General features: G+C 55.8%; 6 protein-coding genes across 6 annotated transcripts in view; 4 read left to right on the plus strand and 2 right to left on the minus strand.

The window, feature by feature from the left end:
- The window catches only part of VOLCADRAFT_93906 (uncharacterized protein), a gene marked incomplete at both ends in the record, with an annotated part of 1711 nt that extends 375 nt beyond the window's left edge, over positions 1–1336 (plus strand). The window contains 2 exons of the mRNA XM_002953089.1: positions 422–592; positions 1046–1336. Of these exons, the coding sequence (XP_002953135.1) occupies positions 422–592; positions 1046–1336 (462 nt within the window). The remainder of the gene's footprint in view (positions 1–421; positions 593–1045) is intronic.
- A 4727-nt stretch (positions 1337–6063) lies between these two features.
- VOLCADRAFT_105823 (uncharacterized protein) lies at positions 6064–34509 on the plus strand (the record flags this gene model as incomplete). The annotated part of the gene is made up of 47 exons (XM_002953090.1): positions 6064–6107; positions 6204–6273; positions 6616–6737; positions 7140–7313; positions 7720–7733; positions 8160–8420; positions 8606–9111; positions 12494–12643; positions 13471–13557; positions 14131–14511; positions 15077–15221; positions 15487–15680; positions 16103–16228; positions 16659–16776; positions 17192–17378; positions 17933–17986; positions 18364–18417; positions 18814–18942; positions 19725–19817; positions 20068–20236; positions 20722–20930; positions 21720–21879; positions 22118–22285; positions 22758–22916; positions 23097–23174; positions 23391–23520; positions 23917–24086; positions 24578–24736; positions 25274–25483; positions 25788–26026; positions 26211–26397; positions 26749–26826; positions 27096–27194; positions 27453–27493; positions 27945–28117; positions 28755–28864; positions 29184–29275; positions 29557–29730; positions 30045–30093; positions 30544–30723; positions 31267–31311; positions 31729–31824; positions 32357–32423; positions 32928–33121; positions 33462–33509; positions 33982–34110; positions 34330–34509. The coding sequence occupies 47 exons, from the start codon at positions 6064–6066 to the stop codon at positions 34507–34509; spliced, it is 6702 nt and encodes a 2233-aa protein (XP_002953136.1).
- Positions 34510–35801: 1292 nt separating this feature from the next.
- Positions 35802–42941, minus strand: VOLCADRAFT_109194 (uncharacterized protein; the record flags this gene model as incomplete). The annotated part of the gene is made up of 11 exons (XM_002953165.1): positions 35802–36650; positions 37064–37111; positions 37754–37843; positions 38201–38278; positions 39151–39187; positions 39771–39844; positions 40507–40633; positions 41211–41281; positions 42042–42095; positions 42618–42699; positions 42886–42941. The coding sequence occupies 11 exons, from the start codon at positions 42939–42941 to the stop codon at positions 36507–36509; spliced, it is 861 nt and encodes a 286-aa protein (XP_002953211.1). The 3' UTR covers positions 35802–36506.
- Positions 42942–49325: 6384 nt separating this feature from the next.
- VOLCADRAFT_93909 (uncharacterized protein) lies at positions 49326–54667 on the plus strand (the record flags this gene model as incomplete). The annotated part of the gene is made up of 9 exons (XM_002953091.1): positions 49326–49641; positions 50026–50171; positions 50545–50878; positions 51119–51234; positions 52139–52257; positions 52701–52787; positions 53135–53340; positions 53486–53871; positions 54374–54667. 9 exons carry the CDS (start codon positions 49326–49328, stop codon positions 54665–54667), a joined length of 2004 nt encoding a protein of 667 aa, XP_002953137.1.
- A 3194-nt stretch (positions 54668–57861) lies between these two features.
- VOLCADRAFT_93910 (cytochrome P450) lies at positions 57862–67708 on the minus strand (the record flags this gene model as incomplete). The annotated part of the gene is made up of 14 exons (XM_002953166.1): positions 57862–57988; positions 59244–59296; positions 60128–60170; positions 60255–60299; positions 61975–62168; positions 62465–62584; positions 63037–63108; positions 63817–63879; positions 64482–64580; positions 64854–65045; positions 65369–65447; positions 66206–66351; positions 66812–66859; positions 67067–67708. 14 exons carry the CDS (start codon positions 67706–67708, stop codon positions 57862–57864), a joined length of 1923 nt encoding a protein of 640 aa, XP_002953212.1.
- A 620-nt stretch (positions 67709–68328) lies between these two features.
- VOLCADRAFT_105825 (uncharacterized protein) overlaps positions 68329–69012 on the plus strand; it is a 3290-nt gene continuing 2606 nt past the window's right edge. Inside the window, exons 1-2 of the mRNA XM_002953092.1 lie at positions 68329–68469; positions 68581–68629. Coding sequence (XP_002953138.1) covers positions 68428–68469; positions 68581–68629 — 91 coding nt within the window. The 5' untranslated portion in view covers positions 68329–68427. The remainder of the gene's footprint in view (positions 68470–68580; positions 68630–69012) is intronic.

Genomic DNA, 69012 nt, shown 5'->3' on the forward strand with positions numbered 1-69012 from the left:
ATGTGGGGCGAAGAGAGGCGTAGGCGGATGAATGAGTGTTCTCGGAAAAGGAGGTGGAGGTTGAGCGGGGGAGGCGCCAGCACGGCGGATGTGGGACGCGGAGCCCCCGAGGGAGCCCGTGCGTGGTTGTGGTGGTTGTGGTGGTTGTGGTAAGGACGGCTGAGAAGGGCCCCTGGGCCCCAAGAGGTCATGTCGATGGGTTGTCAGCGTCGTGCTCTTTATAAGTACCCCCCTGGCGCCCTCCCTCCCTTTCTTTGCAGCCGAACAGCAACAGGCCTTGGCGCAGCTGCGGGCGGAGCTGGCTGATTTGCACGACTCCCAGTCGTTGTACCGCCGCCAGCTGTCCGCATCACTGCTACTGCCGCTGGAGGACGATAGCTACAACCACCCTAACCACCTTAACCACCCTAACCAGGTGCAGCTGCAGCAGTCGACGGTTGCCGACTCGGGGCTCTGCAGAGGCAGCCGCCAGGGCAATGCGGGTGCTGCGGATGAGGATGCCGTTGACCTCATGGGATTGCGGGTCTCGGCGCCGCCTACGACAGCGGCCCTTCCCACTCCCGCTCAGGCCACCATCCGTGTGGTGTCGGTTGTCAGCCCTACCCTGTCCCTGTCCGACAGCTGTGGCACGACGTCATCATTTCACATTTCACGGAGCTCCTCCCGTGCTGACGGTTTCGGATCTGAGGCTAGATCTCGATCTGGATCTGGATCTGGATTGGGATATGAAATCGGGATGGAACGGGGAATGAGCCTTTTTGCCTCTTCACCCCTGGCGCCTTCTCCGCCAGCTTCATTTGGTTGCGGCAGTAGCAGCCCGCCATCGCCGCACTCTAAGCAGCATAAGCAGCAGCTGCAGCCGCAGCAACAGGAACAGCAACAGGAGGGACACTCTGCAAATGCACCACATCAAAGCAACGCCATTATCAGCGGCAACACCAGCAGCAGTCGCAGCAGCTGCAGCTACAGCTGGCGCCTGCGGCGAAGGCGGCATCAGCCACAGGACACAGCTGTGGCCGGTCTGGCGGCGGCCCCGTCAACACAGACCGCGTTTCTTTCCGACAGCGATTCTGCTGGGTGCTTCCTGCTGCCGTACAGCATGCTGTTGTATTCTGGTCCAAGACCTTTGAACCACCGAAAGGAGGAGGAGGAGGGCACGGCGTTGATGACAGCGGCGCCGACGGCGCCGGCGGCGGACAGGGGTTTGCACCATGGCGACCTACGGCGGGGCGGCGGCGGCGGCGGCGGCGGTGGCGGTGGCGGTGGCGGAGGACTTCTATCCCTCGGCGGCCGCGAGCCGGACTTTGTACAGTATCTAGGGCACTTGACAGAGTGAAGACTCCTGCAGAGCTGTAACCTGTGAAGTATTAGATCGTAGAGCCAAAGCTGCTGTACAGCTCTAGCTGCCCTTTACAGCTCCCCTGCACAGCGTGGGCTCTCCTGATAAGCGTGCGCGCTGGGTGGTTTGCTGGTAAGGGGGTAACTAAGTGTACGACACCGTCCATGTAAAACACATGCAGTAGCTGCTGCTGCTGCCGCCGCTGCGCAGGTTGCAGCCGTTCAGGCATATGATGGTTTTCTTTTATTTCGCTGGCCGCTAGAAGCAAAAAATAGCACTTATGGGGAGATCGCGCAAGGGCAGAAGATCTGCAAGTTTTGTGCGAGCTCCAAGCCGTGAAAGACGAAAAGCTACTGTACTTTTGGACTGCTCAGCATATAGCACCTGTAGGATTTCTGTCGGATTTGAGGTGGATCAGAGTGGTAGAGGACGACCAGCTGAAGTCGGCGAGGTCGGCGAACCACAGTATCCGGCTAAGGAGGGTCTCAAACAGTAGGCGCACTGCTACGGCATAACAGTCTGGATAGTTCGTTTCATCTGACACATGGTTTTCCTTCTTGATGGATAGGATGACAGGTTTTCTTATACGTTTTTACATTACCTATCTTTTCTCAGACATACAGTCTTTGGCCCCATCATCAGGGTTCCAGGTGTGTATGGTTCCCCGCGTTAATACACCTCTGGCGGGTGGTAACGCCCGGGTGGTCGCCAAGGTGTATAACACAGACAGAAACACACGCGAGCGCACACACACGCACACGTACACACACGCATATTTGATCGTGAGGGTCACGTGGCCGCCTTGAACGAAGAACAACGCTAAACCCGAAGAGGGGGGCCAGCCACCTACATGCGCGCGTGTGTGTGTGTGTGTGAGTGCGTGTGTGTATGTGTGTGTGTTGAAAAAATGAGGGAGATGCTGATGGTGGTGCTCGAATGCGCATGTGGGTGTGTGCATGTGTGAGAGAGAGTAAGGGGGGCCTAGGGAAGTTTACGTTGCGGAGTCGCAGTCGAATGTATTGAAGCTCAGTAGTTCCTTTACATTTCGTAGGATGGCATGCTAACTATCGTATTAGTTTCTCGGAGAAGGAATAAGAAGGTTGTTGTACATATCTTGGTTTGCATGTGATTCCGTAGCGCAAAGGCCTGGAGGCCGGCTAGCTGCTGGGTCGCCGTCTTGTTGTAGTCTTACCTTGCGTTGTGCAGCCAGATAGTCAAAGTAGCTCAACTTACGTTCACAGGTTTGCATAGGTATCTGTCGGCTCATGATACGGTGGGGCGGACGGGGGAGGCACATGTAGGATGTGGGGGCCTCAGGGTCTGGATCCAAAAATTATTTTGCAGGTCTTTATCTGGCGAGACGCAGCAGCAGCAGTAGCAGCGTCCCCGTTTCTGATGTACACGAAAGCAGCAGATGTGTTCTGGAACCTAGTTCAGGAGCTCAAAATAGCTCACGCACCAATGATTGGTCAAAACTCTGTTCAAAAAAGAGAAACTATTTGCTACCATCGGGCTGCGGCTGGTATTTCGTGTGTTGCGCGTTTAAAACCCCCACCGTCTCACAGTTCCCCCGTTTTGTCTTGTTCTTCATTCCCCCATTTGTGATCTGGAGTTCATTTATTATAGGTGAAGGTGTTTTTAAGGTGACAGTCTATTTGACGCGTTAGCCTCCTTTCGATTCCGTTGGTGTTTGCCTTAGTTCTGTGGGGACGCAGGAGATAGGGATTCCAGGTAGGATCCACCGGGCCTTTCCTCATTAACACAGGGGGGGGGTATTAATATCACTAATGTTAACACTTACCCTAGGTTTGTTATCTTGTGCGGGCCGCTAGCTGGCCGGACGCTGGCTGTTGCATTTGGAGGCGAAGTGCTCGTATCCTAGACCGAAGAGTCTGGGACAAGGAAGTCTCTCTTCTCTGGTCTTAGGAGACTCCTCGGTGTTCCCCCTATATGAAATAAAGGGAGCAGATCTCGCTCGCCATGTTATTTCTTTACTTCATGTCACTACATCGCTCATTTTCGCTAAACCGCTGGCCGAAGACCAGGTTTACCGACGGACGGACAGACAGACAGACAGGCAGACAGACAGACTGGCAGTTACTTTCGTCCTGATAGACTTTTTTATTTTTTGCCCGACCGCGCCAATGTTGACTTGCGTGTATTGTTGGGAGGTGGGAAGGTTTCCTCTGTGGTTACGATGTGCCATGTGTGCGGTCGGAAACAGCGCCACTCACAACCCACAACCCACAAAAGTAAGCCGCCACTGCTCCCCCAAGCTGTCCCTCGACACGCCGCCTCCCACGCCAGCATGGAATCTGCCGTTCGTGTATTTGTTTTGGAAGGGAGCCGGCATCGACCGGCCAGGCTGGTGGGCTGCTGCGGGCGGTTGGAAAGCGGTTGTTTTGGCAGTTGCTGGTGTGATTATTAGTTGACGCACTGATGGGCAAGCGGCTCCTTTCTAATGAGATATACCTATGATCTCTCCCAACGCCCAAAAAAGCCGCAACTCACCCCCAACCGCAGCCCCAACTCCTTGCTCGGTGTGGATGCGGTGCGGATCGTTCACTGACCCGATGTACCGGCCTGAGGGGAGCAGTGTCAGAGCCCCCGTCAGTGGTGTGTGTGGTTGTTACAGTGGGCCCCAGCCAGTAGTGTGTGTGGTTGTTACAGTGGGCCCCAGCCAGTAGTGTGTGTGGTTGTTACAGTGGGCCCCAGCCAGTAGTGTGTGTGGTTGTTACAGTGGGCCCCAGCCAGTAGTGTGTGTGGTTGTTACAGTGGGCCCCAGCCAGTAGTGTGTGTGGTTGTTACAGTGGGCCCCAGCCAGTAGTGTGTGTGGTTGTTACAGTGGGCCCCAGCCAGTAGTGTGTGTGGTTGTTACAGTGGGCCCCAGCCAGTAGTGCTTTCCTATAACAGAACAGCGTTCGCGGTGTTGCTTTGACGGCCATTACCGGATCGTGCGCATGTCGGAAGTCCGACTTATGGATTGCTGGCTCGCATTTCCCTGTGTATGGAAGTCTGTTTAATGACACGTGTGGATCGCCCTATGGTGTGTGTGTGTGTGTGTGTGTGTGTGTGTGCATGTGCGTGTGTGTGCATACGCCTCTATGCTGTTCGAGGAGAGCTTTGTAGATGTTTATGGGTATATTACACCCATGCTGTATGCCTTTGCAGCCGTTGCTGCTCGCCCAGTTGGGCCAGCAGCTCGCTTTTGAGGCCGTCGGGCATGTACATGTGCATTTTTCTGTGCAGGGAAGTGTGTGCTGTGCTGGTTGAGGTAGTTGGTCCAAGGCTTTGGCCCTGATCGAGTTCCTAGCTCCTTTTTCTTTGGGCAGTTCATCATCTGCACGAGTCGACTTGTGTATGCGTTCGATGATAGCCGATCGGTGCTGAATTTGAAAAGTGCCTGCATGTTCTCTTACCTGTCCGTGTGTATGTCTTCTTGTTCCATCCCTTCGTACGTATAAATTGTACATGCTTTGTATACGCTTTGGATTCAGCGGTTAGGCTTCCATGGGAGCCGTGCCCTATTAAGAGCGGCCCGCTATACTATTCACTGAATTGGCAATCGTTCGGCGGAGGTCATCGAGGCAACCAAGCAAAGGCTAAACCGTGGTCGGAAGAAGAGATGCGTCTTGGCGGGGTGGGTTGTAGTGCCTTATAGCTGCTGAGGGTATGGCTGTAGGATTGATTATCCGTGATGTGGCCGTTCACCTGCAACTTAATGAATGTCGGTTAGTATAAGGGCCGCAGCGAGAGGTCTGCAAACTCTGCGCGTCTTGCGAGTCGTACCGCAAGACATGCAACCCGAGTTAAGTCCTTCGTTAGGTATGGATTTCCTGCCAGTATTTTATTCTGGGCAGGATTAAAAAGCTGGATTAGCAGCCGAAATAGGCTGCTTGGCTGGAACAGTATTTGGATCGTGTGCGAGGAATACATATGCAGTCGTACAGGGTCGTACATACAGGGTCGTAGCACAGAAATTCTTGTGAGTTCCGTGCATGCACATGTAACAGCGATCTCGTGCGCTTAACGATGACTACCATGTTAAAATTCAATTTACTACGCTACGCTCAATGAAGCGAAGGAAGCTGCACGCGGCACATATTACTAGGTGCAGCAATATTTCCTGTAAAAGGACCGGACCCCCGCTTCAATCATAAAATTAGCAGCATCACAGGATTAAGCGGATTTATTATGCTAAGATGGCTAACATCAGCCCTGCTGCAGGGCTGAGCTGAGTAACGCAGGCTGACAAATGTACGTCGCATCGCAACTGTTACGTTGGCAAAAGTGACGAAATGCGATTATGCGCACGTGGAGAATACTTATTATGCTTCAGTTTTAAAGCTGTGGCAGGGCGCTGACCCACGCGGCCCCGCTCGTTGGCATGGCTTGCATCGTTACATGACTACCGCAGCAGATGCAACATGTGCACTCGTTTGCTTGCGTCAACTTCGTGCACTGTAATCACTCTAATATTACTTTGTCTCAAAGCGGCTAGCCCAATCCCTATAACCAGGGCTGAGTTACCAATCGGACAGCATTGCTGCCCAGTTAACGAAAGCTTGCTTTGGCGTAAGACAATTCATGGTCTGAGCGCCAATGCCACCAAGCAGCTCGAACCTTTTCTCAACTACCAGTTCCTCCTGCCAGAGCTGGAGGTCATGGCAGGACTTAAGTACCCCAGCTCAGGGAAAAGGCTCCGCAAATTCGTCTCAGAGTTAATGAACGCGACGCGACCGTTAAAAGTGGGAGTTGTTGGGGGAAGGTGAGAAAAGTCGCCCGCACCACGGCTCCGGAACCCTTACACGAGACGCCTTACACGTATACATCACGCACATCCGGTTGTGCGACACGTCCACAGCATCAGCTGGGGCACGGGAGCCACGATGCGTGGAGAGCGCGACTGGTTCAGCCTCTTCATGAGCTGGCTGGTGAGAGATTTGATCCCGCTGCATCCCACGAAGCACGTAGTCGCAGTTTGACCAACCGGCGAACCGCCATACCTTACTTTCCTCGCTCGTTAACCATCTACAGTTGCTGTTCGTTGCATATCTGCAAGGATGGTGAATCGGTGCCTTCTCCTAGGAAGGAAAAATCCTTAGGACTTTACCCTCCTTTCCTTAGAGTTGCGTGCATGCCTCGGCTAGAAACATCCGTTACGCCGCCCTTACGCTGGCCCCACTCCGTAACGACTCACGCAATCGTCAGATGGCCACGCTGCCCCGTTTGAAGTAATGTGCGCTTCATCTCCCCCTCTTCCCCCCTTCCACTAGGCCTCCGTGTCCTCGTACCCCGTGACGGGTCGTAACGGCTGCATACCCGGCACCCCCTCCCACTACATGGTTCTGTGCCTGGAGCACTCTGTGGACGTGGACCTGGACCTGGTGCTAGTGGAGTGAGCGCGTAGCGGTTTCCATAAGGAGCTAGATAGAGGTTTTAGTAGGGCGAGTTCTAGTGGTGTTTTATTTTGGGTTTTAACCCGGAATCCGTTGAAATCGGTTTTAGGGTTTTAGGGCCCGTGGCATCCGTCCACAGCTCGCCGGGTCCTTCCACTGCTCCAATTATCTTTAGTTGAAAAGATCTAAAATTTTGCGTTTGATAAGTTCCACACGCATTCGTTTGCCTTTGTGTGCAAAAGGTTTGCGTTTACACTTGCTTTTCGACCCCCACTCGCTGTGCGATGCTGCTGCCGCTACAGCTGCTCAACATTCTACTGATAGTACTATTGATTTGCTCGCTGCTGGGCTGTCATTGCTACTAATGCAACGATTATGTTATCACCACTGCCCACTGCCAGATACGTGTTCAATGATGGTCTGGATGACTGTGACTGCATTCGCAACAACGGAGTGGTCAAGTCTGTTGAGCAGCTGCTGAGGAAGTTAATGGACCTGCCCAGTCGGCCAGCTGTGGTGATGGTGCAAGTGCCTCACGTAAGATCCAAGGACTTCGACCCCTTCTTCCGTACCAGGTTAGTTGGTTAGTTGGTCAGTCGGTTGTGGGTGGTTAGGAGCCGTTGGTTGGTTGTTGGAGCCCATAGGATTGTTACAGGTCATGCAACTCGAACAACTCATTTTTAGTCTCCATTCGTTTATAATTTTCCTGTTGCCACCGACGTGCGATCCCCATGTGTGTTTGGGATCTCCCCTGCCTTGCCCCCCCGCGCCTTTCCAGGGGGGTCTACACTCATTCAACAGTTCAACAGTCCCCCTTAACTTCTGTCCCGTACTTTCCACTTCCCCTCGCTTCTCCTGGATGTTCGCCCGCTCCTCCCCTTTACCTCCCTCTCCCGGCTCCCTCCGTCCCGCCCCCCACTCTTCCACCCCGCTACTTTTGCCTTGACCTCCTCCGCCTGATGCGCACTTCGCCGCGTCCAGCGAAGATCTGGAAGGTGTGGAACAGGGGGGGAGGGGTGTTGGGCATGGGCGGGAGGTGAGGCGCGCGCTTTGTGTGGCTGGGCCCTATAATGCGGTGGGGGGGAAGGGGAAGCGGTCGTCCGAGTGGTGTCCAGGGTGAGATGTGGGGACGTGAGGGCAGCGAAGGGGTAGGGTAGGTGGGAGTACGCGGTGAGATCTCACGGCCGCCACATACACGACTGACACACCGTTAGTGCACCAAGGCGTAGTAGCAGCGGAGCAGCGTGCTGTTAGTTATACAAGACACCCCCACTTATCAACATCCATACACACACACATATACCCGCGGGGTAGGAATGGATCACGCTTGCCCACGGTTCCCTGTTTGACCCCCCGTCACCCCACTCCACGGCACATACGCGCACATACACGCCCGCACACGCACATACACGCACACGCAGGTGCCCTGGCGGCTTATTATGACATACCCACTGTGTCATTGCGAGACGCGCTCTACCCCCTCAACGTGCACCGCCCCACGGAGGGCTTCCTGTGGAACCAAACCTACAACGAACACCACCCAGGGGATGCGGGCCATAAAGCCCTGGCAGATATTGTCGTACACCTGATTCAGGAGACGGCGCTGGGGCTGCTGTCGTACCCGCCGTCTCGGGAGGAAGCGGCCAAGTTGGAGCGGCCGCTGCTGCCGCCCATGTACACAGGTGGGCAGGTGTATGGGAGTTTAGGGTTATGGGGGTTTCCTGTTTAGGCAAGTTGCTGCGCCAGCGTTCACTAACCGACAACCTAATTCCTATCCAATTTAGGCAATCTGGCCCCTCCACTCTCAAGCATCTCTCAATCGCATTTACCCTCAATCGCCCTCATTCTGCTACGATATCCTGTTCAGGCAACCTGCCGCCTTCCACAAGCGTCTGCCTGGTGGGGCATACCTTCACTTCCCTCGTTACATACGCCCAGGGCTGGTCCTGGGTTAATGAGGGTACGGAAGAAAAACCCAAATGGGGCTACGTGGCGACGGAACCGGGCAGCCGTCTTGTCGTACGACTGCCGGACACTCTTCCCCCCGGCGGTCGCCACGCCGCCGCCGCTGCCGTTCCGGTCCTCTTGCATTACCTTCAGTCGTATGCGGGTATGGGTAAGGCCCGAGTCGAGTGCGGCGGCGGCGGTTGCAATTGCAGTACAGTGGTGGTTGACGCGTTGCATCTGGGCCGTTCGTCTCAAACCTACATGGCACTGGTCATGGTGGAGGGTCTGGGCCTGATGGCCGGGGAGGGTGAGGCGGGGACGAAGAGGGAGGGAGATGACGGTGCTGCTGCCCCCGCCGGCTGTGAACTGTCCGTGACGGTGCTGGAGGAGACCTCCAGCATCCTTGATGGCGGACATAAGTTCAAGGTGTGTATTTGTGTGTGTATGTGTGTGTATGTGTGTGTATGTGTGTGTGTGTGTGTGTGTGGCTGTGTGTGTGTGTGGCTGTGGCTGTGGCCGTTGATGCTTCTATCAATACGCATCATCACCATTTAATTTCACACGTCAGACATAGCCATGACTGAGCCAGCGTATTCCCTTTCCCCTTATCCCCCAGCCGCTAATTCCCGACCTCCCTTATTGCGGGCCCTACGACACAGGCGGTCACATCCTCCCCATCCTCCCTAAGCGATACAAGCAATATTAGGAGAGACTGGCTCATGCTCACCCGCATTAGCACCAGCAAACCGGCAATAGCCCCGACGCACCTGGGCTCTTTTCCCCCCACCTGGCACGGCGCATTCAAATGCACTGGCGGCGAGTTCATCATTTCACCCCGCGAGCTAAATGACTCCACTTCTCCACCCTTCCTCCCCCTCCCCCCCCTCTCCACCACCACCTCGGGGCCACATCACATCCCCCTACTTCTCTCTCCCTCGCCCCCTTTCCCGGCCCCCTCTGGTACCCGCGGGTGCTCCAGATATCAGGCGTGGTGGTGGCTCACGGCTACAAGTCTTCCGCTTTGGAGTCAGTGCATAGGTGGCATATCCCCGGAGACGATTAAGATCCTGGATCCTGGTTTTTGGATCTGGATGCGGCGACTTGCGGATCCCGCACCTCGGCTCATTCATTCTTCCAGCCCTTCGCATTCCAAATTGATGTTGCGATTTTGTTGTTGTCGTTGTTGTTGTTATCGTCGTCGTCACTGTTGGTAATGTTGTTAAACCTTGCGGTTGCTGCTGTTGCTATATTGATTTTGTTGAGTGTCGGTCCTAAGGTATTTAAGAGGTTTCCTTACCGTACCTGGCAGTGCTTGCAGTACCTGGCGGTACTGCAGGACTGGTTCTGGAGCGGGTTAGGGTTGGGTAAACCTGATGGACCCAGTGATTGAGTTAAAAACACATCTCTCGGCTAGGGCAAGGGCTAGGGCCAAGGCCACGGGCCGTGGAGGTATGAGGCCCTCAGTCCAGCCACCCGGAGCAGCTGGGTCGGGGGGGTTTCTAGGAAAGAGGGCGGGCGGGTCTCTGGGAAGGGGTTTCTGAGAGTGAGCTGCAGAAGGGTGATTAGTCCACGTTTGGCGAGGGGAAGCTGTGTCCGGGGGGGAGGGGGAAAAACTCGGAGGGGTCTTGGTCTGGAAGGGGACTGCGGCGCTACCGCCGGTGGTGGTTTCGGGAGACTTAATGAGCGCTTGCTGGGGGGGGACGGAAACATGCGGAAACATGCTTTCCTTGTACGGTGCACGAGGTCCCTGGCTGTGTAATAAGAAGGCATCTTGGTAGTTGCGATGGGCACTTATTGTGTTTGTTGTTAGTTGTCAGTTAATAGTTGCTAGTCGTTTGCAGGTCGTGGTCCTTATCCCTAGGCCCTCAGGAAGTCTACTTTTTCGGTCGGATGGGAAGCGGGTTAGCTTTGAGAGATGAAAGAGCTCCACCATGGGTGGCGAGGGGAGCGATGGAGGGCCGACTCCGATAGAGGAAGGAGGATCCCGCGTACACGCTGGTGGAGGGTGGAGGTGGCAGGGTGGCGAGATGGCTGGCTGGCTGGCTGGCTGGCTGGCCGGCGACGCTTTCATGGGGTGTTCGTTTCCCCGGGTAAAGGGTGGAAGGGGTTTCAGGAGCCCTCTCCAAGTCGCAGCCAAGTCTTGGTGTTAAATTGGCATAGCGGCTAGGCCGCGGGTGGTGGTGGCGGCGGGGGTGGTGGCGGGGTTCGGCTGGTAAGGCAGTGATGGTCGGTTCAGCAGCGATGGTCACGTGATAGCGGTGGTGACGTGGTAGCTGGCGCTTAGTCACTTGTACTGGCGGTGGTCAGCTGGTAGAGGTGCCTGTGTTTGGCTTTAACCCCCGGAGTAGCCCCTGACCTGACCACATCCACCATACCTTCACTCTTTCCCGAGTACCATCTGTCAGACGAAGTGGAGCTGGGGCGCCCGGAAAGCAGGCTGTACCTTTGGCTGTAAGAGAGCCTGCAGGGATAATGGGATTTGGGAATTCCTAGACCTGGCATCTGTTAGTTTGGAGTGTTGAACAACCCCCAACCTTGGTGTTGCGATTGGGAGTTGCTTGGAGTTACTTTGCATCGTGGAAGGGAAGAGACTCATCTATGCCGCCCCGCCGTCCGTTGCGCCATCCGGAATGCCAAAACAGGGCCGAGTGTTCAGAGGGTAAACGAGAAAAATGAATGGAAGGATGTAATTTCTCACTTCTGCAGTCCCGCAGCTCCGTGCAAAATAGACCGGGCCGCTTTAACTTGATGCGCTTGCGCAAGTGTATTAAAATCAGAATCATGGAAGGACGGTGCCGAACCAACCACGTGGCTGTGCTGTACGGCTATCCTTAGCGCGTCTGGCCGTGCGCGCGATTGCCATCAGCCAGAGGTCAAAGAAGTTAATCGGAGTAATCTGCACTTTCACATGATGGCGTGCACGTGGCTGAAAGGTGATGGAAAGGGCAGGCAGGGTGCGCAGTGTGCGAGCGGTTCAACTCTTTATCATATTCTGTGGCAAAGTGCCGCCACTGATAAGGCACGACAGCGATATGGAGGCTTTGATCCTGATTATATCCTTTTCAACCGCCCTTGTTATTCCACTCGGTCTACTTTCGGCCTAACCGTTTTCCTTTGCCAACGGAGACTGTACGGCATCCTCGCTGCTATGGCACCCAATCCTTCAGGGCACGCAATAATTAGAATTTCTTCGGTACGTTTCGATAGTTGGCCGGTTGCGGTGAATTACTTCGCTCAGTATAGTTGACGTTTTGGGAAATGTGGAGACGTTGATACCTAATGAGCACGCTACGCAGGACTGCCATTTTGGCAGTTCTTCTCTTTGTCGCGCCAAGTTGGTACGTGGGAGCGGCGAAGCCTAAGGGGGCAAGCTTAACCCTTAAAGCGCGCTTTAACGCGACATCCTATCTGCTGGAGGCTGCGGAGTTTCTTGTAAGTTGTGTTTCTTTTTAAGGTTCAGATCACTGCATATTAACTGTTTTAATGCTGACGCCAGTCTTTTCGCGGTGCGTCGTGATCTGCCTTTAGGCAGCGACTCGAAGCATTTCCCATCGCATACTTTAACCTAATTATTTTGGACAGGTGTCTAATCTTTACTTGCTGAGCCCTCGTGCTGGAAAGGCCTCTTCAAACTTCACCCTTGACCCCTTGCCCCTCTCCCCCTCCTCCCCCATATTGCAAACATTGTAGTACCGTGTCCCATTGTAGTATCCGTGTTCATGACTTACTACTAGGGATGGGTGCCCACCAGGAGCTTCCAAACCCCTCATCGCCGCTTAATCGCTCTCCCCAAAAAATTTCCCCGCAGGCGGAGGAGGATGCAGCACTCATCTGGCCTTTCCTGGACCGCATGTCATCGCTGTCGCCAGATGCAACGGGCACTGACCTCGACGATGCAGCCTGCTGGCGGAGCATCACGGAGACTGCTGCGGAACTGGTTTCTCCAAGCGTGGGGAAGGTATGAGAGCTGCGGCAGCAGCGGCCAATCGTACATCCGTAGATCCGCAGCCGGGCCCTAAATGACGTTTGGACGGATTGAGACCTATCGGGCGAGGCGCTGAGGCGGAAAGATCTTGAACGGACGGACCGCGTGTTTGGGACCAGAGCTGGCACCTGGGTTGGTGCCACAATCTGTGAGCCCTTCTCCCCTTACACCGTCCTCCAGTCCCTCTCTCTCCCTCTCTTCCTGGGGAGCTATGCAGCCACGGACCGCAGCCAAAGGGACTGCTAACTGCTGTCACGGATCGGACTCTTTTCTGTTTGGGCACAGGTAGGTATGCAGCCCATACCGTACAGGAGGCGCCGCCTGTCTCGGAACTGCTACCGCAGCCTCAGCTACTCTTACCTCTTTACAGCCCACCTTCTCCCCGGTCATCTTCGGAGTCATCAGCAGCTGCTATGTGGGGCTTACTCCTGCAACTGCCCTTCCTTCCCTTCTCCCATCCCACCCTACCCCATACATGCCTCACGGCCTCAACGCCCTGACCCATCTCTTCTGGGTTTGTTTATCGGGCTCTTGAATCCCTCCCCTCTGGTACACGAATCGCGGCTATGTGACCATCTGGGTTGCATAGCCATCGAGGTCGCACATCAGCTGATCCCTGTGCCGCCTTTCCACATCCCATCTCGTTTACCTTGCGCTGAGCACTACCCTCAGTACCCCACCACCGTCAGTTCGGCTTTTATGATCGTGTTGATTAACGTTCGGGTTCACTTCTGTCTACAAGGTAACCATCACCACCACCACCGGTACTGTTATTGCAACTGCTGCTCCTACTGCCGCAGCTCATTCCGCTGACGTTGGGTTCCCGGCAATACGGCGCCAAGCTGCAGATGGTACGGCAGCTGGCGGAGCAGTTTCATCCCCATGAGGTGCGTGCTGTGATGTGATGTGGGGGAGGTGCTCGGGGGGTGGGGTGGGAGGTGGTGTGGAAAGAGGAAATGGGTTGCGGCCAGGGAGAAAAAGGAGGATTGTGCACGCACCTACAAATGCTTGGCTTGGGGATTGGGGTGGGGATGGGGATGGGCGGGGCATATGTCGGCATGGAGGCGTATCCACCTCTCGGCTCAACTGTGCCTCCGCTCACTTCCGGCTGCACTCCGCGCCCGGATCCCCTCCTGGAGAGGACTCCGTAGTAGTGGCCTCGGAGCGTACCTCCCACTTCGTTATGGGCTGCGCCCCAATGATGCCTTCCCTCCGTCTGCTCGGTTGATCATATGTATATGTTGATTGTTTGTTCTTGCGAAGGAATGGATTTCCTTCAGGGTTACCCACTAGCACACCACGCGCACACACATACACTTCAAGCACCATCCTCGTCAGTTCTTGCCCGCAGTTCGCCCGCCATCGTTAAAGACACACACACACACACACTGCCCCTCCTCCTGGTATTTTCTTTCGTCGATCGTCAGTGCTTCGTCGCACCCTCCTCCTTCCGCCACCAGGTGTCAACCGCAACCGCCTCTTGCTGCTTCGTAGCTCTGGAGGGGCAGGTAGCCACCACACCACAGCAGCTTGCGGACCTCCTCACATCATCATCATCATCACCATCATCATCGTTGTCAACGTCATCGTCATCGACAAACCCGGATTCGGAGCAGCTGTTCTCATTCGAGCACATCTACCGTGGGAAGGCCACCGGCAGCCTTGGCGGCGCGGAGACGTCCCGTGTGGCTATCCTGTACGGCTCTCCTGGACTGCCGTGCTTTGGGCCGCTGTACGAGCAGCTCAAGACGGCGGTGGACGAGCAATCTGTAGGAGATGGCAGCGGTGGCGGCAATGGTCTTATGTTCGCATTCCGGCCGCTGCTGACCACCACCTGCGAGGTGAGGGTGTGTTACGTGTGTTGCTCTTATTGTTGGTGGTGGTGGTGGTGCTAGTGGTGGTGGTGGTGGTGGTGGTGATGGAGGAGGCCGCATGACTGCTGAAAGGTGGCTCCATGGCGGACTGACCCACGGTTCATCGCAGAAGCAGTGGGAGGGGTAAAAACTAGGTAGGGAAAATGCAAAGTCAGGGTGATGGATGTATTGAGTTGGCCAGAGAAGCAAAGGCCAAGCGAGCCAAGAGAGCAATGCAGGTATGCAGGACCTGTGTGGGGGTGGAGAGAGGCTTACACAGCTCCCATCTCGCGGCACTCGCTCCTCCTTGGCCCGCTGATCTTAATCGCGCTTACGGGAACTACACAGACACGCATACATATGCACATGCACATACACACATAGCTTTTTCCCGAGCCAAGCCAACGTATAGCGCTTCTCAGGCTTGCCACCGACCCCTGCGGTTGCTGTCCTGAACAAACTTACGTGTAGTTTACCCAACTGCGGCTCTCTTTCTTGCACTAACCTGACCCCGTCCTGCACACACCCGCCCGGGCTTAACCCTCCCTCGCAGCCGCTCTCTGGATGTGCTCGCGCCGGCACGGGTGGCCAGTTGCTGCTGCCGGGGTGGGGTGTGGAGGCGGCGCTGAAGAACACGGAGTACAGCGCCATGGACGACAAGGAGGTAGCCCGGCAGCGGCAGCAGCAGCAGCAGCAGGGTAAGAGGGTTTCATATGCGACGAGACACAAAGGGCAAGAAAAGAGAGTAATAAGGGAGGCGATGTCCAGGACAGGGAGCAACGCAATGGCTGGCGGTTTCTTTTGCTCCTCCAGCACTTTCCTGGGGGTATTTTTTTCTGTTTCCTCTGTGAACGAATCGACGTCATGGAATGTTAGGAATTTGAATTTTTATGTATTTGAACGAAATTGAAAGTCAGCAGCAAAGTATGGGAAACTGGTGCGGGGTGGGGTGGTGCGGTGCAGGTGGCACCGAAGGCAGTGGCGACGACGAGGAGGGCGCCGCGGAGGAGGCGGACTTTGGCAGTGGCGATGACGCTGTGGTGAAGGGCTTCCGACTGGACGTGTTGGCGGCTAGGCGACCGGATCTGCGCTCTGAGCTGCTCACCTTCCGGGACCAGCTGCTGGCGGCAGATGACGAGGAGTCAGCGGAACTTAAGGTGCGGTTGCCGGTGCGGGTGTGTGCATGTTTCTTGTGCCAGTCGGGGGAGGGGGGAAATAGTTCTGGGGACTTCGTGCCAATGATTTCCCGCCCATCAACCCGCACACCCACCTACACGCCGCCGGGGGTCTTGCATATAGTTCCCCCCTACTTCATGTACACTCTTTCCGTGGCAGCAGCTTCACGCGTTCGTAGTTCGTCTTTCCCCCCTAACCCGTTGGGCAGTTACATAGCTGCATTTCATTCCGGAAACAGTTAGCGGACAAGGGGGGGGATAGGGGCGGGGGGTAAAATGGGTGGGCGGGCAGTTCATTTTCCTGCTTTCTGTTCCCAACCCCACCCACCTACCTTTGGTGGTAATGCTGTCCTGTGGTGACCCACACGGACACTCCCGTTCCCTTCCGGCCCGCCTGCGTTCAGGTGTGGGACCTACGCGATGTGGGTCTGCAGGCCACTCAGCGCATCCTGGGCTCCTCCGACCCGCTAGCGCTGCTGGCGGAGATATCGCAGAACTTCCCAGGCATTGTGTCCAGCTTGTCACGACAGGTGCGGAAAGGGAGGGGAGGGAAAGCGAGGGGAGGGGACGGGAGGGGTGAGGAAAAGGGGAGTGGAGGGCAGCGGTGGGGAAGAGAGGGGAGGAGATGCCGTTTTGCCTGCGTGAGTCTGTGATTCTGCACTTGTTTTAAGACCTGGTATCATTTTTTGGGGTGGTTTGGGAAGCTTGGTATGTCTTGCGTTTTCATTTACCCGCCCCCTCTGCCTCTGCATCTCAAAGCGCTGCCTGCCTTTATTATCCACACCTGGCCACCCGCACCCCGCTTCTCCCTCTCCGCACTCACCGCGCCGCCACTGCCGCGTACGGTTCCCTAAAAATAACCTTCTCCGGGGGAGCTCCTTCCCTGCCCCAAAACCTTTGCATATATTCCCCCCACCTCTAAACCCCGTCCTCCTCGTTTTTCCACCGCCGAGCCGCCAGGTGGTGAGCTCCTCCCTTAAGAACGCTGTGACCCACAACCAGCAAATGGTGTCGGCGGGGGCCAATTTCCTGCTGTTGAACGGCCTGGCGGTGGATGTGAACAACTTGGATTTCTTCGGTGAGTGCTTGAATGAGTTGGCTGAGGGGGCGTGTGGTGGGTGGGTGCGTGCGGGTGGGTGGGTGGGTGTATTTTTTTCTTTTTGTCCATCTTAAGTGCCAAAATCCCGCACGCACGCGCTCGCGCACGGCAGTCGTTCGTCTTTCCTATCTAAAATGTCGTACGCTTGTCGCCATTCCCAACCCCCGTACTGTTTCTGGTCATAACCTTTTCCAAGGAGACACACACGCTTAAAGTATTTCTACATCCGCCCTCTGCACGAAACTCCCCTACTCCCTTTCATCGCGCAGTTTCCGAGTCGACCTTGTCCCGAGTCTTTCCGTGGGAAAGGGTGTGTTCTCTTCTTCCCCGTAACCCTCACCCTCCACGCAAAACACACGCACGCCTTCGCCCACGGCCACCCCTACGCCCACAGGTTTTCTGTCCCGTCTTCGTTCGGAGATGCGGCTCCGTGACTCCCTGGTGGGGGCTCCCCTGGAGCTGTCTCCCAACCTGGCCAAGCAGGTCCTTGCGGCACGAGCGGAGGACGGCGCAGCAGCAGGAGCGGGAGGGGGAGGAGCAGGGGGAGAGGGGGAGCCGCGGCTCAGTCTGGGATCAACAAGGTATGTATGTAGGTAGGTTACATGTGGGCTGGGTTTTAAAGCGGCGATGAGGTGGGTTTCAAGGTGTGTATGTGCCTGTGGAGTGCTAGGAGAGGCTGGTGCCGCGTGCTAGGGGCTGGTGGTGGCTTTGCGTAGTGATTGGAGTGCGTGCGGGGCTGGGGTGTGGTTTATTGGGTGATTTAAATCCCGTCCAAAATCTTTTGGGTTTTTAGGGGTTTAGGGTTTTAGGGTCCTCCACTGGCCCTCGGCTGTCCAAGGGAAGTCCAGATGGGCTGCTTTTTCCCCGGGTTCCAGCCCCTCCTCCGGAGCATTTCCTCAACTGATTCCGTCTGCCTCCTCTCTGCCCTCGCTCCCCCCCCTCCTCTGTGCAATCAATAGATGCCTTTGCCCCCTCCTCCTCCCGACCCAAACTCCGCTGTTGCCTTTCTGAGAACCCTACAGTCGCTCTTGGGGGCTTATGTGCTTGTTTCCGTTCATCCGGTCCCCCCGCCTTAATCCTCTTCCCCTATGTCCTCCCCGTGTATCTTCCCCCCACCCCCTACCACCCGACCCAGCAGTGCCATGTCCAAGCACGTCGCCTTTCTGAATGACTTGGAGCGCGATCCCAGGTGCCGTACATGTCGTACGCGACGAGGGAGAGGCTTTATTGTTATTGGGGGTTGTGCTCGGGATGCCTAATGGTGTAGTGGTATCTGTGTGGCTGGCGGAGGTGTCACGGTTCGTTGTTGGGGTGGGTAGGGGGAAGGGCTCAAGTCTGGGTTTCTTTCGCCTGCCCCCCTTGGCGTGGCATAGCTTACCCTGCTCTGTACCATGGAGACGTCTTTTCTTGGCGCCCGGTTTGTGAATACACAGCTTCCACCCCGCGCCCCCGCCTCGTCTTCCTCCCATCGACGTTTCCCCTCACCGCTCCACCCTTCCCCCTCCTGCATTCCCTTTGGTCCACACATGATTCTTCCCCCTCCTCTCTCTCTCATTTTCCCCTCAGGTTTCAGCGGTTTGGTCGCAACTTGGCTGAGCTGCTCAACACCTTCCCGGGCAGGTGCGGCGCCGTGCGTATGTTGGGGGAAGGAGGGAGACGTGCCGGCTCAAGAGGACAGAGCCGTGACGTGCCTGTTTAAGAAACGTTCATCCAATGGGAAATGAGACCTTCTCAGGGGCTTTTAAGATCTCCCCAGGCGCCCCGGAACCCTTCACACGATCATATCCCCGCATAAGGTCCCTGTAATTTGTTGGTGCGTATTGGTGCGTTGGGATGAGTTCACACAGCCTGTACACGTCTGCTACTCGGGCAAAGCCCGATGGGATACCGAATCCGGCTCGAATCTGGGAGGGATGTACGCCTGTCTTTCGCCTACCTGCCCGTAGCCTACCCGACCGTGTGCTTCCCCATTGCCTTCAGTGACATGTTGCCACATTGTTATGCCTAACTGCTTAGGCTTCGTCCGCTAGCTCGCAACGTGTTCACTTCGGTGGTGGTTGTGGAGCCCCTATGTTCGGAGTCCCTGGAGCTGGTGGCCAACATCGACCGAATGTGGCAGGGGGGTTACCCCATTAGGTTTGGTGGGTAGGGCCGGATGGGGGCTGCTGAGAGGAGGGTATGGTGCCCGGGTGGCGGTGGGTGGGGGTGAGGGTGGGTGGGGGTGAGGGTGGGGTTGCTGGAGGAGACCCGGATGGCTCCGTTGGGAGCCTAGGCAGAGGGCCAGGGAAGGCTATTCCGAGGAGTAACCCCATATGTACGTGTCGTTGTGATTGTTGTTGTTGTTGTTGTTGTTGTTGCTGCTGCTGTTATGATTATTGATATTGCTACTGCGACTGCCGCTACGTCTACTTTTGGCTTGTTCCGGTGCTTCTGGTGCTGCTGCTCCTGCCGTTCCTGCGCTCTCTCGACTGACTTGCTCGACCCTTGCTGCTGCCCCTGCTACTGCTACAGGTGTTGTGTTTTACTTGCCCTCAGTGGTGATGCGGGTGGTGCAGCAGCGCAAGTACCCGCACCTCCAGTCCGGGGCACCCTCCTGGGGGGAGATGGACGCTAGGTGGGGCCTGTTTCGACGTGGGATTGGGCGGCCGGTGCGCTGGGTCTGCATACATGTGTGTGTTGATTTAATGTGTGCTCTGCAATGGAGCAGGCGTGCTGTTTCTTTTACCCGATCCGCCATCAGGCATCGTCTCGTACTTTTTTCATTTAGTTGCCTTTCGGGGCGTCCTCCCTGGGGCATGCTCCGGCTCCTTCACCACGAATCTTGGCCGCCTGGTGCGCTTAATGTTCCGCCGCCTCATCCTTACTCGTACCCACACGCACCTCCTAAACCCCTTACCTCCCTATCACCCCCCTGGACCAACCCCCAGTGAGCGCTTCGGTCGGGGCTTCGCCACGCTGAAAGAGGCGTTCGGTCCAGCTGCCGCCTGGCGTATGTGGATCGATGCAGCGGAGGCCGTAACGTGAGTAGACCTCCCACATAGCCTTAACGGCACACCGTCCCGCATGATCGAGAATGCATGATCGGTTGTGTGTTGCCCCAGAACGCGCGTTTTTCTATGTTTAAGGTCACCCAGACCCAGAGCATGATGCATCAAAGTTGCCATGTCTTCGTTGGGTTTAATACTCTTTTTTCTGGAATATCTGGAAAATATTTTGTCGTAAATCCATATATTCATTTCTTGTCGGCCCCTGTGGTTCCTTCCTCCGCAGCTCCGGCTATTACTCGGACCCTCAGGAGGTGGTGGAGGCGGCATTCACATCCGCATGGGGGGCAGCAGCTCGCAGTCCGCCACCGGGAACCCGGGCCAAGACGGCGGCGCGCAAGAGCACCTCGGACGCGCTCAAGATGCTCAAGGAGGGCTCTGGATACGCTGCCGAGGTGAGGGGGGCCGCGGCGCGCTCCAGCGGAGCGTGAGACGCAGCTGAAGCCATGGACGTTTCCGCGGCAAGAACGGAAAAAATGAAACACAACAGGACTTCCTTGGAGTACGGGAGAATCAGAGCCCCTTGCCAAAAGCGGGGTGTGTCTGTGGCTGGTGGGATACGTAAAGCCAACATCAATGTGTAGGGAAAAATACGGGGATACTGTACATGTGTGTATCTATGCGTGCGTGTGCTTGTGTGCATGGCATGCAACACCGTATCAGGCGGTGACTTCACCACATCCTGAACCACTTAACATCCGCTATTGTGTATCCATCTCGCCCCAGCACATACCTTGCTTTTACTACCCAATCCTTTCAGACACACATCGCTGGACTACGGAGCTCGCTTCAGTAAAGTTATTCGTGACCCCGGCTTTTCCCTTATCGCGGCTCAGATCATTAAAAACATACACATACGCGTACACACAAACACCTGCAGGTGGGTATGCAGCTCATGGAGACGGCCTCCTGGCTGATGATTAAGGGCCTGGTGGCGCCGCCGCCAGCCGCGGCAGTGGCGGCCGCCGCCACACCCGCAGCTGACCGCGATGAGGACGCGGAGCGCTGTACCGCACCTCCGGTGGTGTGGATGAACGGCCTGACAGCCAAGGCGGGAGGCTCCTCCCCGGCAGAGGATATCATGTACAAGTAAGGACGCGAGGGCCGGGAGGGGTTGCTGCGTTGAGGATGCTGCGTTTGTGCGCGTGTCAGGAGGGCGTATCAGGAGGGCGTATCAGGAGGGCGTATCAGGAGGGCGTATCAGGAGGGCGTATCAGGAGGGCGTATCAGGAGGGCGTATCAGGAGGGCGTGTCAGGAGGGCGTATCAGGAGGGCGTATCAGGAGGGCGTATCAGGAGGGCGTATCAGGAGGGCGTATCAGGAGGGCGTATCAGGAGGGCGTATCAGGAGGGCGTATCAGGAGGGCGTATCAGGAGGGCGTATCAGGAGGGCGTATCAGGAGGGCGTATCAGGAGGGCGTGTCAGGAGGGCGTATCAGGAGGGCGTATCAGGAGGGCGTATCAGGAGGGCGTGTCAGGAGGGCGTATCAGGAGGGCGTATCAGGAGGGCGTATCAGGAGGGCGTATCAGGAGGGCGTATCAGGAGGGCGTATCAGGAGGGCGTGTCAGGAGGGCGTATCAGGAGGGCGTATCAGGAGGGCGTATCAGGAGGGCGTATCAGGAGGGCGTATCAGGAGGGCGTGTCAGGAGGGCGTATCAGGAGGGCGTGTCAGGAGGGCGTGTGTGTGTGTGATTGGGGCGGGGATGTGTACCCAAGCAGGCGCTATGCGTAGAAGCGTGGTTGTAGGTGGGGATCTGAAGCCGCTTCGGGGCCGGCCAGGCACCGACAGGCGTGCCAAGCGTTTCCCCTCCTAATCTTTCACCTCACCTCCCTCCGCCACACCCTTGCACACCGCACTCTTGCGCTCTGCTCATCCAGGGTGATGGGTGAGATGCAGCGGCTGCAGGAGGCCATCTACTTTGGTCGGATGGACGACAACAGCGGTGGGGGCGATGCGTTGGCCGCGGTGCTGGAGATGTTTGGGGCGGTGGAGCGGCTGAATCAGAGGATTGTGGGACCCAAGGCCCGGAACGCGCAGGTGTGGTAGGGGTGAGGAAGGTGTAGGGATGCGTGGAGAGGGGGGTGTTATGCGTTTGCGTGTGGGTATATGTGGGTTTGTGTACTCGCTGCCTGCGCGTGTGCTTCGTTGTTCACTAACAACAGGTACATAATCGTTTCCTGCTCCTGGTTCTTGATAATGTTGCTAAAAAGTACCATGAAACAAGCTGAACAGACCCATAAAATCTTTTAAAATTTACGTAAAATCCATTGCACAGGTGCTCAACTTGGTTCCGTTGCTCCGCCACCCAGCGCATGAAACGCTGCGGATGCTGTATCGCGAATCTGGATCTGAAGATGGAGATGGTACGCCGTACGTGGCGCCTGTGACCCACTACGTGGCGGCTGACCTGGCCAATGAGGAGGGCCGACAACTGGTGGCAGAGGTGGGGGCAGGGAAGGGAGGGTGGAGGGGAGGGGAAGGGCGGAGGGACTGAATGGGGTGGGGTGGGGTGGGAAGTGGGTTTGTGGTTGAGTTAGGGGGGTATCAGGGTGAAGGCTGGGCTTACGGTGGGTTCTGGATGCGGCAGCTGCCTCAAGATTGCCGTTCTGGCAGGGAAAGATGGGAAAGAAAGTGGGCGAGGTCTCCGGTGCACTTGCTACATATCTTGTCCTCCCCTCACATATTTTTCGTCCGTCTCCAGCTGATACTCCTCACACCTTTTAACAGGGTATTAACTTACGGCATCCTTGTTCCCCCCTGTTCCCCTGTTCGTCTTTCCCCCCATCCGCCTGCATTCAGTTCTTTCCCCTCCCTGAACTCCCATTCTTCTCACTCTTATCCCATGTCTTTTTTCCCTTCCTCTGCCTGTATCCTTTCCCCGTCCTGTGCCCTCCCGCCACTCCACCGAAACACAGTCCCTCCGCCTTCTGTCCGAGGTGCTCCCCTCATCCTCCTCCCGAGATTGTCGGCTGGTGCTGGTGGCCAACCCCTCACAGCCTGCAGCAGCCCCCAGCCTGCTGGAGGCGCTGGTGGAGGGGGGGATGAGGCAGCTGGAGAGCGGAGGGAGGGACAAGGTATGCCTGTGCGCGCCTGTGTATTTATGTATGTATTCGTGGCATCAGGGGTGGCCGTGGCGATGGCGGTAGAACTCGGTGTGGAGGAGAAGCCGACTTAAGATATTTCCCGTAACTGCAACAGCAGCGCGTTTGCGCATGTCTCTACTCCCTCCACCTCCACCTCCACCCCAACCCCAGCCCCTTGCGCCGCTACATTCCACCCACCCGGGCTCTCATTTTCCTATCAGCACTTCCTCCAACATGCATGGCTTGGACGTCAGCAGTTGATCCTTTTAATCCTTTCTTCATGCATATCATTCCCCTCCCCCACAACACATACACGCATACACACCTTATTTTCCCTCCCCGCGGAGTGGATTCCCGCCACCCGTTGCACAATGTTTTACTCATAGATCTTTACCCCCATAGTCGTTGCTGTCGTGTCCCGCCTCCTCCCGGCCCCGTTACCCCCCCTTGTAAACCAACCCTCAGGTGGTGTCGTACCTGAGCCGGCTGATGTCGGACTCCGCACTGGCGGCCGGATCAGGTGGGGAGGCGGCTGGTGGCGGCGGGGAGGTGGAGGAGCAGACGCAAGAGGCAATCAAGTACGCCGAGGAAGCGGGTAAGGGAGGGGGGCTTTGCGAGGACCGCTGGGTATGAGCTTGTAGGGACGAGGGTGAGGGTGGGAATGGGAAATACATGGAGATATTGGGAAACAGGGATAGGGAAATAGGGGTTGGCGAACATTGCGGGCCTGGGGAGGGAAATGAGCGTGTGATTTAGTCTGGCAGGGCCAAGAGCTTCTTGAATGCCTAGGCGTTAAGGCTTATTGCTAATCGGACCTTTTTTCCCGGGCAACGAAAGGGGGGAGGGGAGGGGACTGGAGTGCGGTCACCAGTCACATATGCTGGCATCATATGCCCAGCCGGGAAGGATGGGAAGCCGGTGCGTGGAGATGGGATATTCCCGCCTATTACCGGTGCAAGTAATGTCATCGACATCGCTGCCATGAAAACAGGTCTGGACGGCGAGGCCATCAAGTCGTTCCTGGCCAAGGCGGTGGACGAGAGCCTGACGTACCGGGCCGTACAGGCAGATCTTTGCCGTACAGTATTCAAGTTAGAACCTGGTGCGGCGGCAGTCATCAGCAACGGCCGGGTGACTCCCGTGTATAAACCCAGTGAGGAGGTGTGTTTCGTGTGCGTGCGTGTGTGAGGGGGGATTAATGCGTAGCCTGCAGACTGTGGTGGGGTAGAGCATGTTTGAGCGGCTTTGAGCACCCATGTACTTCCCGTAAATGGCCATCTTCTCGTGCACAGCGCTGCTTCATGTCTGCGTGTCCGTCTGCCTGTCTGTTACGTTTGCCCTTCTTTTGTTGCCACCTCCGCTGACCCTAGCATCGTGAACCGTATAGCCATTACCAACAGATCCACCAAAAGAATTAATGATCATAAATACTTTTTTAGATTCTTCTTCTTGGATAACACGTTCGGTCTGTCTACGATATAAAGAACCACCCGAGTCATCACGTAAATTGCCTTCAGCATTGACTTTCAGTAGTAGAGCTGGACCCATATTTGGCTTTCAACTGGGGGGCCCCGTCCTCTACCGCCCCCCTTCTTTTACCCCCTGGCTTTCATCATGGTCACATCTCTTTCTCCCCTTACCCGCATCCTCAGCACTCCCTCCCCAACATATTTGTACCCACGAAACCCTCCTTCCAGATTCATTTGGAATTGCTCGCTGAGGACCTGTCTCTACTTCAGAGGGTGACGTCGGGCGGTATGGCGGGGTCGGTGGCCAAGGCGGTGGAGAGGGCGTACTCGGAGGGGCTGCAGGTGCGTGTGTGTATGTGTGCATGTGTGTATGTGTCTGTCTAGGGGGCAATGGGGAGGGAGGGAGGTTAAAGAAGGGTGGGATGGGGGGTACAGTGGCGATTGGTTCAGTGCAGTTAAGCAACAATGCAACCCATATAAGGGGCAGAGGACGGGGAGGAGGGAATCTGGGTTAAGGAAGCGGGGGAGGTCAAGGAAGGGGGAGGTGGGAGTGGGGGTGGCCGGGCTGGGGGCCGCGGAGGTAACGCCGCAGTTTCGGATAGACAACAGTTCCAAGGATCCAGCAATCGGTCCTCCCTTTTTTAACTCTCCGCCATGCTCCCACCTGGGGTCAACCTATGCTTCCCCGCAAGGACCGTATGACTTAACCATAATCATCCCCCCTTGCGTTTTCTTTTCCTCGTTTTTTTTGCTTTTCCTCGCCCGCCCCCTTTCCCTGTACCTCTCGCCGCGCATCCCCATTTTCAGCACCTTCATTTCTTCCCCTCCCATCCCTTGTCCGCTTCCATTTACCACCCTTCCTTTTTCCGCATCTCGCAGCGCCTACCCGCCGATCTGCCCTCGGGGGTGTCGGCATCCGATGCCCTGTCGGAGATTTCCAGTACGGTGGTTTCGGCGCTGTCGGCCGCCAGCCGCGCCGCCGCCTCTGCCGGATCACAGGAGGGCAGTGGTGGGGCCTCCCGCCTGGGTCCGGGGGCCTCCCTGCAACTGCAGCAGATGATGGCCATGCTGAAGCGCAAAGCGGTCGAGGTGGGTGTGGCGGGCAGTGGAGGTGGGTGTGATTTAAGGGGGTTTGAGCCACAGATACGACCAGTGATGGTACACAAGTAACGTCTACCGAAGCAAATAGACCAGCAAAGTGGTAGAACTTCCTGGACGTTTTGGGGCTAGATGACGATAAGTAGAAAGTCGCCAGGGCTGGATGTCTCTGCGTTGTGTGTTTTGGGGGTGGCGGAAGGTGGCTTGTTTTCCCGCATCTCCCTTTTCCCCCAAATCCCTTTTCTCTCCCTTCCCCTAAGTCGTCTACCTCTTCCCTCTCCCGATTCTCTGGCAGGTTTCCGGCGGGCCTGACCCTCCCTTCCATTTGGAGGCGGTTCTCAACCCGCTGTCCCGCTCCGCCCAGCGGCTGACCTCCCTGCTGCTGGTGCTGAGGGAGGCGCTGGGCCCCTCCATGAGCCTCACACTCAACCCGCAAAAGGACATCACGGAAATGCCGCTCAAGAGCTACTACAGGCGAGTGCAGGAGGCGGGGTTGGGTGGACAGGGAGGGAAGTTAAGGGGGGCCGCGAGAGTGTGAGGGCGACGTTGCAGGGTTGAGGAGGAGGGGGTAGAAGATGTGGAGGCAGGAAGGCCAGGGTTTGGGGGCTGGGTTTGGAGAGAGGTGGGCACGTTGGGGCCTTTTGTTTCGGCGGTTTATCTTATCGTAGCCCCTTCCATCCTTGTTCCCTCCAAGAATGACCCCAACCGGCCTATGCAGGTATGCTCTCCCGTCGGGTCTAGCCCCCGGCAGCGGGCCCCCAGGGCCGCCCACCGCCTACTTCTCCCGCCTACCGGCACGAAGGGTGCTCACACTCAACTTGGATGCCCCGGAGGCGTGGCTGGTGGAGCCAGCAGCGGCACTGTACGACCTAGATAACCTACGGCTGGAAGACGTGGCAGGGGAGGTACGGCAAAGGGACGTCGTACGGCGGGAGCTTGGAATTGGCTACGTGGCCGCGAGCCCGGCATTAGGATTGGCATGCCGATCGGCTTTTTATCACGTCTCGCTGTGTCTATCCACCTCTAGAAAGTTCTGCGAGCGGCGGGGCGAGGGATGCAATCTCTTCTTACCGGCTGCTGCTCCCTCTTCCCCCTTAGCATCAGCTTCACTCGTTCGCGGTTCGCCTTCCCCTTTTGCAGTCCTAACTGCGTTGCATTACTTCATGCCGGCTCACCGCCAACCTTTATTCCCGCACTTCCTTCATTCTCCCCCCTGTTTTCCCTTTTTTCCCTACCCTCCTGCCCCTCCCTGTCAGGTGGCCTTTGCGGAGTTCGAGTTGGACGCGCTGATGCTGACTGGCTCGTGTGTGGATGTGACGGCATCGGGGCGCATGGTGGGATGGGGTGGGGTGATCTGCCAACGGGGTATGGGCGTAGAAGTTGAGGGTGCGGGAAGTCGTCCTTTTTCCTCAACACTAACCCCACCCACTACGTTTCCGCTGGTCCTCTCCGTAACGTCTCTTAATCCATTCCCACAGAACATTCACTTCAGCTGCCTTACATTGCCAAGCTCTCCACAACACCATCACCGCAAGCAGCAACCTCCCCACACACATTCGCAATAAGCCCCACATCCCCCACATCCCCTACCACCCGACCTCAGACTCCACCGCGCGGTCTCCAGCTGCACCTGGGCACCCCCACACAACCCCACACAGTGGACACACTCGTCATGGCCAACCTGGCATACTTCCAACTTAAGGTACGACACGGACAGCTGTTGGTTGTACGGAAGCGGGGATGATATGTATGTATGCATGTGTGTTTATCTTTATCTTTATGTATGCGTCTACTGTTGTCGTTCCATTGTTCCACCGGAATTCGTGTATCCTTAGGAAAGGGGAAGAGGTTGGGAGGGGTAGGGCTTCAATGCTCCGGAGGGCACGTACGGGCACATGACCTTATGTGAGATGTCGCGTATCAGTAGCTGATCCTTCCATTTCCCTGCTGCCCCCTGCAGGCCGCTCCGGGCCGCTGGCTGTTGTCTCTGGCGCCCGGGAGGTGCGAGGGCGAGACAGAGAGACTCGCGGAAGGCTGTTGGTTTCATTGTTGTTAGTGGGTCGTTGTCAGTTGCACGAAAGTCGTTGTCTGGTCATAGAGAGGAGGGAGGCCCTAAGATCCGTGGAAAAAAGCTATGCATGCACCGATTTCCCTTTACTTCCCCTTTTTTCGGCCAGTTGCCTGGTTTTGGGCGTATGACCTTGAGTTTTTGCATTTTGTATAAAATGACTCAATACACCCATACACCCGCACACCCCTACACGCACCACGGAAATATCTCCTCTATTTCCTGCTCTCTGAGCCCTTCCAACTTTCCTTCCAACTTGAGCTGCAAGCCCTTGCAAAGGCATTGAACTGTGTATCGTCACCACCACCATCATCATCACCATTATCATCACCTCCACCACCTCCACCTCCACCTCCACCTCCGGCCATGTGCTCGTGTCCGCAGGTCTCGTGACCTGTACCTGCTGCAGTCCAGCACCGGCACCAGCCGGGACGTGTTTGCGGAGGAAGAGGAGGGGTCCGGAGAGGCAGAGAGGGTGGCAGGGGCCTTGGTGCGCACCGGTGGTGGTGGTGGTGGTGATGACGTCAGCACGCAAGTCCTGATTTCCAGCTTCATGGGTGAGACGACGGGACGAGGGACTGGGTGGGTATTACGGAGCAACTAGACTCCAGGGAAGGAACGAGCAGGGAGACGGTATCAATAATAAGTGTTCAGGTGGAAAGCACGCAATCGTGAAGAGGCACTCGGGGGCCGAGCCTAAAGGGGACTGACACCCTTTAGATGTCCCCTTTTTTGGGGGTTGCCCAAAGGGGATGACCTGTCACAAGTGACTTGAGAGCTTGGGTGGGGTTGGAGTTTGGGGAAAAGAGAGCGTTATGCCCGTATGATGGCATTCTCTTTTAGGGTTTTAGGTTTTTGCCGCTTTTGCGTTCGGGACCGTACACTAGACCGGACCCTAACCCTCTTTGGAAACGTCCGCATTCCCCTTCTTTTCCGATGGCTTAGTGGCTTTTGGTCCTTGAGCAGTTTCATGCGCGGTGCTTCTGTACCTCTCCCTCGCCTCGCTACTCCCTCAACCTTCCATGTGAATGCACACAGCCCCGCCTCCTTCCCCGCTTTCCCTTCCCTCCCCTTCACAAAGGGTATTCCGTTGCAGCGTCCTCCACGTCTGCCCCTCAACGAACGCAGATACCCGCCACAACACCCATTTCTTGACTACATTTTTGTTTTCCCTTCTACATATACCATTTACAGGGAAGCACATGATTCTGCGGGTTCGCAAGCGGCCCGGCATGGAGGCAGAGGATGTGTTGCAGGCGGACGGCACGGCGGATGACGCGTACGACACGTGGGACCCGGACCTGGTAAGTTCTGCACTCGTACATACGGACATTCACTCACGCGTCGGCTCAATTAGTGAAAACACATGCGCGACACGCGGCCATGGTGGCATGGCCAACATGGACGTACATACGCACACACATAAACATGTGCGCTCTAGCGATTCGTGCTATTGCCGAGAGCAACCCACCCAACGCACGCACACACACGCACAACCTGATCCTCCTGGGCCCTCAGGATCCCTATTGCTTTCCCAGGGTGGGGTTGAGGCTGGGGTTTTGACTGCCGTTACATGTTGGGTTGATTTTTGAGCTTTTGTACGGCGTTGCCTGTCGTACGCAGGAGGATGACGAGTACGCAGACGACGACGACGACAAGGCTCCCCCGGCCCCTAGCAGTGGTGGCCTCTTAGGCAAGGTCTCATCGTTGCTGTCGTAAGTGGTCAATGCTTGGGGAAATGTGTGTCTGGGGGTGACGGGTTGTGTGTGGGGGGGATGGAGTGAGGTTGGGTGGAGCAGTAGGGTTTGGGGCAAAAATCTTCCCTTCCAGGCTTCGCAACTCTTGGTGATGACGGAAAAGGAAACATCCGTGAGGGGCTCCTGCTGAGGGAACGGAACAGGAGGATCGGAAGGTTCACACCTCTCCCATTGCTGCTCCTTCCTCGCCCTCCAATCAACACCCACCCCCACCCTAACCCCACGGGGGTGGTCTGCAGGGGCAGTGCCAAGGGCGGCAGTGGTGGGGCGGGTGGCGAGTTGGCGGCCTCTAAGAAACAACGTCAGCTCCGAGGTGGTGACACCATCAACGTCTTCACCGTGGCTTCGGGGCACATGTACGAACGGCTACAGAAGATCATGATTCTGTCCGTTCTTCGACACACCAAGTCGAGGTGGGTGGGTTGGGCTTGGCTGTGGGGGGTTGTCTTCGGCTGTGGCTGGTTGGGAACCGGTTGTTTTGAAGCTTTGCTTTCGGGAATGTAGGTGCCCGGGCGCATCGGCAGCCGGCGTCAAGGCCGTTCCCCATCGGTTCCGTTTCACGGCTGCCTGCACTGCCTCCATCGCCCGCCGTTGCTCTCTCACCGCATCTGCTGCTGCTACTGCTGTCCATTTTGCCGCTGGCTTCATCTGGTGTTACAACTATTGCTGTTGTTGCTGCTCCTGCTGCTCTGATCATCTGGTGTCGGCCCTTCTACGCTCCGCGAAGGGTCAAGTTCTGGATTATCAAGAACTACATGAGCCCGCAGCACAAGCAGGTGACTGGGTGGCGGGGCGGGAAGGAGAGGGAGGGACAGTCCTTGCCCAAGTGCCCGAAGTAGCACAGCTCCTGGGGGGTGGGAGGCATCTGTATTCGCGTTGAAGTGACTTTTGGGTTGGGCTGGTCCTTTGAAGCATAATCTGGTTGTAGTTTGGCGGGTATACTGGGGGGATGGGGTCCGGTCCTGTGGAGCTGAGCGAGGGCGTTGCGGCGTACTACTCTGTATGCGCCCACCCTCACAACGAGTAATGGCGGTGCTGCATTGGTTCTTATGTCACTTTTGCTGCTTCCCTCCTACTGCCGCTGCTTCTGTTACTGCTATTGCGGCCGCTGAGCCGGCTGCTGTTGTTGTTTGCTGCTGTTGTTGCCCTTCAGGAGCCCTTCTTGCCATCCGCTTCCACGCGGCCGTACAATTGTTGCCTCTCCCTAACCCGCCTCGCAACCCCAGGTCATTCCCGCCATGGCTGAGCAGTTTGGATTCGACTACGAGTTTGTGACGTACAAATGGCCACACTGGTTGCACAAACAGACAGACAAACAGCGGCTGATCTGGGCGTACAAGATTCTCTTTTTGGACGTGTTGTTCCCGCTGGGAGTCGATCGCATCATCTTCGTTGACTCGGACCAGGTGGGGGACAGGGCATGGGACGGGGGAAGGGGCCGGAGCCGTTTGGGTGGCCGGGGTTCCATCTGAAAAGAAAAACTGGGGCCGTGGGGACGAACCACCACGGCGCAAGGGGGCGCGGGGGGGTGGGGGGCGGGCAGGAAATGCCCTTGTGATACTTCTGCTGTTGATGGTTGTTGATTGGGTTCCAATTGTCCAATGGGTCGCATGTTCCGTTGCACATCTGGCAGTTCCTTTTGGGGCATGTAAGGGGGCTCTGTACTGCCTTAGTTATGAGCAGTATGAGCGCCAATGTGTCCTAACATGTAAGGATGCAAGTACGCGATGTGATGATGTCAAGCAAGGAAGGCCGTACCTCACAAAGCCGGCGGTTGAGAGTGTGGTGGAAGACAGGAGGGGATCCGAGGGTGGGCAGGAGCGGGCGCCGTTTAGGGTGAGCTGGTGAGCTGGTGAGCTGTGCAGATGAGCGAAGCCCCGTGCTGACTCACTGACTGATTGACTGATTGACTATACATTTGTACGGCGGACTGGCTGCGGGCCGTGCAGGTTGTACACGCAGATCTGGCGGAGCTGTACCACAAGGATATCAAGGTACGTGGCGGTCTACGGCAACGTACGGGTATACGTTTACCGCATATGTCGTAGAGCGATTGATCTTCCGGTTGGATGCCGCTCCAAACGTACATAAATGCGTTCACACGTCACATGCACATGGGGTATTCATCCACCGCCCGCTCAGTCCTCCCTCCTTGCGCAATAGTTGAAGGTGTCTGTCTGTGTACAGGGAGCCCGGGCCCGCCCACCTCCCCCCGCCCTTGTGCTCCTGTCACCTGTATTGACCATTTTTGAGGACAGCACGTACATGCACGTGCATGTAATGGAAGATGCTTCTTATCAGGGCACGCACCAACACGGACACACGCTCTTGGCATGTACACGTTTCTCACGCACACGCATACGGCCCAGTGTATCACAAAACACACATCGTACACGTACACGCGCGTGCAGGGCGCCCCTTACGCCTACACGCCCTTCTGTGACAACAACAAGGAGATGGACGAATACCGCTTCTGGAAGGGCGGATTCTGGCGGGACCACCTGCAGGTGTGGGGGCACGTGGGTTGGATTGAGGAAGGGGGGGAGCCTATGACGGGGAAGGGGGAGGTGGCAGCGGGGTGAGGACGGGGGAGGGTTTCGTTAGGGTGCAACATAATGGGGAAGCCCGAGTGATGGGGAAGCAATGCAGGATGTGGAACTGGAGGCAAAGGCCGTGACCGAACAATGGCCAACCACGCGTGTGTTTGCGTCTTTGTGTTTTGCCGAGGCTTCAGGACGAGTTCTGAGGCTGCATCGGCGAGCCCCGCGTCGAACATACCCACTGCCATCACCACCACCACCACCACCACCACTGTCACATCCGGCGTTATCTGCTCATCTGTTCCATTCCCGGGCCATTCATAGGACCATTCCCCCGGCCCTTCCTTCAACGAGAAATTTCTGGACTTCTGCATCTGGATGTCTGTAGTCCGAGCTAAGTAGATCCCCCAAGATCATATCCCCCGCCGTCTTTCCCCCCCTCCTGTCCCTTCTCTTCCCCCCTCCCCAATGTGCCGCTGGTTCCCATATGTTCCCCCAGGGCAAGCCCTACCACATCTCCGCTCTGTACCTGGTGGACCTCAAGAGGTTCCGACAAATAGCCGCAGGTGGGGCGGCAGCTGTGGGTGGGTGCGGAGGGTTGTGTGACGTGTGTATGGTACGTGTGTGCATGTGCATGCATTGGGGGTGGAGTAAAGGCACCTTGGCACGAACCCCGGGGCCAAGGAAAGGGGGTATTGTCGTCCCCGGCTGGCTAAGCGAGATCAGAAGGGAAGCCGCCCTTGGTGCGTATTTGGGCGTGCTGGGTGTCAATGGGTAGCTTTGATACGCCTTTTTTGATAGGCTTACTAAACCAACCTTCCCATCTGCGGCTTTCCGTCCATTTAAGTCTTCACCGTGCTCCGTCCTTGCGCTCTCAGCACCTCCTTCCTCCGGGCAGCCGAGCGCCTCACGCACATGCACGCGCATACATAGCCCACCTACACCTCTGGACCTCGCCCTGAAACCTGAAACCGTTGACATCACTAAACAGGAGTTGCATTACCCTCACATCTGGCCTCGCCAACAACCCTCTTTCTGCCTCTCTCACTCCCCCCCGCTCCCCCCTCCAGGTGATCAGCTCCGGGTGCTGTACGACCAGCTCAGCAAGGACCCCAACAGCCTGGCAAATTTGGATCAAGACCTGCCGAACTACGCGCAACACAGCATCCGGATCTTCTCATTGCCGCAGGTGTGGTGTGGTGTGGTGTGGGTGGGGGACTTTGGCGCGGGTTTCCGAAACCGAGATGTGATGGGGATGTGTGAGGTGGGTTTTGGATGCGGTAAGGCGTCACACTGGTGGCGAATGTGGTGGTGTTTCCATCGCTCTCGTGCGATCTCCTGTTGTTCCCTTCATCCATGTATCTTCTTCTCCTGGACTATCCGCCTCTCTTTCGTATGTGCTTCATTCGCCAGTGGTTCGTCTTAACCCCCCTCATCCGCAGCCCCTTGAGCCCCCTTCATTTACAGGAAGCCGGCTTAACCCCACACCCCTCCTCTCGCTCACACGCACATGAGGCATGGTCTTGTAACTCATCATGCAACTCCCATTTTCGTGTAACACGTACATAATATACGCACCCTCCTCTTGTTTCGCTGAACTCCAGGAGTGGTTGTGGTGTGAGAGCTGGTGTGGTAACGTAACCAAAGCCAAGGTGGGGTGGTGGGGGCGGCACCAGGGCCGCGGTGGTAACGGGGGGTAGCAGGTCTCCGCTCATCCTGCCTTACCCACTGGTTATTAAAGTGGTCGTAGCAGATCTCACAAGTGGCATGGACAAGGCGACCGGGACCGGGTGGAGATGATGATTCGCTCGTGCGTATGTATGTATGTATGTACGCGTGGGCCACCCACTCCACCCACATCACGGGGACCTGCTGGATCTGGGTCTCGTCCTTTTGGTATTCAGCAATGGATTCCTGTCCTCACTCCCCATAACCCCCTCCCCCTCCTCACCCCCACATGCACCCCTTCATCCTTCCATCCCCACTGCCACCACTCCCCCTAACCTACCCAGAGTCTATTATGTTGGTGTGGCCTGGATCTGGTTGCGCACTGTATGTATGTACGTGTGTGTGCCTTAACTTTTCCCCCCTTACCGGGGCCCGCTTTCTTTTCCGGCGCTTCAGGCAAAGACCATCGACTTGTGCAATAACCCCAAGACCAAGGAGCCCAAGCTGACCGCAGCCCGCCGCATCATTGGGCCGCTGTGGGAGGAGCTGGACAGGCAGCAGGAGGAGGTGACGCGGATGGTGCAGGTGGGCAGAGGGGAGGGCAGAGGGGAGGGAGGGAGAGGACGGCAGGCAGTGAACGGGGGGACATGAGGATAGGGAATTCGTCGACTGCGAGGCAAGGCCTGGGGGGCCGCTGGAGGCAGTGCGCAGCGCGGATGGGATGAAGGGGGCGGAGCCCAGCATGTACGTGTACACACGTGGTGAAATATCTCTCTCCTCTATTTCCCTCCCTCCCTTTTGTAGAGCATGTTAGAGGCGCGGGAGGAGGCGGGACCGCCGGGCAGTGCCCTGCCGCCGCCACAGCCACCTGCTGTCGGGGAGCCAGCAGGGCACGGACAGGAGGAGGAGGGGTTGGATATGAGCTGGGAGGCAGCGGACCAACGGCATGAAAGCCACCATGCAAGCGACCGAACGGAGCTTTGAGCGACCTCCTGTTGTGCTGTGTTCTGTTGTGTTGTGTTCGAGTGGCCGCTAGGCTGACCTGGTGTGTGTCTATGTGTGGTTGGGGGCCCGGGGGTTCTTAAAGGTAAGGTGAGGTGTGGGCAGGTGTGGGATTACAATCGTGTTGTATGTCGATGAGATGGTGACCGTGATGGTTAGGAGTGCAGCGGCCGGTGCAGGTGATGGTGGAGGGGGGTGAAGTAATAGTAGTTTCTGCATTCGCGGCGATGACATGTTAGGTACGGACTGGGTTGGTACGGAGAGGGAGGAGGAGTGAGGGAACCTGTGAGGAGGACGGAGAGGGAAAGAGGGGGATGGTGCGGCGCATGGGGTTACGTCCGTGTGGTTGTCAAGGCCCTTGATGTTTGTGAGAATGCAGTGTAATATGCGCAAGTGGTACATGTCACCTGCCTTGATGCAGCCGCGACTCCTTGATTTTCAGCTTGGTTAATTGTCCGGCTGCTCTAGGCCGCATGACAAGAATTCGATTGATGTCCACGTGATCTGAGCTAATCATCTGAGGGCCGAGTGTGTGTGAATACCTTCAGAGGTTCCAGTTATGGTTCTCCCTCTTCCCAGAGCTGCGTGTGGGTAGCTAGCTGGAGGGACTGCACTTAAGAGGAGGGCTGCAGTTCTTTGGATGCAAGCGCCCTCGGCCCGATATATCTGGTCTCTTGTAGTCTTGCTAGGCTTGCAGCACATAGCGTGCGAAAATGCGGACGACAATAGATTTCATATCTCGAGTGGGGCCTTATGGCGGAACTTGTTACAACTGGTTAGGGCGGCGAGGCTGCCGTGCCTGACTGTGGACGGGAGCCCGCGGGGTCTACTACCGTAGGAACGAGCAGGTTGTGGGTGGGACGGGAAGGGGTAGTGCGTGCATGCGTGTGTGCGAGCCCGAACGTATGTTTGTCCGTACATGGAGCAGGGCGACGTGGTGTTACTGCGGCGCAGCCATAGACTTTACCCAGTTTCCAGGAAGTATGTTGTCCCCTTCTGGACCTCTTATGCAAAATCGAACTTCCAAGCCTCACAATAAAGCTCATGCATACCTCCGTCTGCGGTGCCGTTGAGCCGAAATTGGGGTGTGAATGAAAAAGCACCGACATAATGGGGCGCCCGTCCTGAAGATTTCCGCTGTAACAACGACGATCGACAGCCGAGTTAGGACTGGCGCGGCAGCAGCTTGCTATGCGAGGTAAAGTTTGGACGTGTGTCTTGCTGACTTGAGCTACTTCAAACACGAGCCGCTTGTCTACCGTGCCGGACCACCTTCTTTGGTGCTACAGTTGAAGCCCTGGTGGTGTTCATGGCGAACGCGAGCGGGGACAGTGTTGCTAGTAGTGCATCAATGAGCAGATCATCAACACTTGGATCAGCAGATCAGCATCACTCAGCACCGCTTTGGGGCTGGTGACGGGTTTGCTTGGTCTCCGACATGTAATGGCGGTCTCGAATGTTCATGGCAGCTGAGAACCCTGCTGAAAGTCGGGGGGACTCGCCTGTTCCGCCCTTGTTTGGTGGGCTTCTGGGTTGCCTACTTGTCTATCTATTTACCGTCTTCCCTGCACACATATATGTCCCTGTGATATATATGTGATCTTTCTTCTAAGGCTCCGGTAAATACACTTATGCCATGTGTAATGGTCGACTTTCTAAACTACCGTGCCCGTATACACAGTTTCAGGTGAGATTAGCCGTGCCGATGCAACCTCGGCGTCAGCTAGAACATCAGCATCCCATTGGAACATTCACACATGTTGCTATGCGTGGTGTATAGCCAATCCGCACAGCTACCAGCCCTCCCTGCAAATGTTTACGGGCAGATAGGCCCCGATAGGAGCTCACTAATCGTGAGGCACCCACCCTTGGCTTCATGAGCGATACGGAGCACCTACAGTGATAACAAGCTTTCACCCTCTTAACCCTAATCAACCGTGCACTCATCCCCTCGCGCCTCTTGGGCTTGGTGGCCCCCTCTAGCTCTCTTGCTGCGTGCCGCTTGCATTGCCGCAGCCGCAGCCGTCAGTAGTTCCCATCATGTAAAACTCCAGCATCTCCCTCTCCGTCACATGCAGGTCCCCGGCCAGCACCAGGCAATGCAGAGGTGCGCCAAAGTCCACCTGCGTGTGGCGGCGGCCGTAGGGTATTGCCCATGTGTCCTGCTATGCTGCCGGAGGTAGCTCCCAGGGGCACTCAAGGCAAGCTGGAGCCCAGGCCACACATAGCAAACGTGGTGGACGGTGCTATAAGGTGATAAAATCGTAGAACTGACAATGTGATAAAGCGGCCCAGAAGCCTCCCACTCTGTAACATTACAAATTACATAGCAAACGTAACGTAATCCTGAACCCGTAGTCCCCACTCCCGACAACCCTGCCCCGGTGTTGTGTCGTTCATTCTAGCCAGAGAAGATGCCCCTTGGCTAGTACTTTCAGGATGCGTAAATCCAGCATGCCGAAGCACTTAAGCCGCACCCGCATTCGTTAATACGGCAATAAGTAACCCCACACTCACACCCAAACCGACCGCTCACCTCCAGCAGCTGCTCCAATGTCCCAGCCACAATTTGTTGGTCATCTGCCTGCGGTAACGATAATGGCAGGAAAAAATCGGGCACAGGAAAAGTACAGCCTTTTGGACTGAAAATCACCGCAATAGTAAACCGGAACAACGAGCGCACACCCTGAAACCGTATATGAGCTCAGCCTGTCGTGTCCCCAACCCGGTGTCTCTGTCGCTGTCCCGAAGGTGTGTGTCCTAGCAGGCGGAGAGTCGGGAGCAGGTGGCACAGGTCACCATCACTTACATTTATGTAACCACGGTAGTACTACAACTACAACCACCTGGGTGTGGCGTCCTTGAAATCAGGATCAGATAGGGGTTAGTTGCTGGGCCTTACCATCTCCCCACACACAGCGCTTTGCCTGTAAGGCTGGTGCAAGCTGCGCAGCGCAGCCCTGTGTTCCCTGGCATGTAGTGGCCTAGCACCCTGGGAGCGGGGCCGAAAGGAACTTGCACACACACATATTTGTCCCACATCCACCAGCTGAACACCCCCCAGGCAGTTCCTGTTCACTTTCATCATCCGGGGATGCCATCCATAACTCCTATCTAGCAGCCATACACCGCGCGTCGACAGCTCGGCCTCTCAGCCACATAGCCTGCTGCCGGCCAAGGATGTTGTATTCAACAAAGGTTGCCAGGCCAAGAAGTCATGCCGCACCTGCAGCCTGGCGATCCCAACGCCAAGCGAGGAGTTGCTGAAGGCGCCTTCTTTCCTCCGCTCCTCCACCTCCAACAGCTGCTGGATAGCCTGTAGTCACGGAGTGAAAGCCATGCAAGGACCGGAAGCAGCTGGTGGATCTGGCGACGTCCATCACAGCTCACTTAATTGTCTTCTGCCCATAACTCCCACCTTCAACATGTCCCCTCCGCGGTGCTTAGGAACGTGGAGCAGAACACCACCACCACCGTCACCACCACCAACAGATTATTACCCATCTTCCCCCCCTTCGGGGTTCGGCCCTGATGGAATAATGATAGGGAGGTCTCGCCCAGACATACATGCGGACGTACACATGCCTTACAATCCCTTCTCACATACACGATGATGATGATGATGCATATCCGCGCGATGTACATATCTATACATACGTACGCATACACCCACCGTGTTGATGGTCATGTAGCGGGGCGGCTCGTACACCACACGGCCACGGGCAAGTGCGGCCAAGTCAGGCTCCTTGACCTGCGGGATAAGTAATGTATGCGGTGAGCTGATGCAGTGCAGGAATCTTGGGATGGATGGGATATGCAGGGTGATCGGATATGAAATACTTAGTTCTATGGATAAGAGCTTAAGGATGCTGCGATCATTAGCGGGTACAACAACTACTGCTGGGATGGCGGTTTGGTTGTGGGACGGATGAAACTGTAAGCCAGGTAGATCTTACTGTCGCTTAGGTGCAGATGCATCTCATCAAAACGCATGGGATATAGCCTCTCGGTCTTGGTCATGCACGGAAGCCGTACAGCATGGCGTTTTCCAACGTCCATCTCGCACCTGCGAGACCGTCAAGTCTAGCCGGACCGCGCCTTCATTGTTGGTTCCATTACTAGTGCTCTGAGCATTGTGTTCCCGGCTTTTTAAATTTCTGGTCATTGAGGCAGCTTGGCCCGGGCTGCCTGGCACCCGAGACCGCGCAGACCGCCGCGGAATGCGCTGAGAGCAACTCCTCCTTTGACGGAATGCGGCCCCGGGCAGGCAGCTGCCCCTTCACATGCAGGGGCTCCGAATCCTGCCCCGCTTCGCGCTGACTTCCTCCCGCTCGTTGTTAGCAGTTAAGCTAACGTTTACAGGAATGCCGTGCCGTCCCCAGCTAGCAATGACCGCCAACCATGGCCTTCACGACACAGCCATCCGGCATCGCCACTAAAATGACGCCGGCACCCATTTGAATGTTGATATGATACAGCTGGCGCCTCTATTTGGCTGTCAGTCGCGGACAATACCTCTATCTGCTGCTCCATCACACCGGCATTTATTGCCGCGGTGCTGGTTTTCTTCTCACGGCCTTCTCACACATACACACATATACACATGCACATCGCCGTCCGTACCTTAATGTCCAGAAGGCAAAGCGTGTGCAACCCAAGCCTGCATGTGCAGCAGGGCAGTGGCAGCACGGAAGGCGCCGAAACCACAAAACGCCGTCATCGTCTCAAGGAATCAAGGAGTGAGTCAGAGATTGGCAGGGCTTGCCTTGACAGGCAGGAAAAGGCTGGCCAGGGCAGCACGGCACAGGCCATGATAATTAGGGAAATAGATGGTATTGTTCTCCTTAAGCGTGACGGCCTGTAAAATCTGGCCGCAGAAAAGACATGTACCATGATGCTCGCCGTACGCTTTAGCCCGCATTTCTGGCGGTGCATTGTGCCGTACTGTACGACAGCTACTACATACCCAAGAAGGTGACAGCCCCCGGGTAGTGCTAATCATTACAGACACTGCGTTCCCTTCCCACACGCCCCCGGGTAGTGCTAATCATTACAGACACTGCGTTCCCTGCGTTCCAGCACGCAGCAGAAGCGGCGCAGACTGTCCTTGGTGACTGAGGCCCCTGGTGGCCTACTGCCCGAAAGCCGATCGCGACTCGCGCAATTGCCGTTAGTACGACCCGTAACTAATTATTGATCGCTACCAGTAGTGGAAGCCCATGCGCAGGGGGAGGGCGCCGCACCTTCTGTTGGCCAAGATTTTGTCGTAGAAAGAATCAGGCCGCCAAGTATCCGTGAAGAACACGATGGAGACAGCCTGGAGCCAGGAGCACGTGGTTCAGAGGATGTTCATGTTCATTACTGTGCCTCCATCCGTCATTGGCTAGGCTGTCAATGCTTGATATGGGTTTAGATCAGTGTCCCAGATTCCTTCTTTACAGACATCAAAATGCACAAGAAACAACAACCTGCATCCATTCTGGACGGGTGTTCAATTTTCTGCAGGCACGCGGGTTTGCATAAAGACTTCTGCGCATCATTTGGGTTGCTTGCCAGGCAGGGCGAGCCGCGTTGCGAGTGAGTACGAGGGCGGATGTAATCATAACTATATCCGCTGACCTCCTCTCGTACCAGCCAGCCGTGTTAGCACCAGTTACGATCATCGTCCTAGACCAAGGCCAAGGAAGCAATCCTACCACCCCGCAGAATACACCACCTACCCAGCTCACTATTGCCGGACCCACAGAGCCTACAACCCATCCCGAGTGCCGCATGTACCGCCCCAACCATCAACCTAAAACTGAACACTGATTAGCAACGAACCAAAAGCAACGGATTTGATGAGGACGGCAGATGCCTTCACATGAGGCTCCGAGTGGATCCCCAGCACCCATACACCTACTGCAGTCACGCAGCCCCACCCCCCTGCATATCCCAGAGCAACACAAGAGGGGCAAGTGGGAATCGACACTCACTCACCTCGCCGAAGCGGTACAGGGATAGGCCGCATGCACCCACAGCGTTCATGACGGAGGCGTTGTGCACCACACGCACCGGGATGCCTCTTTCCCTCGCCCGGAGCTGCAAGTCGGTGTGGGTGGTGGCCCTGACATGTCGGATGGACGACAGAGCACGCAGGGCAGGGCACGGCACGCAGGGCAGCCGCGATATCCAGGCATCAAACAAGCGCATTATTATTGGCCACCCGCCAATGGCTCCCGGGAAATCAGTCGACGCTTGGCGCCCCAGATAATTGATGGGCAGTCCCCCCCTTGTTCAAGTGGGGCGTGAAGAGGCTTCACCCGTGGCCGCTGAAAAGGCGTCTCAAGATGCTGCCAGAGCGCCCTAGCACGTGACTAAAGATGATGTGTGTGCCGTGTTGTACGACAGCTACTACGGGGCCACTAGACTGCTGGCAGTCCCGATTACCTTCCGCCGATGTTTCGGGGCACCTGCATATCCTTCTCATCGCCCATGTGCGCCAATTTCTGCGAAGTCAGTGACTTTTTCGGGCTCAGCACCGATCACCACCACCACCACCACCACCAGCATTCCACCACTCTTTGTTGAGATCAATCCTGGAACCTTCCGGGTTCAGTATGCTGCTCTTTATCGTATTTGCTGATGTGCTTTTTCTTCCGCACATACTGTTCCGTTCCGTCCCTTTCCCCCAAGCCTCGCACCCGAACGGGTCTCCCACAACGCAAAACGCCACATCTTGTGCGTCGGCTCCATCCAGGATCTCCTCGGCTCTCTGAAAGCAGTCAGATCGGGGCCGGACACGCCCGCACGGGGGTACGACACGGAGGAGGCACCCAGTGAGCGTGGACAACATGCAGCGAGTCGGCCGAGGAAGACGGCCGAGGGATACAGAAGTGATGAAGACTCGTGGGTGGGTACCTAGGTGGCAGTGTGCGTGATGACGGCGTGATGTGGAGGCATTGCGATAGGCGGATGCCTTAGTCTACTGCGGGAATGTGCATTAGGGCATGAAGCCGTGTGTGCGGTATGTTGGGAGCGAGGTGATGATGTGTGCAGTCAGCCATGCATGCTACCGATAGGAGTCATATACTGGCGCTACCACACCACCAATATGTACCCAGTCATCCCTGGATGGGCCGACAGCTGCCATCGGAGGTAACGGCACAGGGGGCATCACTGCGACACCGGAACCAAGGCCATGCAAAAGGCCCTTATCGGCGCATCGACGAATTTTATGGCATTAACGGTATAGATGGATGGATGGAGAACGAATGGGAGTGGGTCATGGAAGGCACCCAGCCAAATGTGCATTAACTTTGACATTCCTGCTATACGAAGCTCGGTTCCTTGAAGCTGCAGGACGGAGGCGCAATGTTTTGAGCACGGATGCATGGGAAGTCAACCAGGGAAATGGGAGGTGTCCAGGATGGGAATCGGTGGGAGAAGTACGGATGGTCTGTATATATGTAGGCCAGCGGATAACGTACGTGGTCCCAACCATTAGCTCCGAAACCACCTGCCGATAGACTCACCGACTCGACCATCTCACGATCTGCAATGATGACGTCCTTGCCGTACAAAGCCTCCTGGAGGTGGTCGGCGGGTAATGGATCCGTAATGGGGAAAAAACGACTGGAAACTCGCCCGCCGAGCAAACTGATGCAGGGGTGCCAGTTGCCAGACAGCCATGCTGCCAAATAGACAACGGTCCTGTACGGATCTTTACGCATATGCGTGGAACGAGTGCTGCCAGGGTGCGGGTTGGACGTCTTCGTACACGCTCTAACTGTCACCCGCAAAGCAGCCATGTGCAGTCAAGCGATGTACTCCACCTCTATTACGCAGTTCTATGACAGTGTCGCAGATTGGGGGGTGGTTTGTGACTGGTCGCGCGGCGGCAAGGAGGACCCTACAGAAGACAAGGCTGCTGTAGGTACAGTTCCGGGAACTGCATGTAGCTGGACCAGAGGACCGCTGACGTGAGTGCATAGCTTCCTTGCTTCAATACAAACAGTCGTCTAGGCGCCCCACGAGGAAATCTCCTACTATTCGTACTACCTGTCATTGGTCCTATTGCAACAAGTCGTACACAAGCTCCCACAACCCACCAGCTTCTCCTTGCCGCATAGTAGAATTGAAGTATATGCCTCAAGATAGACCCTTGAACACCGGCGAACAGCCTCTAGTCCCCTTCAGCATTAGAATTCGAGCAGGAAGATGCGGAGATGCCTCCTTTGCTGCTCGCAAGTAACAAAAAATTCCGCCCCATGATCACTTTGGATGAATATACAAATACCAAAGCTGAACTGTTAATAACCACTGGACCTCCGTTATCTACTGGACCGTCACTGTTGGACATCAAACAAGCGCACTTACCTCAGCGTAATGTCCTGCTCGTTGAAAAGTCCGAGTCCTATCAGATAGAGTACCATCTTTCACTACTTGAAAATGGTTTGAGAAGGGGAGATCTGCTCGATTACTCTGCGATGCTGCGCTATGCCGGCTGAAACGGTGGCGTTTCACTCACACGTCTTAGAGCCTAATTGAAAAGTCTGAAAAGTCTAGGGCCGATTACCAAAACAGGTGTTTTTATTTGGCAAGGCGTGCTGTGACTTCTGTAGCTTTGAACAGAGGCATTTCATACGGGACATTGCATACGGGAGCCACACAGCTACACCTAGCAAGATCCTTGGTGAAGGGGAATATCTTTCCGATGAAAGGCCGTCATGCATGGCGGCTAACTGACAACGACAACTGTTAGCTTAATTCGTTCATTTTAACAAAACCCCGCCATTAAAAGGCTGGCTCCACTGGGGCGCGGCTTGTTAAGGCACTTTAAAGCTATTGGCGGACTAGAAAGAACTTAACAAGCGGCCGTTCCACTGACTGGCCCGAAAGTCGAAACCAAATTTAGCGTGTAGAAACTGCAGGCTGTTTGTAATTCTTGTCTGCCGTTAAGATATTCGATTTGATACGGTACATTTGAGTCAAGTTAGTTTTGAGCCTTTAACCAGTGCTGATGCACCTCGTTCCATTGCATGTCGGCATCTGAGCGCCGGGACGCGCCCTGCAGAGGCTGCTGCAGAACAGCTTGGAGGCATTAAGAAGATTAAATAACGGGAGTGGTGTGGGCATTTGGTCCATTCCGACTGGAGTCTACGAGCCGGCCGGCGATCGGCCAAGAGGAGTAGAAGTAAATACGGACCAGCCGCGAGAGAAATCAAAAGTATTGCAGGAATTTCCTTCCGAGATGTCTTACAGGACTTCATAAAAGAAGATTTGAAAAAGGCGAGGGCTCGGGCGAGAAGTTTTGAAAAGTAGTTTTAGCAAACGGCCCAGTGGAGGCATCATAACCTCGCTTCTCGCAGATACGGACATTTCCGCATAGAGTGGACCTATTTTAATAAGCAAGTGGTTAACTTTTTGACACGTGTGGCTACGTACAAGTGGGGAACGGAAGAGTCAGGCCCAGGCAAATGCATAGCGGATGCAATCACATGCATTAAATCTGCTTAGGAAAGGGCGCTCACTAAGCTGCGCCGAAATGAAGACTGCTGCGCCTGCGATGTTACGATGCCGCCGGCCCCCGGATTCGGCGGGCAGAATATTACATGCATATTTACCCGCAGCCATGCCGGCTGCTTCGGATCTTGCGTGGGCGCGAATACGTATGGTCTACCGCAGGAAGTTAGCCACGAGCGGCCCCCTAAGGTGCATAGCTCGCTGCTCCATCCCAACTTAGTTTCCTAGCTGCGATTGGTGTCTGGATCTATGCATGGCCTGAACGTGGTTACATCAAAAGTTGTTAAATTTTTTGTTGTCTGTTGACATGAATGGTCGCCTGTTACCTGGTAGGTAACGAATAGGATAAATTGTTAAGCTCTGCTGCGTATCCATTTTCGATTGATTGACCCGCAAGAGGTTTATTACCAAATCCGTACAGATCCGTACTACTATTTTATTTGCTTGGTCAGGAATGGTTTTATTCAGGGTTTTATTTGAAAGGGCATAGGCTCCGTTTCTCGTTGGGATGCCACGATGATTACAAAGAGGGCCGAGCGACTTAAGCCAGCTAACAACCTACAAGATGTAACAATGATGACATAACAAACTAAACAACAACAACGACTTAAATAGTCAACCAGAGCCTAGGCGGCGCCGAAAGGTCGTACATTATCCATATCTCAAATGATCGTCCACGAGTAAAGTTAACGACTTAACGACTAACAAGAAAACCTAACATGCCCCCCTGCTTAGCTCAAGCATCGGCCTCGATGCGACCAAAGTACAAACTATGCTAAGTCGTGCGCCGCTCCGATTCCCTGAACGAAATCGGTACCAGGCTAACGAGGGGAAGGCAAAAGGGAACCGGAGTCAAGGCAAAACCTTCCCCGCACTGGATACCGGCCTAAATAAGGCGCACGACACCTATATCTACCGGTCTAAGGAACCGGTCTACGACCAAACGAACGTGTCCAGAAACATCCACAAAGAGTACGCAAATCATAAGCCTAAGGCACAGAAAAGCAAACTCGGTGGATGGCAAAATAACGCAAGAAAACACGAAAGTACACAACATGCAACACGCAATACCCCGAAAAAAACAGAAGTCAAGACACGACACGCGCAAAACTGAGGCGAAAGAACCCAAAACTGAAAACACACAGGACACGAGTCACACACAACACATCCTATGCGGAGCGCTAGGTTGTCATGAAGTGCACTATCCTCGGGGCCCGTTCCGGAAACTTCGCTCTGAACCAGGCATAGCGGTCTGACAGCTTAAACGCGGTCCAGGCTGGGGTCGCCAGGAAGGCACGAAGTGCTGGAAGGCTGCGTACGTCATCGTACGGTTCCCAGGACGCGTCACGGCCACTGGCGGTAGACCACTGAACTAGGAACATGACGGACGGCCGACCACGACGGTTATAACCTAGGCGAACTGCAGTAACGATAGTGTCGGCGTGGTCGTACGGTGACTCCAGTGTGATGGGCACGGCGGGCGGAGCTGGAGGACGGTTGGGGAAGAGCGTAGGATCGTTGTCTGTCCACGGAAGCAGGCGGGAGACGTGAAAAACGGGATGGATGCGACCGAGGGTAGGTGGAAGTTGGAGGCGGTAAGCGACGGGGGAAATGACTGCACTAATGGTAAAAGGGCCGATGTAGCGAGGTCGGAGTTTTGCGGAGGGGTAGTCGGGTAAGGTGAGGTTAGTGGTGGAGAGGCGAACACGGTCGCCAACTTGGAAGGTGAGGTTGCGGCGGTGTTGGTTGGCGGCGGCAGCGTATCGAACTTTAGCTGCTTCGAGTTCGGCGGTGATGGTAGAATGAATGTCACGGATGTGGGCATGGAGATCAGCGGCGGCGGTGTGTGCGGGTTTGGAAGGGGGGGTGTTAATCGTGGCGGGGGTGGTGGGATGGAAACCGTAGTTGGCGTAAAATGGGGTGGTGCCGGTGCTGGCGTGGGGAGTGTTGTTGTAGGCAGCTTCGGCGATGGGCAGGTAGGCAGCCCAGGAATCTTGCATGGGCTGAACGTAAGCACGAAGGATTTGCTCGATGGTGCGATGGGTACGTTCAGTTTGACCATCGGTTTGCGGATGGTAAGCGGAGGAAAGGTTGAGGGAAGTGCCTAAATGTTCCCAAAAGGTGCGCCAGATGTCGGCTGTGAAGCGGGGGTCGCGGTCGGAGACGATGGTGGTGGGGAGGCCATGAAGACGATAGATGTTGGAGATGGCAAGGAGGGCGATATCGCGGGCTGTAGCTGATTTGTTGGTGGGTACGAAGTGGGCTTGTTTGGAGAACATGTCGACGAACGTGACAATGGCGGTGTAGGTGCGACCATCCAGTCCTTTGGAGGGCGGTAGGTCGGTGATGAGGTCCAAAGACACATGAGTCCATGGTCGTGAAGGCGTAGGCATGGGATGGAGGAGGCCAGGCGGAGGCTGAGTAGATGGTTTTGAGCGCTGGCAGATGGCGCAGGATTGTACGTAGGCACGGACTGTGCGGCTCATATGTGGCCACCAGTAGCGGGTAGTGATGGAGGCGAGGGTGCGACGAAAACCGGGATGACCTGAGTAGGCGGCATCATGGAATTCGTGCAGTAGGCGACGGCGAAGGGCGGGGTCAGCAGGTACAGCGATGCGGTTGCCAAAGTAGACGAGACCGTCAGGGGAGCGTTGGAGGTATGGCTTGATAGTGGCGGGGTTGGAGTACATGGGGTCGGTGGTGTAACCAGAAAGGATGGCGGCGGTGAGACTGGGGTCGGGAAGGACATGGGAGGCGAGAGCAAAGCAGGTGTGGCGGAGCGCGTTGTTGGCGGAGATGTCGACAGGTGGTTCTGTGGAAGGCCAAAGTGGAACGGAAGATGGAAGAGACTGTATGTGAGGCGATGGTGAGAGGAACGGTGTGGAAGAGACGCTGGAGGGTGGATCGGGGAAAGGCGGCGGTTGGACAGGGAAGCGAGAGAGAGCGTCGGCCAGGTTTTGTGGCCCAGGGCGGTAGGTGATGGAGATGTAGCCTTGAAACGGTGCGAGCAGTTGAGCCCAACGAGCTTGGCGTCGCGAAAGGTCCTTCTGCGTGAAGAAACGCTGTAGAGTGTCGTGGTCGGTGCATAGCGTGAAGTGGCAACCTTCAAGATAGCAACGAAACTTACGTACAGCGTGTACGACAGCAAGCAGTTCCAACTCGTGGATTGGATAATTTGCTTCGTGTCGATTGAGCTTGCGGGACTCGAACGCGACGGGATGAAGGGCGTTGTCTCGTTCCTGGAGGAGTACTGCTCCGAGGCCAAGGGTAGAGGCGTCCGTATAGAGGGTGAAGGTGGCTGAGGGACCCGTTTGAGGAATGATGAGAGCGGGGGCGGAGGTGAGTGCGTTACGAAGAGCATGGAAGGCAGCGACGGCGTCGGGCGGTAAGGTCTTGGGAAAGGGCTGGGTGGTTTTGGTAAGCGCGATGAGAGGGTGGGCGATGCGGGCGTAGTCCTTGATGAAACGGCGGTAGAATCCTGTAAAACCCAGGAAGGCGCGGACGTCGGTGATGGTGGAGGGAATGGGGAAATGGTTGAGGGCTGCAAGTTTGTCGGGGTCGGTTGTGATGCCGTCGCGGGAAATGATGAAGCCACAGAATTTTGTTGACGGCTGGGCGAAGGAACATTTTGTGCGGCGGACGTGGAGGTGGTGGTTCTGCAAGGTGCGGAGGACAGCTTCCACGTCGCGGCAATGGGCTTCGAAGGTGCGTGAGTAGATGAGGACGTCGTCGAGGTACACGACCGCACACTTGTTGCGGAAGGGGCGGAGGACGTCGTTCATCAGGGACATGAACGTAGCAGGGGCGCCGGTGAGTCCGAAAGGAAGGACGAGCCATTCATACAGCCCATACTTACACCGAAAAGCTGTTTTATGCACGTCCGGTTCGTGCACCCGAACTTGGTGGTAACCCGACCAGAGATCCAGCTTGGTGAAGTAGGCTGCGCCGTACAGCTGGTCTAGGAGCTCGTCCACACGAGGCAGCGGGTACGCGTTCTTGACGGTGAGCTGGTTGATCGCACGAAAGTCGACACAGAGGCGTAGTCCGTTGCCGCCGGGTTTGCGGGCGAACAGGATTGGAGCGCCAAACGGCGACGTAGACGGGCGAATCCAGCCACGGTCGAGGTAGTCCTTGAGCTGTCGTTCAAGCTCTTGGAGCTCTGCCGGTGACATACGGTACTCACGTTGCTTCGGCGGCTGGGCGTCGGGGTCGAGGGGAATGCGGTGATCGCAAGGGCGGGACGGTGGAAGACCAGTCGGTTCAGAGAAGACAGCGGAGTATCGGTCGAGGATGGACTGGAGAGGAGGCGGAGCAGGCGGTATGGAGGCGGTGGGCTGAGGTGGGGCTTCGGGATCGATTTCTGGATCATCGAGGGGACGGAGTATGCCGAGGTAGACTGGTGGAGGTTGAATAAAGGGGCCACGTTTGCGAGGATTGGAAGCGGTGGGTGGTGGTGGGCGGGCGCTGGCTTGACGAATCGTCTAGATCGATACCAACTGAAAGGGCATAGGCTCCGTTTCTCGTTGGGATGCCACGATGATTACAAAGAGGGCCGAGCGACTTAAGCCAGCTAACAACCTACAAGATGTAACAATGATGACATAACAAACTAAACAACAACAACGACTTAAATAGTCAACCAGAGCCTAGGCGGCGCCGAAAGGTCGTACATTATCCATATCTCAAATGATCGTCCACGAGTAAAGTTAACGACTTAACGACTAACAAGAAAACCTAACATTATTCCCCAGGTTTTACTTAGTAAACTTAGTAACCGATCAGTGATCAACATCAGACGATCTAAATTATGATTATTATCCACGTGTGCTAGAATCCCCACTGCGACCCCGCAAACATTGCAAACTGGCTTTTCCAAGTTTTGACAAAACCACGCAAAACCATATCGTGGATCATTAAACTACACTGTAACGCCAGATGCAACAAAAAAGTTCATAACGTGGCGTATATCGTCTATTCCATTTACACCCTTCTGCATCCTTGGAGAACAAAAAATCTTTCGTCGACTCCGTCACCCATTTTCATGTTAGATATGGAGAGCCCACAGATATGAAACATATATTACTGCTGTAACTCGTGTCCAGTAGTCCGTGCTGGAATGGCTGTCACCAGCAATCCTCGCATTCCTCTTCTGCTGCTGCTAATCGCCGCCTTGTGTTGCGAGAATGCTCATCCGGTACACGCCGGGGGGGAGAACAGAGATCCGCTACCTGGCAAGTTTTCTAAGATACCACCCTGATGCGTAACAAATAATTGTGTATATATTTACGCTACGAATGGCTGATGTATGTGGTTTTGTGGATGCAACAGGCTCGCATTTGCCTCAGACTAGAGCACCACAGCAGCGCCCTTTCCTAGCGCTAAAGGATACGGAGCACGCCAGCAGCGATGATGTTCAAAAGCTTTACGAGCAGGCGACGAGCGCGTCCTCCATAGCGTATCACCTGTTCGTAGCGGCGGAGTCACTGTCGCGTGCTGAAGGCAAGTCCGTTGTGGTCGTTGGTGGTCGGGCGTTGCCACAGTTCGTCGGCCCCGATCAATCTGTATGCGTGGGTGTAAGTAGACATGGCCGTTGCACCTGGCAAGTTAACGGTACGTGTACTGAGCCTTGAGTACACCCATTGCTTGACCGAAGTAGTGGAGGTTGCCGTACCGTACGGCAATGGCACGAGTTAATAGGTAGTAAAAGAGCTAGTGTAACAACGGTAGTTGTTACATTTGTGAATGCCATGCACTCATCCATTCACGTATCTCTTGCATCATAATACACGTTAGAAGTCATCGAAAAAGCGGCTGCGCACTTCGCTGCCAGCCTCTTTTCCCGCTATGAACTGCAGTCCAAAGCCGGTTGCCTTATCGCCGTACCAGTGCATCTAGTTAATGGCGGCACGATACGTGCTGCGTGCTACTCGCTGATGAACCCTTCTCGGCTCTTTTGCCCCGGTGCCCACGTACGCACCTGCTGTCGATCTGCAGTGCCATCCTCCAACGCTCTTCTGCCGTACTTAACACCGGTCATCCTAAAGCTGTACACATCACATCCGGAGCGTAGAACGTCCCCTGCGGCTGTAAATTCGTACTCCCTGTCTTGGAGCTTGTACAGATCATCTCCAACGTTGCAGGTGTGTGTCGCAGTGAACGGCTGGTGTAGATTACTCGCCGCCAACCGACGAAGGAACGCACATGGCCCTCAGTCTGTGGGAACTTGCCTGTTTACGTACCTTTGGCGCCTGGCGGCCTATCGCTTGTCATGGATTGTAACAACGAATGGGCGAAGGGGGGCACAATATCTAGGCCTGCCAGTGCACCTCCTCTACTTAACTGCCTGATGTTGTATGGGGCCCGGAAACACGATGCTCGTCGCCTGGCGAGTGATTGCTAATAAAGTGCGAGCAAACCCGGGGAAAATAGCATCTTAGTAGTGACGAACAACAGCAAGGTTGCTGAAAGGCCTGCTGCTGGGTGCCCCTCGCCGTGCTGCTCCCCTCCTTGCAGTCCTGCCACTACGATCTGTACACCTCCCTCGGAGCTGCCTTTTCCTGGGTCCGGGACAACATCCCCCTGCGGCTGCAGGAGGTCTCCGGGCAGCCTCTGGCCTCCGCCGCGTGGCCCGACATGTCGCGGACTACCCCGCTCAAGCTGGCGGCGAGGGTGGCGGAGGCACTGCTGCGAAATAACAGCCTCGGCGATACGGCCTCCCAGCTCAATGCCAGTTGCGGCCTGGCAGCGGCGGACTTCGCGGCCCTGGTGCCAAACATATCGTCGGTCCTCATCGACCTGCACGCGGACCTTCCATTGCTTCAGGACATTGCAAAACAGCTGTACGGAAGTGGGGACTCGAAGGCCCAGGGGAAAGACTCCCAACCCTTTCCTATGCCGGTTGCTGCTGCCAGTGGTCCCGGCACCCTGCTGCAGCAGCAGCAGCAGCAGCAGCAGCAGCATAGGAAGCTTCAGCAGATCCGGGGTAGCTATGTAGGCACGTTGCCCCCTGGCGGCTTCACGCCAGCACCGCCGGCCGCTATGCCAGCCATCTTGATTCCCCTTGTCTTCCACATCCTGCTGTACAGAGACAGTTGTGGAGCGCTGGGACCTGCACAGTACGATCAGGCGCCCGTGTTTATTGACCTGATGGTTCGCCTGGTGAACTTGATGGCGAAGCCGACAAACTTCAGCTTCTTTGTCAAGGTGGGCAAGTCGGGCTTTGATACAGTAAACTACATAGGCTTCATGGCTGAATTGACCACCACCACTACCATATGTACGGATCAGAATGCGAAATGATGGGGAGGAAACGAAGGCGGGGTATGAATGGGCGGGGGAACACGGCTAGCGTAGTCAGTTTGATACGCAAAACCCTGGATGGAACGCATGCAGCCGCTGTATTTCGCACTGGCGATAGCATGAGTAACGGACAATGACAATCCAGCTAAAGCGGGCTGCCTTTGGTGTCCTGCCGTAAGCGCTGTTAATCGCCCCCGCCCACTTGGGATGTGCTGTGAATGGTGTCAAAACCGTAATCTCGGCGGGTCAGGTGAGGTCGGGCGTACACATACAGAAATGCTCAGGAAAGAGTCGCAGTACATGTTTGAAGTACATGTCGTACATACTGGAGACTGGTGGATCTAGCAGCTATTTCATTCGTAGGTAGTTTTAGCAGAGGATGTAAGTGAATGCACTATGTAGGATTGATATTCGCGGCTGGAAAGCTAAAACGGTCGCGAGCGCTTAGAGCGGCGTGGGTAGTTAATGTGATAGCTGCATGGTCACAACAAAACATATGTGCGGAAAAGCGCAGCATCTCGAGAGGCCTTTCCCGCAGCCAACCAGTTGAAGCGGTGGGGAGACCTTGACCACCTCAGATTCGGTGCCATCGTAAAGGAGGCTAGGTGCTTGTGCCCCCGGCTGACGAGGTGGCGTGAGGGGAACTCACCCGCGGCCCGAGGGCAGGCGAAAGCGTCGCAAGGAGCAGTTTCGGCAGCCAGCTACCGCAGCAAAGGGTGCGGAAGGCCGACGCCGCCGATAAGGTGTCAGGCAAAGAAGCGACACACGTGCACGTCTGACCAAAGGGCGTCTGTAAAAATGCGTGCAGGAAGTCCGCAACAACGCCACAACGTTTCCCAGCCTCGTTGTGGGCAACCGAAGCAGGTGGCTCGACGTACCATTTTGCGAGGAGATGGGCTGCCTTAACGACAATTCATACGTGTCTTCGTAAGTCGCTACGGTACCGGTGGTAACGTTAAAGGCGATGGCTTCAAAATTAGAGCATGACGTAGCTTACGCTTGCTCGACACCATCACCTTTCATATTATCTTCCCTCCCGTGGTCTCAGCACCTCAACAGGCAATTGCCCTGCATCTGCACCTGCATCTGCCCGCTTTGTTTGCTATCCCCTTCCTCCGTACCCCGCCCCCCTGAGGCTCAGCGCAACCTGAAGTAGACAACGCATTTAGAGTCATCGCCAAATATTTTCGTAGCATCTATTCGTAGCACCTTGTCATTAGCTTGGCGCGCAGTACCTAGCTTTATTGCCCGCTGCCGCCGTTCGCTCTCGAAACCGTCGGCGGGGATGTTAATCGTGCAGGTCTGCATGGCGCAAATTGTTATACAACCGCCACTGTGGCTGTGAAAATATAGCCCTTTTGTGTTCGCAGGCTTGTAGCCGACTTTCCCCGGAGCATCAACGTCTTCGTAGCAGCTGACTCAACATCTGGGAGCCCTGGTGCCGCGTATGCCCCTGGGTGCGTCGATCCGAGTGGCCGCCCCCCTGCCCATTACTTCTTAAATAGGCTCCCTTGACCACATATATTAATTAAATAGTGCGTAACACGTCTTGGGGCGATTTGGGCCTTGTACGCATGCTATCCGTCGCGACTATGCAGTGAAGCTGTGGTTCGTGCCATGCATGCATGCGAGTATGTACGTGGCCTATCGAGCAGAATGATTTGGCCATCTTGTTGTTGTTATTGTGCATGTGGGTGGCGGGAGCGATCTAATGGCATACATCCAGAGATGCTGGAACTATTACTGCCCGACGGAATTCTCTTCACTGCTTTCGTTTTTGCCTCGTACATGTGAACGCACGCAGGTCAGATACCTACCCAGCGAAGGGTTTGATATTTGTTACTTGGGATTCGATTTCCATTTCTGGCTTCAATTCCCCCGCATTGTACAACGAGGGCTCACGGACGCTTCTACATGAGATTTTCCACCATCTGGGGCTGACTCACCCTTTCGGGAAATCCTACAGCTGTGACGATGATGACTATGTTCTCGATACACCAGTCTCCCTTGGTAAGCTTTTTCATTATACGGCTTCTGTGTGGTGTGCTACTTTTGAGATGAATCCAGGCCCCCAGGCAGATTTGGCCCTACACAGGAGCAGCTGATGCACGCATCTACATACATACACACATACATTCCTTGATGCATCCTGCAGGTCCGGTGTATGCGAACATAACACTCTTCAAGGTTGCTATAGGCCACTGCATGGAGGTCTTTTGGAATCAACTCGGGGGCAGCTGGGATGCAGCGTACAAACGCATGGCTTCACGCCTGGGAATACCGGAGGCCGACATGAATGCCTGGGCGGATAGCTGTCCCGACAGCCCCGGGTACGACGAGCTGGGCAATTACATGACGTACAGCGCCCCTGTCTGCTTTGCGGCGCTGGGCCACTTCACACTGGGCCAAGCGCTACGGGCACACTATGTGACGTCGGAGCGTAATCGCCTCATGTACGCATGGGGACAGTACTACGCATCCACGGCGCCGCCGCCACCGCCAGTGACTTCCTCGCTACCTTATACGTGGGACTACGGCAAGGTGAGATGTATGTACGTATGTGTGTACGCATGTATACCTCCAGGCCAGCACGCATATGTGCATATGTGTGCATATGTGTGTGTGTGTTTTGCACCTTGATGAGTTGCGTTACCACCCTCCAGAGGTGTATTAACAGGGCCTAAGGGTCCTGATCAGGGGGCCCAAGGGCCGAAGACTGTATGTCCGAGATAGGTAATTACATGACAAGCAACGAGCGCTGCAGCCAGTTACAGATCATCTCCGATGGCCGGCATGCTGCTACCTGTGCGTGTCTCTTAATGACTCAACGCTTGAACTTTATATGTTGTTTGTACGGCATTCCAGCACCCTACCTAGATCATCTTCATTGGCAAGCTAGGCCATACGCACGCAAGATACACCGCTATATAGCCGTCGCAGGTGCATGTGTGACGGGGCCCGCCAGAGGTATATCGGCAGGGTGCGAACATGGAAGGGCGGAATTGAACCAGGCGTCTTCTCCGTGTTGACATGTTGCGTACAGGTCACAGCAGGTACGAGTTATCCAAGCCCCCAGCCTCCAAGCCCGTTGCCGCCGCCGCGGCCTCCAAACCCGCCACCACCGCCCGCGCGTCTAAGGTCGCCACCACCACCCATGCCTCCGCCATTGCAGCGGCCTCTAATCTCGCCACCATCGCCCTCGCCTCCAAGCCCGTGCCCTCCAAGCCCCGTGCCCCCAACCCTGCTACGGCCGCCCCGGCCTCCAAGCAAGCCACCACCGCCCAGGCTCCCAAGCCCGCAGCCACCCCAACCATCACCCTGCACAGCCTCCAAGTAAGAGCTCAGCCGCCGCCGCTGATGCAGGCCGGCCCCACTTCCGCCGCCTTACACCCCGCGTTAGCCACCCGTGGAGAGAATGTTATGAGGGGAAAGGTGCTAATAAACGCGCTTAGGCAAGGGCTGTTTCCTTAACGTGCGCTTTGGGAGATGTATGTCCGCGTTTGAAAGTATGCAGGCGACCGCATGCAAGTGCGAGTGCGATTGGGCACCGGCGAGGGAGTACCGTGCCGTTTGCCACACATCCTGAAACATGGATGAAGCAGCCTATGCTATCAGCACGTGACTAAGTTGTTGTAGAGCAAATTTCAGCACGAAACACGCCGCCGGCAACATGCTGGCTTGTCAAAGCATGCATGTGCATGCACACTTATCATGCACAATATTATTAATGCTAGCAGATACCTATTGCTAACGTAGATGTGATGGGGTGGCATCGCTATGCAATGTTGAGTTCCTTGCGGTATGGGGACGTATGCGTGGGCACTTTCTGTAGCTAGCCGGATGGCGCGCGCGATCCCATAGACACGCTACGGTGGTACGCACCAATTGTGCCTGACCGTGCTTATCAGCAAGGGTGCTCACCAGCTGATGTCGACCGCTAAGTAGTAGGTGCCATTTCATTGACGACCAGGCTGGATTACTTCCATGTCCATACTTTGTTTGCTTTGGCATGTTATGTGTTGGCTGTTATTTCTGGAATAGCTGTCGTACAGTGCGGCACACACCAGCATCTCGAGGGGCCAATTTTGGAGGCTAGCTATTGCAGTACCGCCGTGCATACTCGGCGGGGGCAAATGTTTATGCTCGCGCGCTGAGATGATGATGAACGAGTCAAGTATGTTCAGGGACGTGCGTGCAAGGCGGCCTGCCTGACCGGCGTGGATTATGCGCTGGAATGTCAACGTCGCCGCGGTCCCGCGGGATCCTAGCTTGTCGGGAGTCATGTATGTTGGTGGTGGGCTGCGGTTTGTAACACTGGTGGTGGTTGGAAAGGTCTCTGGAGCGGATATGCTGTGCATGGAAAATATCTTCATTAGGCCATATCGTACGCCCTTCTTTTTTGACGACCTCTGATAAACAAGGAAGAAGTTGTCCAGCAGTGGGTGGCTAAAACAAATGAGACTTAGTGTACGCAATAATACACCTACATGCCACGGAAGATCTCTATCTGGGTGTCTGGAATGCTCCAGGATGAACGCGGGACAATCGTTTGGTGCCTCCCTTGCACCCGCGTAAAAGCATCTTGTTGGCTTAGATGCGACGGAGCGAAGCGACCGGAGCCTCTAAGGCTGGTTCTGTGGTACTGTCGTACAACTGGGTCGCAGTGGCGACTTAAACCTTACTGCTCTCCTGGTGAAGTCATTCTGCCTTCACACAGAAGAGCATACAGCCTTGTCCAAATAGTCAGCGTGACAGGCTGTACTTGCCCCCCACCCGCCCTGTCCTTGTCAGCCCCTTGCCTCCTTTTCCGCTATCCTCAGTCTTGCCCCAGATGCAGCACTGATCGGCTCGGCCTGGCGTCGGCGGGCTCCTGAGAGGCGCCCCCCCCTCAGCATGGTGGCAGGGGGAGACAGCACGCGGGAAGGGGGGTGGTTCAGGGGGCGGGGCTGAGGCGCCCGCAACCGGGGTGAGGGGGCACGCCCCATGGGGTTGGTGCCTGGTCGTTTCTGGTCGGTCGGGCTTTGTCCGGTGCGAAGGTCTTTGGGGCGCGCGGGTGCTGCAGTGCCTCAGTTACTTAGGGTCAGCAGTGCTGTCGTGCCGAGGTTGGGTTTTGGTGTTGGGCGCTGGCGCCCTTTCGCGGTGCGTGCCGGGCCATCGACGGCCTGGTGTGTCGCGCCGCGGTCGGCCGCGCGGCCCCCGTCGCTACGGGCGGCCTGCTGGCCGGTTGGGCCGCGCGGCCACTGATAGGCTTGGCTGTTTGCTCTTCCTGCTGTGTAAGGCCCGAGGCAGAGGTGCAATTCTCGCCAAAATCGTCCAAACCACGCCGTTCAGCACCATCGGGTCAGCCAATCCACAGCCACCAGAACCAGTTAAGGGAGACAGTAACACAGAACGTGCCAGTGGCCTCTACCCATACATACCTGCGAATCTGAACTGCTTCCCTTTTGCAAGACACAAGAGTGATTGGCGGCTTCTTATCCCCCCAAGCCTACCTGGAACCACCAGGAGTTGACGCTAATTGTGATGTATGGTACATTAGACAAAGAGGACTCGGATTACTGGAAGTCGCACGCAGAAAAACACCAAACACCGCTCCTAGACAACACCTATGATCGACCTTGGTCGCGCCACATTGCCGAGTGGACATATTATTCCTCTACCGGGATTGAAGGGCCATCAACTACAAGGCATATCAACTAGAAGCTACATAAAAGGGTAGGTAGTATGTCCGGAAAGCATTTTTTTGCGCGCCCAGCAATCTCAACGGTGGACAGCTAGCTCTGCAGGAGAAACCCCACCCAAGGCCAATCTCCATGTATGTAAGCTATCGGTCTTGGCTATTGGTGAACTTAAGCGACCCCTCTCGCCAACCTGAACTTCATTGCCAGGGCTACTGGTATACCCGTTTTGATTCAGAGCATCACCAGCTACCCCCCAAGCGGGAAATTGCTCCTTTAATAATACAAACTCTGCGTTGAGGATATTGAACCTCTGGCTGACCACAGCATAGGCAAAGTACGCTATTACCGCATGTTGATGGTCTGTCTCTTTTAAAAAGCGGCCACGGTGCAACCTGCGCACCTGCGCCAGCCAACGCGACATGGTAACCCTAGCCGGGCACAACATGCATTCCGGGAAATCTGCTCCTGATCGCTATTCCACATATTACGTACAAGTCATGCTGTACAATGCCTTCCCTGAGCGCTGTAGCGTCCAGGAGTTACACCGAAATGGCTGGTGGCAGACCCTTAAAAGACCTGCACAAAGACGCGAAGTACACACTCCGGCATGTGCAGTTTGGCCAAACTGTTCAGTAGTTATAACTGTATAGCTGACTTTTGGGGGTTGGGGCTTGACGCCTTGAACTGAACGAGCAGCCAACGTCTAGCGATGGGCATGGCCGACATCCAGCCTGGAGGCCAAAGCCGCATCGCGGCAGCCTCACTTCTCATTCAATTTAAAGTTTCTCATCCAAACAAACACATCGCGTTCCCGGTGGGCGAGTTTGTAGGTTTGGGTGTGGACTGTGACTCAGGTAACCGTATTGGGGTATCTGGGCGGCTTCGCGGCCACCACCAGAGCAGCTACACCCTCTGAAGTGGCAGCATGGCTCAAGGCCATGAAATGGAGGTCACATTCGTACGTACGTGACGTGATGCTGGGAAGCGGGCGGAGGGGAGCAGACCGTGGATGTCCATGGAAAGGAGGGGATCAGGGCGCCGCTTGAAGTTAACACCAACATGCAGGTTGTGGAGGGCATGCTTGCTTGCAGAGCAGTACTCCCAGCCACTACACCACATACCAAGCGTAGATTTGAGGGTATGACTTAAAACGTTTTAGAATCATACAACTCCTCTACGCAGGGTTTAGCAAACTGGTGTGCAATGACTGCAGGGGTTAACTGCGGTCGTTTCCAGCTTCGGAAAAGCTGCCACCCACCGCGCCCTCTTACCGTCTATTCCTCACCCTAGGAGGTACATGAAGCTAAACCTGAGACGAGTCCAAAGCACTCCACTCTGGAGCACGTGCGACGGCCCATTCGAGCCCCATCATCAACACTTGCCGTCGTCAGCTCTTCTGGTCTATAAGCAATATCCAGCTTACCCAATACCTGCTAGACCAACAGGTAGGTGCTGTCCGGGTCAGGGGCAACGAAAGGGGACTACTTGGCAACCAACCCCCCGTAGCAGTTATCGAGGGCATGACTGTGTAACAACATACATACCGGGTAACGAATCAACAGGGTCCACAGCTTACAAAAAGAAGTCCTTGAAGCGCCGCGTGCAAGCTCCTTCCAATCGCCCCTAAGGACCAAGCCGCCCAGGACCGAACAACAGCCACGCACACAACCCCCCCCCCCAAAAGTCATTCCCCTCAATAGTTTTCCCCCTCCCCCCCCAAAAAAACAAACACCAACCTGTAACAACCTCAAGTGCCCCTCCATGCCCATAACACCCCAGCCGTACAACATAGGCCCACAGCAGCGGCGGAAAGCGTCTTTCACCTTCTGTAATCTCCCCACCCCCGCCCCGCCCCGGCCTGCCTCCATTATTCACCTGAGCTTAAGATCGTCAAGCTAGCCAAACTAAAAACAGGAGGCGCGGGGTAGGGAGGGCGATCTAAACGGACAAGGAACGCAAGGAAGTTTGTAGAAGATGTAATGGGTCTTTCCTAGCCTGTTGGTAATGTCTGGTTAGCCTACAACAGTACGCCTGTAATGGTCGGGATGCCGATCCGCAGCCCCCTCCCCCGATAGAGGTAGCTGCTGCAAAGCCGCCAAGAGATCCTAATTCCCCCCCTCCCGAGCTTATCATAGCAAAACCTAGGCTCGCATTAATTAGCGTGGCAAGTAGAACCTTGCAGGTGGTTGGGACGGAAACGTCCTTAGACCGTCGCCTCCTCTCAACACCCACCCTGCCTGTCGCCGCCCCAACATAGCGCCGCCCCTTCCGTGCGCTAGCTGCCTCTGGACAGCCAAGGGGTGGATTGCTGGAGCATCAGCATGTCTGTTTGCCTTTTCTCGGTGTCAACGCGCGGACTTGCCGAATTTAAACTGCACCAAACGCGACTGCTGCACCAAGGACGATGCTGTAATTGTATCGCAGCAAGACAGCAGCAACTGACAACAAGTATGTGAAGCTGCAACTGCTATCAGGAAGAGAGCGCAGAAGACCCCCGGGAATGAACCGTTGGTGGTGGTAGTGATGTCGGGATGTATGGCATAACCGAAACCGGTATTGCGTGCATGTAATCCCCAGCGCCCATGAGCACCGCCGCGCACCACCTCGCCGGATGCGGCATACATACATACATACATACATACATACATACATACATACATACATACATACGTATACACATGCCCACAGGCTAGCTAGGCCCAAGCTGAAACACCCCAAGCATCCTCGCGGCCGCTGGGAAATAAAGCTCATGCAGCATATTCTCATGTAGTGGCAGCACCCTAAGCGGAGTGCGTCGTCTTTTTCACCCTTGCAGAGCCAGGAAGGCAACGACGTGGAATGCATTGAAGAAAGTATATTCTCCCTAAATCCTATATAAGCATATATGTACTTCGCCCTGCGACATTCAACCACTACCTCGTCGCAGCATCTCTCTGTAACTCTCCACACCCCTACCTGAGAAAATAGCAGCAGCAGCAGCAGATCCCCCCATAAATAAATAAAGCAGTGGACGGACGAGCTTTCTTCCACCCAGTGCCGCTGCCGCACTGCCGCTGCCAAATGATGAACGACCTTTCATCTTTATCTTTTCACCGCCATCGTCGCCGCCATCTCACCTGTCGCACACGAGAGGCCAGATCCCCCCTGTGGGTCCCCACCCTGATGATGCACACGCAGGTGAGTGTGTGCACGACAACACCCGCAAAACCCCCCACGCGCTCTCCCCACCCCACCCCACCTCACCTCACCCACCAGGCACGCACCGGCAAAAAGGGGGGATCCCAACAGCTGCACGCGTGCAGCCCAAAGGGAGGAGCCGCACAGGCAGCAACAGGCAGTGGCCTAATGGACCGTACAAAGCCTACATACGCCCTGCGCCCCTCAAGCTTAATCCCTCCCGCTCTTACGCCCTTCTTCATGCTCACCAATAATTATTTTATTTATAATATAACAACCTCATGCATGAGAACACCATTAGCCACGAGGATGTTAAGGAACATGGGAGTACATAGCCGGTATCAAGGAAATCAGTCGGCTTCACCTCCATACCGTGCACGTGAGCGGGCATTGGAGATCTTTAGGAAAGGGACAGCTGCCACCGGAGCACAAAGAGGAGGAGGTGCACTCAAAGCAACCTAAGTGCAACCTGGCCGTCCGTGAACAGCCACGGCAAACGACAGAGGCAAACTTAGATACACACATACACGCATAAGTACCCCCACACCCCTTCCACCTAAATTTTAAAGCAAAGGCAAGCACAAACAACAGACCTATATGCATTGGAACACACCGTTCGAATACGTGTGCTGCTACTGAGGGTGTGTGTGTGTATGTGCAATACCATGCATACTGCTATACAGCGCGCGCGCATTGGTCCGTACATTAGTTTCCACCAATAACGACGGCAGCGGCACAACGATGGCGAGGGCGCAGGAGCTGTGTGCTCCGCCGTACCACACCGCCGTACCACAACCGTGTACGAAGGGCAAGTCCGTTTGGCATGTAACTCAATAACTGCTCTCCCCTTCCCTTCCGGGGGTTCGTGCGCAAACCGGCCGCGCGTCCTTCTTTCCCCCCTCCCCACTCGGCACTCTCCCCCATGCCGTTATCAGCCTCTCAGTATCCCGCCCCCTCTTCACAAGACTCTCTTTAATGAAGGCCTTCCTAGTCCCCACTTCCACTTGGAGACAGCAGACCACAGGACCTCACACGGCATATCCGCAACAGAAAAACCGCAACCCTCAACCGAAAACTGTTAAGAGCAGCTCATATAAACAGCCCCACACGATTGCACTGCATGTCAGCACCCAAAGCATGGCTCAGAAATCCCCGTCGCTCCCAGCCCGGGAGGTCTGTGCACTCCACACGCCTGTACGGCACGCGACGCGACGAGCTCCCAGCAACAGCCCGCACAACGATGACGCACGGGGGTACAGCGGTCCCCTCTTTGCGCGAACTGCGGAGCAAACAGCCCCCTTCCGTAACTGACCTCAAGGCACGTGACACGACAATGGCAAGGGCCACTAGCTCCGACAGCACCACACCACCACCACCACCTGCCCCCTTCCGGCCGCCCTGCACATGATTACCGTGCGCCCGTTCCTCCGTCCCTTCTACACAGCACCACCACAACCCGGGGTCCATCCATCCACCCCTCCAGCAAAACGACACAACGGCCACCATCCGAGGAGGTAGCAGCAGCAGCAGCAGCAGCAGCAGCAGCTAGTGACAGGAGGTAATAAGAGGATCAAACCAGCGAATCTGTTTCACCGCAGGTCTGCAGCCGCTGGTCTTAACCGCCCCCTCCCGCGATACGCGCTAGCTGCGGCAGCCCAGGCCCGGAGTCCGCCGGCTGCACCCTCCTCGGAGAGACAGCCGCCGGATGTCACGGGCGCAAAGACGAGAATACGTGGCTGTGGCTGTGTGTGTGTGTGTCGCAAGGCTTAGGCGAAGCTCCGCTTACGACTTTGCTTGCGCGTCGGTGCGTTGCTCCAGAACCACATTGAGACCCCCGGTGGGTCCGACCGGGATGACTGTGGGCATGCGAGTCACCTTGTCCCCGTCCACGACGCGGAACTTGAAGCGCTTGTGCAGCAGGGACAGCACCACGCGGGCCTCCAGCAGCGCCAGGTGCTGCCCCAGGCAGTTACGAGGACCCTGGCGGAGAGGGGGAAGGCGGAGATGGGGAAGGAGTTGTACTGAGGGCAGCTGCCATACCAACTCATCCCCAACCCCCCACCCTGCTACTGCTTCCCCCTGCTACTGCTCCCCCCTGCTACTGCTCATACTGCTTTCGTTCCACTGCTCCGGTGCAATGGAACTAAGCTCCTTTCTCCTCCCCCCCTCCCTAGTATTACATGCAATACCGGAATACACAACACTGCATCCCGTACTCCGCCCTGACGCCACGTACTGGCATACACAGGCCGTACACCGCCGTACACTCGCTCTACCTGGATAAAAGGCACAAACATGTAGGCCCGGATCGCGTCATCAAAGCTGTCGTACTCGCCCTCCGGCATGAAACGCTCCGGCCGGAATTCGTCAGGCGCCTCGTACAGCCGGTGTGTCCCCTGGGCGCGGGCAGCGGGGGGGAGAGGGGGAAACCGAATGGAGGCCCCTTCACAAGCGTACTTGCATACACACTAGCACAAAGGAATGTGGCATATATACATACGTACATACATACATACAGCAAAGCCCATGCCCGGAACCTCTCCACATTCCTGCAGGCGAACAGGACTGATACCAGGACCAATTGACACCTGTTTTGAGGAAGCGCCCCCCCTCCTGCCCCCTCCTGTCTGATTGTTGAGGTTGATGTCAGGAGGGAACATCACGACGCAGGTGCGGTGCACGCATCCACACAGGAAGACACACGCAAAGGACAAAACACACATACGCGTACAGACACACACACACACAAAGAACACGTGATGCTCAAAAACACTGAAGGCAAAAAGTGTATCCAAACCAAACCGACATGGAAATGGCCCCAAGCGAAACACCCAGGTACAACCCGTACCTGCAAATGACAGGCGACCATGATGCCCTTAGGTAGGGGGTGACCCAAAACGCCCACTGGGTCGTCCGCCGCCTGCATGTATGTATGTATGTATGTATGTATGTATGTATGTATGTATGTATGTATGATGTGTGAGACAGGGGGGTATATCTTCACCCGTGGCCGCTACCTGGCGAAACCCTGCCTTCCCCGGTATTTCGGGGCACCCTCATCCAGTCACCCTGGTCAACTTCTCAGTGGATTGCTCAGGTTCCACACCCACCACCAGCATCCAACGGGTCGACAGCGGCCCAACTCCATTCCTGGTCAGCTCGCAAGTCAACTTTATCCCAGGTCACCACCGTCCATCGACTAGGGGCGCTTTACCTTCCACCATCGGAAGGATTTTCGACCTTGACAGGTCTCGAACCCGGGATCCCCCCGGGGCATCGGTGCGTGCTCTACCAGTAGTGCCTGACCTAACAATTAATATATATATACATACGTATGTATACATATGTATGTATGTTTGTGTATATGCATCATATGTAACTTGAGGTAGGGCCCTAACCAAAACAAGGTCCGAAATCCGGATTGAGCCAAGACAGAGTGGGGGAGGTGAGAGCAGGCCGGAGGGGTTACGGTGCTCAGGAAGGAATCACATTGTTCACAGCCCCAAACGCACAAGTCCCCGAGGAGTATCCCACGTCCGCTCCCAGACTGGCAAACAGTCGTCCAACCCGGCCCCCACTTCACACTCCCTTATTCCCCCGAACGATTCATCTCCGGCTCTCCACCCACCCCACTTCCACGCACCAATTTGCGGGTGACCACGGGCACCACGCTGTACTTGCGGAGGGCCTCCTGCGGCCGGTTGGGGGAGGGGGGAAGTAGCGGTGGGGGGCCAGCAGGGCAATAACCCCCCGGGGACCAAAGCGCCCCGTACGGACTCCCCGCCCCCCCCGCTTCCCCCCATGCGGGGGGACAAGCCGGGTCGTCATTGCGGCACAAAACACACAATGTGGCGACAAAACACACTGCTGCTCCACATGACGACGACGACGACACGCAAAGTGGTGTGGGCGGTGGTCCACTCACTCACTCACTCGCGCACACGTGGTCGTACGTTTTTTCCCATTGCTGTACGGCCTTCTAAACCGCCCTTTCACCGCCTTTTTACTTATCGCCTTGTCGCACAATATCATCAGTTCGTCGGATGCAACGCGCAGGAGACACATAACACGCATGCCCTCCGTGTTCTGCTCTTTCCTCGCACGGCGCCAGTAGCCAGCGGCGCAGCTTCCTCCACTCCCATCCCCTGACAACCCCCTTCTGCAACCCGGGGCATATCGGGACCTCTTCATCATAACATTACATACAAACATACACGCAACGCACACAGCCCCCCCTTATACATCACAAACGACAAACACGCAAACAACACAGGCCCCCCTTCCACACCCCACCTTGAGCACTGCCAGCGTGAAGATCATCTCATCAACGTTGCGACGGTTGGCCTCCTTTTCCGAGCGAAGACCGAAGGCCGCCTCCGCCTCCGAAACCACCTGTACACAGTCGTAGAGCATGCATACGGCATCCAGAACACGGCGTCAAGCACACTTGCCATCCAGCAAACACACCCTTACGGACGATACCACCACACAGCAGCTCCTGCCTTGCAGCTGTCACGCAGTCACACAGCCGGCACAGTCACTCAGTAGTCTAGCAGCCACGATCCCCACCCCACCCCAGCAGCAGCGACAGCAGCAGCAGCAGCCGGTAGAAGGCCCCCCGAGAGCCCCCGATCGAGGCCGTGAGGTCGGGGCTTTGAAGCCCACCCGCAGGACCACCCGCCCGCAGCCCCCCGGGGCGCCCGCCTGCACCTTGTTGGTGGCCTTCTCGTTCATGGCCAACTCGAATGTGGACCACGTCAGCATGGCGGCGCTGGTCTCGTGACCCGCCAGCAAGAAGGTCTTGATCTCGTAGCACAGCTGGGTCTCCAAGGCTGCGTCCCACTTGGCCCCGGACTCCTGCGGATGGGTAGGTAGGAGGGTAGGTAGGAGGGTAGTAGGTATGTGTGCTCGTGTGACGTCATGACTTGAGAGTGGCCAGTATAATGTATACACGTATACATGTATGTATGTCAGCATGAAGTCGATGCGCTTGAAGTAGATAGGTAGGTGGATGTCTGTGTATATATAAATGCTGCAACGCCGGGTGTGCCGCTGTGTTGTTGTAGGCAGCTTAATCAGCCCAGGTCCCGGTGACGAGGAGAACTAGAGACATCTCAGCCTATTCAGTATTCAGCACCCCGCGATGTCCCTTGGCATGCCGTACTCCCCGCCGTACACACCTCGATGGCCTCCATGATCCGGTCTAGGATGTCGGCTGGCTTCTGGCGTCCTAACCTCTGGCGGCTCTCCCAGCGGCGCCTTTTCATCACCCAAAGGGGGAGTCACGCACGCGATGGGGTGTGGGGTCACAGCACGCAGCTCAGATGATGTCACAACTTCACAACGCAAGCGATCCAAAGCGCGAGGTGGGAGGATGGGACCAAAGAAAGGCGGGCGGGGAATCCCGACCGGGAAGGGCGACTAGGGCGGAGGGGCACCAGGGAGGTTCAACAAAAAGGAGGAAGGGAAACGGAGCGGCGGGGGAATATCCCCGCCTAGGAATCGGAACGGCGCAGGTGCAGCGGAGGGGCTGTTGTCCGATACGCTCCCCCAGCTCCGAGGCGCTGGTGGTTGTGGAGACAGCACGAGTTGCGGGGTTGGGGGTTATCGCCTGGAGTGCCAGTAAGCCTGTCTGTCTGTCTGTATATCCAGCCGGGACCCTCATCAGACAAGACTACACGCGCATAGCGGCCTTTTCCTCCCACCACCCAGCGCCGCCCTCGCCTCATCAGCAAGCACCTCTACCTCCCCAACACCCCTCCCAACGCGCTCAACCTCTCATCGCCCCGCTAACTAGCGTCTTTAATCCATATATAGGAGTCGGATTGGGCTTGCACCATTTATATTTTTAATATGTATTGAGGGGCAAATGCCAAAAATTACTGATAAATGCGAAGCAGCTGGCCCCATGAAATCCCAAAGCCCCTGCCCAAAGCCCTAACCTCGTGCAGCTGCCCCCCTCTCCTGCGCCTTCCCGGCCCCGCCCTCAATTCTCCCCACAGACACCCCCCAGTCACCTGAACAGATCAATGAGGTATTCGTTCAGTTGCGACATGCGGGTACGGAAACGGAACCACTCGGGCGTGGGCAGGTACATCCTGTACGGCCGCAGCACCCGGTGGTTGGCCTCGTTCATGACGGGAAGGTACAGGGAGGGGAACACCTACGCGCACGCAAATACACGTATAAGGAAACTTGGAGATGGAAAAGACAGGCACGAAGGATGAGAATCCTTACGCATGTAACATGGTTTGTTATGCATAACAAGGTCAGAAATGGATGGGCGGTAGGGAAGGACAAATGGCCGAAGCGGCCGTAACGCTCCGGCAAGTCCAGTGCATAAGAGGCAGCAGGCGGAAAGGGAAGGGGCCTTATCGGGATGGCTGAGCGCCGTGCAACTAGAACAATTTTGATAGGCATGACTGTAAAAGTCTAACGCACTCCCCCGATCCTCGGACAGTTGTTGTTGATAATGGAAGCCCATTCCATCACCCACCAGCCCTGCAGCCCCGCCCTAACTTTAAACTGTTTCGCCTCGCCTTGCCTGTGCTCTCTAATAACTTGATGTCCGCTGGCTACAGTTCACCAACATACATACACACAAATTGATAAAAAAAACTTACCCGATCACACTCCTCTGGAGCCATGCTCAGTACGGCCTCGCCAATGACCTAGAAAAATAACATGGGGGGGAGCCAGAGGCAGGAAGGAGATGTGGTAAAGGGGAGGGAAACCGAAACGAGGATAGCAGTAGATGGACTATCAGGGAAAAATGAATATGGCATACATGGATGAGAAGGGGAAGAAGGACCCGGACATTGCAGCGACATGGGCAGCGAGCGCGGACATTTGCATGTTGCAAAAACCCAAGGACTTACCTGCAAAGTTAGCAGGCGGAATTCCTCTTCAATATTGACCGATTGGCCCTTTCCAGCGTGGTGGGCGAGTTTCTCGCATAGTCGGTCAACGGCCTTCTTGGCGATTGTGACGATGTCGTCCAGCACATCGACACGCAACGCAGGGCCCATGAGCATACGCTGCTTCTGCCACAGCGCGCCGTCGGCCGTGACAAGACCGCTCCCCAAGATTGGCAAGAAGGGACGGTAGGAGACATCCAGGTCTTTCTCGTACATTTTGTACCCGGTTTGGAAGACGCGCTTCAGCGCGCTTGGGTCGCGGAACACGACGCCTTGCGTTCCCAAGATGCTGAACTTGACAATAGGGCCCGTGTTGTCAAGCCACTCTTCCATCAGATCCCATGCACCAATGTTCCGCCGGACGCAGGTGATCATTGGAATGACATTCCCCAGCAAAGGCAGCGAACCCGGAGCTGTCGGAATCTTAGCAAGGGCACGACTGATACGCATATAGTCTTTAATGAATAGCGCTGTACGTGCGATGATGTATACCAAGAGGCCACCACCCAACAAGACGACCGGCACCAGGCGAAGCAGGGTCGTGGCGCTGCCGGCGTCAGCCAGCAGATCAGCCAGAGGAGACCAGTGTGTAGTGGCGGCCATTGTGCCGTGTGAAAACCTCCCGCCAGATAGCAAAACGCGTTAGGCGCCTTTCTGCACCTTCACGCTTCGCGACGCCGTCGACGACTGCCTTACCCGCCGTGCGGGATTTCACTTCAGCCAACAAAGTCTAAGCGACGAATGCGGAAAACCTTTTGGTAGCCAAGGATTTAATGCGAAAGGAAGGCAGCGTTGGGATGTTAAGCGTTACAAGTAGTGATGAAAGTCTTCATAAGAATATAGCATAGTGGACGCACCGACACCAGGTGGAATAATAAGTGTAATGTGCAATACACTAAAAGCATGTTAGCGCAATCTTGATGGTACCTGGCTGCCGGTACCAGTCATTTTGGCGCCCGCGGCCTAAAAATGTACGGAATGTACACTTTCTTACGCACAGTCCTCCTTGATCAGCTTCCCTCCAGCGAAGCTTTGAATTAGCTACGTTTTATAAAATTTGTATCGTAGGCGTACGAGGCTGCTCCATTTTATTTGTGTTGCCAACTTTCCATCTTGCACTTGGCCACTACCTTCCACGAATGTCCCGGTTACAGATTTATGGGTTGCAACCATTATCTGTCAGTACAAAGAACGCTGCATCACATCTGTCCGCTATGAGGCCGCCGCCAGTGCGAACTCGCAATTTCCCTGAAGTGCACTCCGAGTGCTCCACATCATACGAGCCCACATACTGGTTGCCGAGGCGAGGAGGTTATGTAAGGATGCATGCAAGGAAGCGCGGCTCGCTTCCTGAGCCTCCTCAGGCAAGCTCGCTCCGAATCCTGCTGAGTATGCGGCTATACTCTGTGCAAAGCTAGATCACTCTCTTACCGCGCTCAGGCTCGGGGGATGATTCTTGTCTGGCGAACCTGTAGGAGGAGAATTTTGAGCCTGAGGAGCTTACCGTAGGACCAGCGTCGCAAGGTAGGTAGAGGGCAGGGAAGTTGGGGTTGACAAAGGCCCGGAATGTTTTTCACAAAGAACAAACTCAGACCCCAGAGTGAAATGGTTACCAGTGGAGCTTCGCCTTAATTAATCTGGAACGGAAGGAATTGCGCTCCAGCGCCATGTACGGAACTTGCTCCTTACGGCTCTTGGGAATGGGTAGTGCGTTGGCGTATACCACGCACGGCACTTTTAGGCTGCTACAGCAGCTCTTTCTGCTGGGGATCCATCTTGGCTTAGTTGTAGCTCCTTCATCTCGGCTTGCTTTGTCTTTTAGTCCTTTTGCACCTGGCCGGCTTAAGGAGTCAGCCAGTTATCGTCTGCGCACAGGCAAACACCTACAAACATACGGATCCTCATGT

This window comes from Volvox carteri, assembly GCF_000143455.1.
Source record: "Volvox carteri f. nagariensis unplaced genomic scaffold VOLCAscaffold_34, whole genome shotgun sequence".
NCBI classification, from domain to species: Eukaryota; Viridiplantae; Chlorophyta; class Chlorophyceae; order Chlamydomonadales; family Volvocaceae; genus Volvox; species Volvox carteri.